General features: G+C 35.2%; 1 protein-coding gene across 1 annotated transcript; it reads left to right on the top strand.

The window, feature by feature from the left end:
- Positions 1-3,643: 3,643 nt before the first annotated feature.
- Positions 3,644-45,831, top strand: LOC145677684 (uncharacterized; the record flags this gene model as incomplete). The annotated part of the gene is made up of 12 exons (XM_081748103.1): positions 3,644-3,813; positions 6,348-6,822; positions 11,500-11,625; positions 15,446-15,571; positions 21,534-21,659; positions 24,161-24,238; positions 29,975-30,028; positions 31,413-31,530; positions 34,837-34,928; positions 38,555-38,672; positions 41,980-42,071; positions 45,714-45,831. Coding segments are annotated over 12 exons (1,693 nt in total), but the record flags the coding sequence as incomplete, so codon positions are not given.
- Positions 45,832-51,920: the final 6,089 nt, after the last annotated feature.

Below are 51,920 nucleotides of genomic sequence, written 5' to 3'. Positions count from 1 at the left end.
GTCACAGTTGAAGGGGGTAGAAGACAAGAGTCTATAAAAGTTTTCACATTGGAATGCTTCGACATAGAGCGTTCAGATATTTGAACATGCATATAATTATCAAAATATATATCCATCAATATGTGAAAAGGTAATTGCATATGAAATACATGTTCATTGAATATGAAGTACTGTAATTAATTTACAAACTCCTGACAACATTGTCATTTTATTCACCCCACAATAACTTATTAGTGTGTTTGAGGTTATTTCGAACATATTTGGTGGGGAGAAATTTCCCCATTCTTTTCAGTAGTTCATACCCTGGCATAAACATGGAATTAAGTGACCAGACGTTTCGGTTTTAATAGGATTGTCTCTTACTTCAGAAAGTGGTCCATTATCCCAAGAAATATATAAATGGGACTCCAAGTGACCCTTTTAAAATAATAATGTTCCAGTTTCTGGCTCGTAGATACATAGAATGATCACAAAGTCCCATTTTAAACATATTTCTTGTATGAACTACTTCTGCAGTTGTTTGAAGGAAGGATACACCCTTTTACAAGAAATTCTGTCATAAAAAAATATGGCATTCAAGAGACAATCGATGCCCCTAATCCTGATTCCTGTTAACTGTTAAAAAGTAACGTAAACATTAAAACTGGAATAAGGTTAATAAAATAAAAATCCATAGGACCTCCGCGGGATATGCAGATGTCCGCTAATATCCCGGAAAATGGGATATTTAACGGAACCTCAAAGGGATGTCCACTGGTAAATCGTGGGATAAAGTGATCCTAGGTATGTTCGGCGTGGTATTTCCCTTGGATCTCCTGTCTCATTTGGGACGTCCCATTGACATTCTACATAGAAATTCTTTAGCACGTCCCATGCAGGACGTCGATGGGATGTCTACTCATTGTCCCGATAATACCGGAAGCTATATGGGATAATTAGGATCAAAATGGGACGTCCTAGGGACGTCGTGAGCTATGTGGGATCTTATGTTTGAAATTTGTTTGGAACTTAAGCTCCTCTTCAATGCCAATGCTGTATGAAACTTAAATCAGCCTAAACTCACCTCAGAAATTGAACACTCTCTCTCACACATACATACACCACTGGTGAAAGCTCTGATTATTCAGTCACGAGAAATTTCTGGTACAACGTGTTGGTACAAGAGATGCGATGCAAAAAATAAAAAAAAAAGTTTTTTGGGAGGGAACGGAATTTAATTTTGGCTATTTTTTATTTTTTTATTTTTATGATTTTCTTATTTAAGTATTACCTTAGTTATTCAGTAGTGGATTTTACAATTAAAAAAGCAATTTAATTTACATTTACTACTTATGAGTCCAATTTTTGTTCTGGGATTATATTGGTTTTCAACATGGCATTTCATTGGTGGCTAGCAAGTGTAAATTATGCAACCCACCATATCATAAGGGTTATTTACAATTAAACCCAAGTTTAGGCAAAAAGAGGCACATCAACTAGCCCGGGAACTGACAGGGGCAACGCCGAAGGTGTTGCTCTTCATTATTTATTTCACTCATTTCTTTATTTTGAAACTAAATTTATTCTTCCCATGTATGTTAGCTGGCCTGTACTTTATCTATAATTTATTTCACTCATTTCCTTCACTTTCAAGTATTTTGAATAAACCTTATTTCTCCTCCTGCGAAATCCGGAACTTGAAATAGTATATATAAGCAACCCATTTGTCTGACCACTATATATAGGACGACTACTGTTTTAATCAGACTAATCTCACTCACTAATCTATCGACTTATACGAGAAAATAATTGTATTTCCGTAAGAGCTATGCTCGTTTGTACCAACCACTCCTTCACTCAACCGGTGACCACAGATTTTCGCTGAATAAAAATGTATTTTACATGGTTTGAAACGATCGCGTTACTTCACTGTATGGGTTTCCATTCGGACAGTAGCCAAAAAATGTTAATTATCTGAGGTAATGGAGCGAATGGTTGTGAACTTCATTTCTGGGAATGTCATAATAACAAGTTGAGACGGAATGTGGAGTTGAACTTCCAAAATTTACGAGTTTACACTGGACAAAATACAATTTCAAGTCATTTTCAAAAAATACCATTTCAAGTATTTGTAGTACATGTTCTAGTTTATGTTAGATACTTTTCCTCGCTGATGTATATATATATATATATATATAGTATATTCTGAACATGGCGTTAGTGTCTCTGTCGGTTTTGCGAAAGAAGTACGATATATTTTCATCTAGTCATTGTGCATCCGATAAAATCTTCGTGATACTTCAAGATTGCCACCATGCTGTTTTTGATTTTAAGTTATTATTATTATTATTATTATTATTATTATTATTATTATTATTATTATTATTATTATTATTATTATTATTATTATTATTATTATTATTATATTGACAGAATAAAGCGCATTCACATATTCACATACAAACATTCAATTCTAGGAATTCCTAAGAACTAATTGCCCTAAAAATAACCCAGCAAGGAAGATTGTCTTGAAGTCAGTTTTTTTTTTTTTTTACATCTTCATTTCACTTATTGCTTCCGTTATAATAATGCTGACTGGAGTTTTTTTTCTTTTAATTTATTTTTTTGTGCCAGAAGCTAGGAGAAAATATCCAGATGTCTTAGTTACCTGTTTCTTCACTTGACATTTTCTTTCGTTAAAAATTGTTTTTCTGCAGTATGAAATGGAAAATGAGACTTAGTCAAAACAATTTAATTGCGGTAAAAGTCATATAGAATCTATCCTTGCTTCTGGGTCAAATGAAGAGGAAATGAGGCAGAATATCGGTCAAAACAGCAAACGTATGTTATATGGTCTCAATCACATATTTAAAGAAAGAAAAAACACATGCTATAATCTGATTTATTATTTATTTTTGAAGAATGATAAATACTTATTAAATAGTGTAGTAGGCAAGAACTGTAGGACTGTTTTGATATATGGTAGAAGACTTGACCGAAGTGTGGTGTTGCTTTATAACATGCTTAACTTTTACTTTTTTCGTAAAAGTTCGCGTTTCTTGAAATGAAATTAAATGAAATTTTTGAGTTTTACGTCCCACGATTATGCCGGTTAGGCTAAAGGAGATGGTGATGATGAGTAATGAATGAAATGGTGGAATGAAGAAAGTGGGAGGAGTTCACGGTGTTTGTCCACCACAAAGTTCACTTGGCGGGGGCTGGGATCGAACCCGGGACCCCAAGCACCAGAGGTGAACGCTCTACCACTGAGCCCATCGCGGCCTCTGTTCGCGTTTCTTGTATAAACGTTATAAATGTTCGATTTATTTTTGTCTGTGCCCTATATACATATATATATATATATATATATATATATATATATTGTAAAACTTAACTAATATAGTACTAAATATAGGGTAATACATGTACAAACACAGAAAAGTTAATGACAATCAACAATAGAGTTCCAATGAAATAAGTCAGTAGATCATCCTTAGACCATATAAAATCACAACAAATAAATAATAATAATTTGATAATGATTTAATCTAACTCTTTTTTTTTCATATCTCTATTCCTTTGTTCATTTCATGTGACACATAAATACAATTTAAGGATTTTCAAGTTATTTGTAGAGGAAATTTACTTATGATTTTCATTTCAGATAATAGACGAGGTTCTTGTTGGACAAAATTATTGGATAACCGATGTGAAAACAACCTTCCTCGTTTAATTTTGAAATCCGAGTGCTGTTGCTCTCTTGGCGTTGCATGGGGAAGTCCATGTGAAATTTGTAACCCACAAGATTGTGAATGCCAGAGAGGTTACGCGAAGGTTAGTGTTTTATTGTATAAAATATTGACATTATCGTGTGTAATGTCTTTCTAAAACATTGGAAAGTGAGTGCTTGTTAATGGGTTTCCTTAAATAATAATAACCTGTAATATTTAACAGAATCATAACAATAAACAGAACTATTATCAGAAATTAAAAATGCAGAAATTAGCGTCCATACCTCGAAAATCATTTTAAATTTCTACTTAAGTAAGATTTTCAGTTATTCAAATAAGTAGTAAAAGCATCTTACTTCTTGCTAGATTTATCGGAACGCTCTGATTTCAATTCCTCATGCCAGTCATTGGATTCAGATTTCTATAGTTTGCCTCGTTCAGACCTGTTGAATAAAGCAAATGAAATGAAATGAAATCTTTAAGGTTTACGTCCCACGCTTATGCCGGTTAGGCTAAAGGAGACGGTGATGATGAGAGATTAGTGAAATGATGGAATGAAGAAAGTGGGAGGGAACGGGAGAACCCAGAGTAAACCCACGAGCACGGTGTTTGTCCACCACAAAGTCCACACGGTGCGAGCTGGGATTGAATAAAGCAAGATGCCTTACCCAAAGCATATTCATTCTCCTTTATACAAAGTGAAGCATCAAAGAAGTTATGAAGATAATTCAACGTTGCCTTAAAACAACTTATCATAATTAAAATATTTAATACCATATTAAATATATAAAATGTGAGTACAGAAGTCGCTGTGAGGCAATGTTGGATTATGTCCATAATTCGTTAAATTATTTATTTCATATATATGACAGAATGAACTTCGGGTAATACACCATATTGGTATTTGGCAGTCTGAATGGAATGAAGCAGGAATTTAAGTCGAGTTAGCTGGCAAAGGATAATGAACGCAAGGCCGTCCAATATCTCCGTTATCGCCTGGATCTTTTGATGCCATTGAAACTGAACATCTTATGCAATCTGAATATTTTTAATAGTCTTTAGGACATTACAGTTATTTTTTGCACTTTCAGTATAGAATTCTAAAAAAATATTTTGATTATTTTCGTTGAAAATACCTTTATTGGAGAACTATAATTTAATCAATAAAATTAAGTGCAGTGCTTGTGAACACTGAATATCTAAAACACATCTTGATCTGTCCTCCACCTCCTAAAAAAATAATTAGTTGTTTCATCTTGTACGTTTATAGTTAGTACTAGCAAAAGAACTCCCTTCGTTATAAGCGCTGAGGATACAAAATAGTGAAACAGTCTTATATCACCTTATTCATTGTATGTAGATGTGATGTCTTCAGATGTAATGTTTTGGCTGAAAATCGTTAGCTTTGATCACATAGATAAATTTTTGCTTCTTTCTTTTTATTTTTATGTGTGTTTGGGAGGGAAGATAAGTGATAAAAAATTAAGTCTAAATGAATGATATTGGTTGAACGTGACCAGGTATCCAGTGTTGTGAATTGATATTCTTATTTTATTATGTATAGTGTAATTTATCCAATAAGTGTATTTATATTTTATTCAAAATCCCCTTAGTCGGAGTTTAATTGTGAATTTTTTGCTCGAATGAAAATTGATTTGAAAATTTCCGTTTCTTGTTATTTTTGTGAACAATGGAATTCTATACTATGGTAAGTAATGGTTTTCTTTCCTCAATTGTTTAAAAAAAAAGGCCTTATATATTCTCATCTGTCTTTTTTTACGTCCTTAATGTGTCAGTTCAGTCAGGTTTCAATATAAGACATTTTACATTCACAAATTGTTTCTGATAAGGAATAAATATCAGTGTAAAAACTTATATGATTAGTTTGTAGTTTCTCTAAATTCTTCACGGAGAAGGAGGCTTAATGTCATTTCAGTCTTGTATCTGAGGATGCTGTACAAAGAAAATATAAATTTATCATATAGTGTACAAAATGCTTCCATGTATTGAAAGTAATGTGAGATGTATAAACGAAAAAGTTATAAATATTTGGGAAGGTAATAATATATTCATAACTGAAGATAAATCATCATGCACCATTTTTAATTTTATATTAATATTTTTTATTACGTAACAGCTTGAAACAGTAAAAATAACACTCTCACACATTTTAAAAGAATATAAATATTGTTTAATAATTTAAATAATATTTATGTATCACATTATTCTTTTTCCCTGGTTTACTTAAAAGGATGAAATCAGTTGAAACAATACAATAACTTTGGACATCTATCCATATATATATATATATTTTCGTTTTGCATCAGTTAGGGTCTATGTGACGATTATTAAAAGAAATTCAGTTTTTCCTAAAGATAGCTGTATTAGCATTCTTATAAAACAAGTTGAGTACATTAAGAAATATTATTTTCAATGTTATTTCAAAGAAAATATTTTTCTTTTCATTTAATGTTTTAACTCTGTTTATCTTCATATAATTTATGATCACATGAAATATTTCTACCTCATTTAATTCTAATGTATGTCATTTATTATTCTTTCAACCTTAGTCTGAAAAATATGTAATGGCACTGTGAAGTATGTTACCATTAAGAAAGTACAAACCTTATTTTGCAGTTAGATGGGAAGACTTGTACGGATGTGAATGAATGTGATCTAAATGTGGGAATTTGCCAAGGTGGTGGCGTTTGTGTGAATACAGATGGTTCTTATACTTGTAACTGCCCTCCAGGACTAACATTAGATTCGACGAAAAGTCGCTGTATCGATCTTCGAGAAGAGACTTGCTACTTAGAATATCGCCATGGAACTTGCAACAAAGAACTTGACGGACTTTTCCATAAAAGCACTTGTTGCTGCACTGTAGGGAAAGCTTGGGGATTTGGTTGTGAGTTGTGTCCTAGACAAGGTACGGATGCATATAATGAACTGTGTCCTCGAGGAACAGGATTTGTTGGGAGAACAGATATTAATGAATGCACTATGTTCCCTGGAATGTGTGAACACGGAAGATGCAGAAATGCTATTGGTAGCTATAGTTGTCGCTGTAATCAGGGCTATGCCTTGGATGAAGATGGCATTAAGTGTATTGGTAAGTAATTTTTATATCAATGTAACAAAATTAAAAGAAAGATAGTAGAGTAGGTTGAAACGCTTGTGAATACAATGTGAAAAAAATCAATACTATAATATCGAAATGAACTTCACTTATTAGGCATACAACTATCGATCTATGACACGAAGTTCGTTAAATGATTAGACACTGTAAACTATCTCTGATTTAAACAACTCGTTATTTATTCCCTCGGCACAACATTTATTACATTCGCCAATCACTACCACAATTCCAGATTCTATATAATAGGTTATGTAAAAACATTCACTCAGATTCTTGTTCTGAAACATTCGTATCAACAGGCAAATGAAACGAATCAAAACTAACAATGTGATTTCATTTTCTTCCTTCGGTTGCTTTTAATATAGAAAACATTTACCACCTACTGTTCAGTTCGTACTTCACAAACTACACTAAATAGAACACAACATCACGACTACCACTTGTCTTTTATTCTTTATTTTATTATACAGGGTGTTTTAAAAATTTGTCACAATATTTTGGGAATAGATTCATACATTCATACAGTCATTCATACATACTAATCCTTTACTGACTCCCTTATATTTAATCTGCAGCCGGTACCTTCTTTCCTTTCTTGGATTTCTTCATATTTCCACCTATATTAATTTTTTTCACGATTATCCACTAATAACTACAAGTAATTTGACTACAGACAAGGGAAGAAAGTGCTAACAGGATTTCCATGAATTTAACAACTAATGATACCAAAAACTTTTTATATAACAAAATTAAAGAACAAGAATAAAGTAGTGGAAGATAAGACGGAAAGGAAAGATAGTAGAGTGGTAGTATTATATAGGCATAAAAAGAATAAGTCTCAAGATGTGTTAATGCGTCTATGAAACCTCGAGGAAAAATATATGAAATTAATCCCTTTAAAGATGTAAAAATCATAACCAAAACAATACCAAAAGTTACGCAATGGATTAAATGCAAAGTAAAAATATTTAGGACTCGTTGCAAGCCAAGTTCTCTCCGGCATCTGGGAAATATTTCTAAATTGGAAAGACACATAGCAACTCAAAAATAAAATTTCGATAGTTTACATACTAGAACAAACAATAATATTTTCCATGAGATAAACGCAAAGAAATAAGCACAGTAGTAAGTGTATATCCGCAGATATGAATCTTAATAAGTGTCTTGAGAAAAAAAAATGACAATCGCTGGTAACAGAAATGCCGTGAATCTTAATACAATATCTTGATAAAAAGAATGACAATCGCTGATAAAAAATAAGTTATATGTAAAAATAAATTATATCTAAAAATAAGTTATATATAAAAATAAGTTATATATATAATGAAGTCTTGAACTTATTCGTTTAGTTATACACTTAAAAATTTGTCAATAACAAATAACATTTTCTTACAAGATATTTCTTTAACTGTTTTTTTGAAAAATAAACCTTCATTTATTTTCTTTCGTCATATTATAATGTTTGCTATCTAAGAAAGCCATGAACTTCTGTAAGGTAATTGTCTAACGTACTCAAAAATGTAAATTTGAAAGCCATCTTGTAAAGGGTGTTGCAGTCACTATCGGCCCTCTCAATAACAGCTTGAAGCTCGTAACGAATGGGATACACTGTATTATACGCATGAAAATGCAAGTCTTTATTTATCCAATTTTTCAAAATTGATGTAGTTTTAACCAAGTTAACTCCGAATAACCCCACGGACAAGATATTGTTCACCACAGCTAACATGGGCCAGGGTCAAACCAAGTACCTCTCAGTGATGAAAATTTTTCGGAAAATTTTCCAATTCATAAAAAGTACTCTACTTATTCCTACATTGTTCTTTGGCCGTGATGTGAGGTGGAAAATTTTCTTCTATATTTTTCCGGAAAATTTTCCGTTCTTTACAAATATAAGTGATCAAGTACAATCCATCAGTATTCATAAAATTGATTTAATTCATGTATAGAAATGTTAGAAAGTGAAAGATCGTTTAAAGAATCTGAAAATTTTCATGGCTCAGAAATTTTCAGTACTATATAGGAACAAGTGAAATAATTTTTCATGAATCGAAGTATTTTCTGTCGTATATGGAAAAATTGAAGAACTTTTTATGAGTCGGAAAATTTTCATTTTGAAGCAAAAAGTAAAACAACTTTTTGTGAATCGGAAAGTTTTATTGCTCTGTAGAAACAAGTGAAAGGAATTTTCATGAATCGGAAAATTTTCATCACGATGTAGAAACAAGTGAAAAAACTTTGCATAATCCGGACAATTTTTGGATATTATGTATAGTGATGTTAGGTGGAAAATTTTCCACTATATTTAACTGCACATTCAGCTATAAAATTCAATTCCTGTAGAGGGAAGATAGATAGCAACAAATTATCATTTTTCCAATTAGCTTTCGGAAACCAGAAAATTTTGTAATATTTCAAGTTGGGAAGTAAAAATATACAGTGTTTCTCTCTTTCTTTCTTTCTCTCTCTCTCTCTCTCTCTCTCTCTCTCTCTCTCTCTCTGTGTGTGTGTGTGTAAAGTGCAGGGAACATACATCGAGTTCGCAGAGAACAAATATTTCAATCCAAGAAATTGAAAAGAAACCTTTGTGAATTTATCAATTTCAGAAAAGAAAATTCCACTATTTCTTCACATGTAGGATTGCCTATGTAATGAAATAACTACATAAAAGTTCCTTACGAAAATTATTTTTGTAACAGAAAATAAGAAAAAATGATTTTATTGTGTTTAACACTCGTAAATCATAATTTTGTATAATCAATAAATTGGAATTTTGTATAATCAACATCTTAGATATTTGTATTGTAAAACTATCATTATTGTGTATAAAAATATATTAAAAATAATGACGATTCCATAGAACAAGTACACACACACACACATACACACACACATATATATATATATATATATATATATATATAAGAAATATGTTTTTTTATTTTGTAAATTAAAGTGAAGTTACTTGTTGCTTTCAGAACGCAGCGCTAATAGTGCTGCTTTTTATGTTTCTTTTATTTTTTTATTGGAAGAACAACTACACAAATCAGCTTCCTTATTATTTATGTTTCACTTTCTCTTCTGAATAAATAAATTTTTATTTCCAGAAAATGGTCAGTATTTGCTTTCGTGAGTTGCTTAAACTCGAATTTTGGGTAGTCAAAAATTTACCTTATATTATATGACTTTATATTATATTATATCACTATATGGGTAGGTACTTTATATTATATCTACGTATTTATAAATGTTGCAGTACGTAAATCTATAAAAGTAGTAAAGCTATGAGAAAACCGTGTTATGCGTATTAAACTGGCGAAATCTAATATTGCAAGATCAAAGGTAGATTCTGAGGGAGGAACGCATTGAAGTTTTTGAAACATTCTTGAAATGAAGAATAGTTAGATTTTCACATCATGAATTTTTTTAAGACAATATTTATTACCAATAAATTTTACGGCTAAACAACGATGTAGGAATAAGTGGAGTATGTTTTTATGAATCGGAAAAGTTTCCGTTTCAAAATTTTCCGGAAAATTTTCATCACTGTACAGGACAGTGAATTTTTCGATTCATGAAAAATTGTTTCACTTGTTCCTACAAAGTACTGAAGATTGTCTGAGCCATGAAAATTTTCAGATTCTTTCACTTTTTAACATTTCTATACATGATTTCAATCAATTTTTTGAATACTGAGGAACTGTTACTTGATCACTGATATTTGTTAAGAACGGAAAATTTTCCGGAAAAATATAGAAGAAAATTTTCCACCTTACATCACGGCTAAAGAACGATGTAGGAATAAGTGGAGTATGTTTTTATGAATCGGAAAATTTTCATCACTGATGTGCAGTTCAACATAATAGAAAATTTTCCACCTAACATCACCAATATCCAAAATTGTCCGGCTTACGTAAAGTTTTTTCCACTTGTTTCTACATCGTGATGAAAATTTTCCGATCTATAAAAATTCCTTTCACTTGTTTCTACAGAGCAATAAAACTTTCCGATTCACAGAAAGTTGTTTTACTTTTTGCTTCAAAATGATGAAAATTTTCCGAATCGTAAAAAGTTCTTCAATTTTTCCATATAAGACAAAAATTTTTCGATTCATGAAAAATTGTTTCACTTGTTCCTACATAGTGCTGAAAATTGTCTGAGCCATGAAAATTTTCAGATTCTTTAAACGATCTTTCAATTTTTAACATTTCTATTCATGAATTCAACCAATTTTATGATTGCTGAGGAATTGTTACTTGATTACTGATACTTTTTTTAGAACGGAAAATTTTCCGCGAAAAATTATCCACCTCACATCACTAGTACCTCTCCATCAGAAATGAGTACTCTACTACTAACTCACCGTACCGTGTATAATGTATTTATATGTATTTTTCTAATAATGTATATATCATCATTTGAAACATTTTGTACTAATGAATCTAAATTTTAAAAAATTCTTTGATGATGATGATAGTTCATACCTAATATTTCTGTATGAGATTTTGCTGTAAAATTCTTACAACTTACTCGCCTATTTTTTTAAAAGGTTCAACTCTTACTGAACTTAAAAATAATATGTGTTATGTAACTCTGACACAATTCATATACATTATGTCGTACTTTTGTCTTTCTTTTTAATTTTTACAGATATCGACGAATGCAATATAATGCACGGTGTGTGTGGTGATGGAACATGTCGAAATACAGCTGGCACTTTTACATGTGACTGCAATGAAGGGTTCGAGAGTACTATGATGATGCAGGTGTGCATGGGTAAGCAATAAGTATGTGTGGAGCCGTGGTATAGGGAATAAAATTAGGGGGAAAAATTATTCAGCTTAACAAAACGTTGAAAGTTGTATATATAAAAGATGAACATGTATAATTTTATAGTCAGGAATACCATAATGTGAATTTAAAAAAAAAATATATTAAATACTTTGGTACAAATCTATAAAATGTCACCAACAAACTGAGAATGTTAGAAAATTCTTACTTAGGTAAGACGTCAAATATAAGTAATATAAAAATACATCTGTTTGAGGATTGAAACCACTTAAGCATAGTTTTATTTTCTGTTATGAATTACAACTTTTCTCAATGTTTTCTAATGATGTTTCAGATCTCTTTTTTTTTAATCATATAATATTATCATATACTAGCTGAACTTGCGCTCCCTATACGTCATATCATTCACATATGACCATGAATCTCCTTGTCACTCCTCACAACATCTGTATGTGTGCCTTTGATAAAAATCGACAAAGGGTATCATAAAAAGGGATTTTTTGATTATATTTTTCAATTTCTCGCACCGTTTCCAAGATTTGAGCCTACTTCTAGTTGGAGTTCCTAATTCATGTATGATCAATGTTTTCTTTCTTCTTGCATGCAGTATATAATAAGCAAATACATTACACACACAATTAATTATAATGTGAGTGATATGTGGTGTTGATCGGAAAAAATACAAATGTGTGGTGTTGGGATGTTTAACACGTAGGATATGATATTTTACTTTTTCAAATTTCAATACTTCCAGTGTACCCCTAAAAATGTAATAAAGAAATAACAGCTATTTTTTTAAATATTCAACTAAAACTGAACAATCTACACAAAATTTGCGATCGATCAGTGAAAGTGGCATCTTTCTAGAGCTTGTGGTTTCCGAGATATCATTGTCAAAAAATTGGTCACAAACATATAAACGTCCACAAACGTATAAACTTTTCTTGACCATAAATATATAAACCTAGCATTTTAATATAGAGATTGGGGCGCGGTGGCTTCGTGGTAGAGCGTTCACCTCCAGTGCTTGGGGTCCCTGGTTCGATCCCAGCTCGCGTTATGTGGATTTTGTGGTGGACAAACACCGTGCTCGTGGGTTTTCTTGGGGTTCTCCCATTTCCTCCCATTTTCTTCATTCCACCATTTCACTCATCTCTCATCATCACCGTCTCCTTTAGCCTAACCGGCATAACCGTGGGACATAAAACAAAGATTTCATTTCATTTCATTTTAATATAGAGATTATATATAATCATACAGTACTGAGAACTGAAGAATGTGCCGTAGAAATTTATTTGTAGAATGAAAATAAACTGATTAAGTGATTATTATTGAATTTAACAATTTGTAATAGAAGTACACATAACTATGGATCACTTCACAAGAATAACGATGGTCCAATTTTTCTTTAAATACTTTATATTTTCTTCATACGGTTTGGATAAGCTTTTATAAATTATTTGTAGTCATAGTTGCATATTCACATGCCTTTCTTCTGGTTCACTAGCTTTTTTAAATACAATATATCTGAAAATATGTCAGTTATTGATGCCTATTTCTCAACCATGTTCCTATTTTAATTAAAATTAGTAAAATTGGCGTTATTCAGTAAAGTAGTATGTAAGTGTTTTCTGTTTTTCTTTCTTTACAGAAAACTATATTATTTGTTACTTAACTATTATCCAATAATTTCAACTTTAATTGTTATTAATCAATATCCAGTGATTTCAATTTTTCTTATTATTTTTAGATAATATTCTATAAAATAAAGAAATAGTATGGAATTGCAAATATTTCAAAAATACTTTGAATAGTGTTGTCAGGAAAGGGAGAACATATATTGTTAGCCACATAGACTTACCACATCGAACCAAGTCAGCAGCCGCCTAGATCGTCTAAAATATTCTTTGTCCTTCAGTATCTTTTTATTTTTATAGCTATGGATATGTATGTTGTCGATTACCGACATAGGAAACATTTATTTGTGAAAATCTATGCGTATAAAAGCTAAAATTCAAATACACTTTTATATATTAGTAATAAATGTCAACATTATTGTGAAGTACATTATTATTTGCGTATGCATGGAGTACTTTATTCTAATACAGTACGTTCCGCTGTATAGGACCATGTCCGGACCAGGAATTTTAGTCCTAGTAACTGACTGATTTTATTATCAGATATGAAGAGCAGCTAGCCTTCTATGCCATGTTGCTCGTAAATTCGCATACGTTAATCGGCTGCTAGTCTTAACATTTTGTTGCACTTATGCTGTATCCTTATTCCGAACTTCGAGTCGCCTCCGTATCACGTTGTCCTCAGACTAATTCATACTATTCACAACAATAAGAAAACTAATAGTAAAATCATGTTAAACAAAAATGAAGGAATAAACGGTTTATGTCATTGAATTTTAAAACTTCTTTCCCTCATGGTTAGGGAACTAAGCTTTCTTTTGTTCTTGAAAGTTATTGAATTTTGTTTATATTATATTATTGTTATATTATGTTCTTTCCTGTCTTTAAAGAGACAATTAAGGTATGTTTCTTTGAGAATTATACATAAATTTTGTATGGCATCACATTAATTGAAATGTAATTCTAGCGATATGTAAACGTAGTTTGTTTCTTTAGCATATGTTTAGTTTTCTGTTAGAAATATAAATTTTGCGTTTCGCTGAGACAACCCGATACGAAACGGTGCCCTTAATATTTTTGTGTTTTGACAGTCGCATAGGTGTCGCTGCTGTGTTCCAGTGGTTAGAATAAATATCTATTTTGTTAAGCAAATAAATATCTATTTCTTAAACAAAAATAAAGAAATAAACGGTTTATGTCATTGAATTTTAAAACTTCTTTCCCTCATGGTTAGGGAACTAAGCTTTCTTTTGTTATTGAAAGTTATTGAATTTTGTTATATTATATTATATTATGTTATGTTCTTTCCTGTTTCTAAAGAGACAATTAAGGTATGTTGCTTTGAGAATGATACATTAATTTTGTATGACATCACATTAATTGAAATGTAACTCTAGCGATATGTAAACGCAGTTTGTTTCTTTAGCATATGTTTAGTTTTCTGTTAGAAATGTAAATTTTGCGTTGCGCTGAGACAACCTGATACGAAACGGTGCCCTTAATATTTTTGTGTTTTGACAGTCGCACAGGTGTCGCTGCTGTATTCCAGTGGTCACAATAAATATCTATTTTATTTGGCGGAAAATTTTGCGTTTACTCAAGAAATTGCATGGCTTCGGGCGGGAGATTTGCTGTTATAAAACTGACTACATTATGTTACAGTTCTGCCATGTTGTTTATGAACAGTGATGTTTCCGTAACGATTGTCTCTTCTTTCAATCTAGGTTTTCTCAACACTTGGTGAGTTTTACCAACGAAGTGTTTATACAAGCACACTACATGATTAAAACTTACTCCAAGTTACTAGTATAATTGAAATATTAATGATAATAAGCAATAATAATATTAATGATAAAAATAAGTACATAATAATATAATCATATATAATAACGTTAACACTAAGTCAACTTACTATATTAAAATAGAATCAGTTATTAAATGATTTAAGATGCATCACTGTTTCCAAATGATTAGTTTATCTGTTACAACTAAGTCAGAAAAATATTCGAAATTGCGTGGCGAGCAATTGTCACAAGATTTTACTACGTTTGGCTCTATCATTCGATTGGTTCTACTAACTAGTGGTCCCATTAAGCGAAACCTACTGTATACTGTTTGAAACAATTTCGATGGGCTAATTACATATATTGTTCTTTCTCATTCATTAGATATTGACGAGTGTAGTCGGATACCTGGATTATGTAGAGGTGGAATCTGTATAAACACACCTGGAAGTTTTCGTTGTGAGTGCCCACCAGGTCACGAACTTGCTCCTAGTAAAAAGGCATGCAAAGGTAATATGATAAATCATAATACTTTTTAAAAACTAAGTATGAATTGGATGACAACACTTCATTATAAGAGTTTATTTCGAAATGTAGTATAGAAAAAAAAATCACTCAAGTATGTTTAAGGAAGATATTAAATGGTCGTAGTACAAATATCTAACAAATCAATACTGTTAAATATATACTTTTTCTTTCTCTGCATCAGGTTGAAAAGCATTTAATATTAATTAGTCAGAATTAAAGGAGCTTACCCTGTTAGACGTTTTTCTTTCTTTACCTTTCACTTTTTATTTTTTTAAAAGCTTCTGAAGGTACAAAGAATAAAGAATCTAGATGTAAAAAAAAAAAAAAAAAAATAGATGTCAGGAGTGCAAGCGGAATAAACTATGGCAGTAGCAACTGTAGACCAACAAACAAATGGGCAAGTGGAAATACAAATAACACTAAATATAACAGAATATTGGGGTCACGAGGGCAAGTGAGAAAAGTAGTGTCAATAATAAACACAGGAGAATAGGCAACAAAGTGACAGTGGCAGATCAAATTCAAAATATGGAAAACGGGAAAAACGGTAATGCAAGAAAGTACTCGAACGGTAACAGTGAGTGTGGAAGTACTAGTGGAAATAGTAACAATAGAAAACGGAATGATTTTAATGCAACCACAGGAAATAGAGAAACACATATCGTTAGTAATGGTAGAAACAATATGGAACGAATACAGCTAAAAAAGTTATAAGCAAGTAATTACATATAGGGACAGCCATGGACGAGATCTAGCAGGTAATTTAAGTTACATGGTTCAGCTAAAGCAAGTTACCGGCAAAATAAAACCGGAGGCACGAATGGCCAATATAGTAGAGTCAATAGCTACAAACACTACTAAGTTAACTAAAAACACCTTGTTGTTATTGTTGAGGTGTGTCAAATGATATTACAAGAAACGAATTTAGGTTAGCTGTAATAAACCTATGCACGATATTACCAAATTTAACGCACATAAATGTGCAAGTAGTAAGTGCTTCATATTAATATGATTTGTTAGAGACCTCACGTGTAAACAGAGAAATAAAAGCCATTAACATTCAATATCAATATATGTGTGTGAATATTTCAATACACACACATTAAATGATGATGTAATAGTGTCAATATATAACTGCCCTGTTGTCGAACATATTGTGAGATAAAGCCTATACCTCAGAATAAGAGATTGTAGATAATAGGGTGCAGACTAAGGATAAGATGATGCTATATGAATGTCTGGGCCAACATAATGGTATGTCACATTTTCTAACTTGATCAACTGGGAAAGAATGTTCAATATTCCCATGGAGTTCAATACAATGACACATACCAAACAAGCTTCCCCTACCATTTGCAGGTACATTTCCCAAATTAAATTACCTACATACTGTTCTGCTGTTTGATCGCAACCCGTTCCACCTAATAACTCAATTTCACCTGAAGTGGCACTTACCACTATGTTTGCCCGAGCCACTTATTTAACTGTATTTGTGCTTTTAACCTATTAGAAGTCGTAGAAAGTTAACTGTTTGTTTGATATACAATTTATATTACGTAAAGAAGTACTCATTAAGTGATTAGCAATCTGTCTTTGGTGGCAATACCTTGAGCTTAATATATTTGTTAGGAAAATATTCGTCTAACAGGATACAATTTTTATATTCTGATCAGGAATCTTATAGCGCTAAACTCTTTTCACTTAAATTAGCACTAAGGACAATTGTTAGGAAGCTGTACTTTCTTTGATCAATTTTATAGTTTTTACTTATCTCCATATTGAATATTTGTGGAATATTCACTAGTTTCTTCGACATCAGGGTTAAAAGTAACATTACTTCGTGATAATTGCTATATACAGTTTTCAAGTTAGTTTGCTACGCATACATTTCACTTAATAAATTGTATAGCTGCGTATAGAGCTGTGAACAGAGATACTTCGAGGACGAAATATTTCAAAACATAATTGAGACACATTCATATTCCAAATATTTGTTTCATCAATATTTTTCGTGCCAAAGTATATGATCACGCTATTGCGCAAATTCTTATGTCGTCTGACGAATATAATCCTCATCGTTGTCTTTATGCATGAAGTGAATTCAATATTCCAATTTGAAGTTAACTGATAAAATTAATGGAAGCTTTAAATTGTCGAGAGCAGCCAACGTCTTCCTATGTCGACATTTGAATGAGCCAGAAGAGAATTATTGTTTTATACTACCATTATTATTATTAAGTACTCTGCCTTTGGTAGGTCCTGGGACTAATGAGTTTTTTTTTTCTTTCTTTAATTTTGAGTTTGGGCCTGGAAATGTTTCTTCCATGTTTCTCGATTTTCAGCTTTCTCTTTCAGCTTCCAATATTTTCTTCTATTTCTCAAATGATCGATCAATTGTGTTCTTCTTCTTCCTATTCCTCGCTTTCCTTCCATCTTTCCTTCTATGGCGGTGTGAAAAAGACAAGTTCGTCGCAAGATGTGTCCAATCCAATAGACCTTTCTACGAAGGATGGTGGCTAGAAGAGTCCTCTTCTCTCCTATTCGTTTTAAAACATCTTAGTTTGTTACTGTCTCTGTCCATTTTATCTTCTCCGTTTTCCTCCAATACCACATTTCAAAGTTCTCCAAATATTTCATCTTCCGTAATGTCCAAGTCTCTGAATCTTAAAGTCCAATGCTCCATATATAATAATTTCTTCCTTAGTCCAATATTAAGGCTGCTAGTTAAGAGTGATCTTTTCTTGTTGAATGCCTCTTTGGCTATGCCAATTCTCGACCTGATCTCTCTGGTACAGTATGCATCTTTCGTCAAAATACTTTCCAGATATTTAAGATGATCGACCTCTTCAAATACTCTTTGTTCTACTCTGACCCGTAAGGGCTCATATCTACGGGATATTCTCATGACTTTCGATTTTTCGATGTTAATTTCCATTCCATAAAGTTTCCCAGTGTCAACTATTTTGTCAATCGTCTCCTGTAGTCCTTATTCGGTTCTAGCTATAATAACCGTTTCGTCTGCATACCTGATCTTGTTAATGATCTGCCCTCCAATCTTGAAATTTCCAATTCCCATTAATGCTTCCTTCATTAACTATTCACTGTAAATGTTGGATAATTGGGACGACATACTACATCCTTGTCTGATTCCTCTTCCAATCTCCACACTATTCAAGCGCATCTTGACTCGTTGTCCTATCTACAGGTTGCGAATGAGTCGTCGGTCTTTCTAGTTGACCCCAATTTCTTTAAGTATTTGCAAAAGTTTCGTCCAATTTACCTTGTCAAAAGCTTTCTGCCAGTCTATGAAGCACAAACATAACTCTTCCTTTACGTCCAGAACTCATTCTGAGATAATTCTCATCAATCCAGTTGCATCTGTAGTGCCTTTACCTTTCCAGAATCCGAATTGATCTTCCTCCAGCACCTCGTTTATCTTATTTTCCAGGCGTCTGTTCAGTAGGAGCGCAATTACCTGCAAAGTGCGTGAAATAAGGCTATTGGTTCTATGATCGTTGCACTTCTTTACTTTCTTTTTCTTGGGTAATGCAATCATTCTAACATCAAGAAAATCCTTTGGTCATTCTCCACTTAGGTAGATTTTGTTAATAAGTGAAGTACATACTTTCATTGCATTGTCTCCTAATCCCTTGAGCAAGTCTGCTGGTATGTCATCATCTCCAGTTGCATTCCTTCTTCGCACGTCCTTGATTGCTTGTACTACTTCACTTTTCAATATACTGGGTCCTTTCCCTTCATAATCCACCTCTTCCTCTGCTTCGATCGCAATATCTCTGGGGCGGTTCTTCTGGTCATACAGATCTTTTATGTATTCCTCCCAAACTCTAAGAATTCTTTGATGGTCAGTGACTACATGACCTTGTTGATCCTTGATTTCAAATGTGCGTATGCATTTGTTAGCTCTCCCTCCTAACTCTTGTGCTCTCTGATACATCAGATCATATCTGCCGCGCCGTTGAAGTTCCATTATTTTTTCACATATCTGTTCCATTTACTTTTCTTTGGCTTTGTCCGTCTCTCTTCTCAATTCATTATTCAGCCTTCTGTATTCTTTGATGTCTGTTCCTTTCGTTCTTCCATCTTCTTACTCATGGTTTCTCGGTGCTCTTTCCATCTTGCCAATGTTGTTGTGGAGTGTGTCAAGTAGAATCTGTTTAACTTTTCTCCAACTATTTTCTACATTGTCTACTATATCGCCAATCACATAGAATTGTTCTTCAATATCTTCTTTCATATCACTGTCCATACTTCTTAGTCGCTCTAAGTTTCATTTTCGATTTCTCCTCCCATTTTTCTTGATTGTCTTTAATCAGGTTTGCACTTCCGCCACTCTGGTCAAATTGTAGTATTACATACTCTTTCAATGTTCTTAGTTTGATGGGAACTCCTTTCTGTCGTTTGTTGGTTATAGTTTAAAATTAACTTGCAAGTTGGTTTATTTCCGTATTGTCTAACATTGTCTAACAAGTTTGTGATAAGATTTGAAGCCACGAACTAGACGATACACTAGATCTTTTTTTTTTTTTTTTTCTTTTTGAAAGTGATGATTCGTACTTAATGATACACAAAGAGGAGTTGATGTTTTAAAAACTGGTTGTTTCCTTCTTTTATTAATTCGTACTTACTTTAACTTGACATTTTCTGTTTCTCTGATGATGAAGGTTTCGTAAGGCGACAGATGAAAGTATTCATCTTACTATCAGAAACAAGTCTTCGCCGTCAATATCAGTATTCGTATCTGGCACGCCTACATACATGTGTGTCACATCTCTAACGTATTTCTGCATTATAGGCTTACACAATACATTCGCGAATTTAGGATTTAGGTTTCTGGGCTTTCGCCATCTATGGCCATTTAGCCGGCCACGTATGAGGGATGACGTCCCTCGGCGAGCACAGTATCCAGGGAAAGGGAAGGAAGGAAGCGGCCTGGGACCTATAAGTTAGGTACCATCCTAGCATTTGCCTGGTGTGAATGAGGAAAACCCGGGAACACCTCATTCAGGATGGCTGGCCTGAAAAAGCTTTTTACACTTTTCGACCGAGTGCCCCACCGGGAATCGAAGCCGGGACCGCTCGCACCGAAGGCGAGAGCGTTAGCGACTACTACATTCGCTAATCTTATTCAATCCAATTACGTATTCATATTGACAAATATGTAATTTTATACGATTATTTAGTTTCAACGGATCCAAGTCGAACACTCATATTCATCCAAGGACAACGTTTGCACTGCAACTGTATGCGTCGTACAACACACGCCTAAATACTAACAAGTGTACTATCATTGCAATACTATCATGAAGCTTTAACGGCAAAATGAAAGGTTTTGCATGAAAATTTCTATTAAAGTTCTTCTTGCCACCATCACTATTACGATTGCAACATGCGTTTTCTTGGTCTAAGAACTCAATTTCGAATTTTTTTCTAGTTTGTACTATAATCTTTATGAGAGTTTCGATGATGCCTTAATAATAATTAAACTCTACTACAGTAAAATTAAGTTTGACTTTTATTCATATATAATTTTCTAAAAAAAATTTAATTGACACTTAAAAAGAAAATAAAGTAATTTGAACAATTAATAAAAATCTAACAAGAAATACTATTAAGTGTTGCTATAGTTCAAATTTTAAGTACATAATATACTTCAATAATATTGAGAGTATACATAATCTTTTACTTATATTCTAGAAGACTGTGAAAATTTTATAATTATATATTTTGGGAATGATATATGATATAAACAAACATGGCATTACAAATACAGTGTGTGAAAATAAAGTATTCATATACAAACTTGTTGATATTCCAAAACTCTTTCAAACCACAAAAACATCTTGTAAAAACATTTTCAGATTTTTTCCCTGATATTTTAAGCACATGTCCAGGAATGTAAATAACTAATTTCTAACAATTACAGATATAGATGAGTGTTCAAGGACGAGTGGAATATGTTCGAATGGTGTGTGTGAAAACATGATGGGAACATATCAATGTGTGTGCAACGATGGCTATCAACAAACTGGACAGAAATCTCATTGCGAAGGTAAGAGACTAACGTGACTATTATGATCCTAGTGTTTATAATATTAAATAATTGGATAAGCAAAGCGTTACGTATGTGAGCATTGACTAATGTAATTCATAACTCAAAAGCAGATGTAGTTAAAAATATGTTAAGTATGTTCGAAATATAAAAATATTGATGCAAAATGGAGCTCAACATTGAGGAAATACACGAGATAAAAATGAATTTTAGTTGTCCTACGAAATGATAAATAAAAATAAGTTGACGAAAAACGTTTTATACAGGGGCGGATCCAGGACCGACTTCTGGGGGGGGGGGTTCTCATACTGCTACTTTTAAGGGCTCCAAACTTTGGGATGGGTTTTATTTATATATATATATATATAATAGGAAAGTTTCCTCCCCCTGGATCCGCCCCTGGTTTTTGTGAATACATTATACATAAGCAGTGCACAGTCCTCTGTGCACAAATGAAAATTTTAAACTCAAATGCAAATTGATAATAAATGGTGCCAAATGTGAATCTACCTCCTACAAGTTAAGGTGGATCATCACCCGGAAGTCAGTACATATTTTAGCTCATTCCCTTAACTACTCCGCAATGAAAGGTTACATATTATAAATATTGTACTATAAGATAGAGCTATGTTTCAGCTACAACACAAGACACTGATTCATTTGGTTGTGTCTTTTGATATCGAAAAAAGTAACAAATAAAAGAAAATATTTGATTCATTTTACAATGACCACACAAGATGGCACTTTCTGTTAGATCTTACTAGAAGTGCTCAATTTTATGAAATGTTTGGTTGAATGTGTAAAGTACTTTAAAGTAACGATCTTATTACGAAATAGATATATTGGTTGACCGTTTTTTGTTATGTTTCACATTTTATTTAAATATTAATTTACATTTAAGGAAATAGATTTTGAGAAGAAACTTGCGCAGAACGCCATAATGCGTTGTTGCCAAATTTTTACGTTAATTCCTAGATTCTAGTGTTGCAGTTCGAGAAGAGGAACTTAGCTGTGAATTGCTGTAAGGGTCGAAAATTAATTTCTCCAATACGTATCCAAGCAGAATTCCATGGTTATTTCCTTTATTATCTGGCATCAATAAACACTCGACACTACCTGGCAACGCCGCACTATTCAAGCAGCGATTAGCATAGCATCGAGAACACCTAGTAATCCACCTTAATAGTAATCATAATATGTAGATGAGCGATAATAAACTGAGTACAAAGAATGACACTACAAAGTGGCAAAAATCGCATATCAATAGAAAAATACAAACAACCAGCTCAAAAGCAATGGAGGACTAAAAATGTGAAAATATCAACAGTAATGTCTCCGAGTAGTCCACAAGACGTTTTAAAAAGAGCACTCGAAATAATTGGAAGTGAAGAAAGAAATCATAAAGAGGATACAGAAGAATGTAATATTGGACATGTGTAGGATTGTAAAAATCTACCTGCAACCCTAAAATTAAGGCGAAAACACAGAGAAACCGTAATGTACTTGGATGGTCTGTATATTACTATATTGCCTGCTCAGGTTAGGAGAGGAGAAAATACGAGAAGTATATATATATATATATATATATATATATATATATATATATATATCTTCGTCTGTATTGCATGTAGAGTCAGAAACAAAAATGTATATTCCCATTATAAGATTGTCATCAATAGCTCGGAAATGGATGGACAGTTTCTTTCGAGCAAAATTCTGTGCAGACAGTGTGATTTCCCTGAAGCTAAACTAAATTTTCGTCAGGAATATGTTAACAATAGAAAATCTAACTCAAGTGTGCACTTTTCATATTTAATGTACTAAAGAACACACACACACAGAAATGAAGAATGCCTACCACAAGCTAAAAGGTTTCTTGAATTGAATCTAACTGTTTTTGAGATGTTCCATTGATTTTTTCAACCAAATTTTTATACATATTTATTACTTTTGGTGTGATACTAATGCTGAATACTCTATTATCAGTTTTATTATTAGAAAATACAATGCATAGTTGCTCGCACAATGTAATAAGGTGTATAATTTTGCGAATGTTTTTGCACAGTGGCGACTCTTGAAGAGATTCACTTTGGCAAAAAAATAAATAAATAAATAAATAAATAAATAAATAAATAAATAAAAAATAAAAATAAATAAATAAATAAATAAAATAAAATAAAAAATAAACTTTTATTGTTACAAATCAAGGAAAGAAAGTTTATCTAATGTTTCGTATACCGATATGACTTCCCTCAAGAGTCTCCACTGGATTTACACTATCTTTTTAGTTTCCTAAAGTTTACAGTGATGAATGCTGACAAGATAGTACGAGGTAATTTCAAATATGTGTTTAAATATCTCATGGATTTTCAATTGAAATTAAATTGTTAAAATCTCGAAATATTGTAATTCTGACCAATGAATAGTCTTATGTCAAATGAACAGGTTATCAAAATTGTAACACCTGTGTGCATCAATAAGAAATGTCTTTGTTTTTCTAGATATCGATGAATGCCGAGTCAGCAATGGAGGTTGTGATGATATCTGCATGAATACACCTGGGAGCTACTCATGTGCATGTAGGTTAGTAATGTGTCTCTAGAAGTAGTTATGTAACTTAAATTTTCGTGCTTTTCGCAGCAATAAGAAAATGTATAAAATATAATTTGCCTTACCTGGAAATTTATCTAAAAAGTGTTGAACTTAAGTAATTCATGACGACTACAAAGTATAGTACAATTTACATACTGTATTTAACCCATTGGTTAGTTGAAGAAGCTTTTTTCTTAAAAATGTAGTCCAGAATGCGAACGGAACATACGTCTAAAGTAGAAAATGATATTTGGATCATGTTTTTGCTGACAATCTCATTGATAATTCTAGAAAAAGTTTAAGATCGCGATTTTGGGAATTTCCTCTCTTTAACTACCATATTTTTCGGAGTAAGGAACATTATTATATGGTTACTTTAAGTTGTTTTCAAACGTATAAATATATACGAAAAAAAATTCCCCCGTTTCGTTTTTCGAGGTGGGAAGGGTGAGACATATGTATTCCACTGATATTTTTACGCGGGACCTAGATGTCTCAGTGGTAGTGATATGAATGATCATCTTGTATTTTCAATTATGATACGTATATTATCAGAGAAACAGTTGGATCGTATTTATGGTTACAAATATTTTACATTTCAACATTCTTTTCCAAATGACAGTACATGCAACCAAAGCTTTATCACTAGAACCTTGTTCTTCACTTTCATCTGTTTCATTATCACCACGTTAACTTCTACTACAGTCTATTTCATAATGTTCATAAGAATTCTGTAAATCATTAGCAGGCTTCTCTGTACCAGTGGAACATCGATTCATAACAATAACATGCGGTAAATTACCACGGGTCCTCTGAGAATGTATCGTGGGGCACATATGTCCCAGTGGTAGTGAAAGCGGTAAAACCTTAACGTTAGTTGAAATATGTCTAGTTACTATGTATTATTATTATTTGGTAAAGGTTGTTATCTAAAGGTTTTTGTAAAGATTGTTTTGTATTGTAGTTTTCAATTTTGAATCAGTATTTGTTGATATTTTACCCACAATAATGCCATATGCTGATTGATGATGTAAATTTAATAGAGGATGATAGGAGAACAATAGAAAGAAATGCAGAGATCTTATTAAACGCTTGCAGGGACGTGGGTTTAGAAGTAAATGTAGAGAAAACTAAATACATGGAAGTGCTTCGGGACCGTAATACAGCAAATAATAGATGCGTTAAAATATTAAATAATACTTTTGATAAAGTGGATACTTTCAAATATCTAGAATCAGTATTAACAGACGAAAATCATATTCACGAAGAAACTAAATGTCGACTAAAAGCAGGGAATTCATGTTATTATTTAGTTCAAAATCTTTTGTCGTCGCGAATTCTGTCAAGAAATTTAAAGCTTAAAATATATAAAACGATAATCATGCCTGTTGTTCTATATGGTTGCGAAACATGGTCGCTTACTGTGAGGGAAGAACATAAACTGAAAGTATTTGAGAACAAGATCCTGAGACGAATATTCGGACTCAAGAGGAACGGGAATGGGGAATGGCGCAAACTTCATAACGAGGAACTACATAATTTATACGGTTTACAAACATTGTTAGGGTCATCAAGTCTAGGAGGCTTAGGTGGGCAGACCATGTAGCTAGGATGGAAGAAAGTAGAAACGCTTTAAAAGTCTTGACTAGAAGACCAATCGGAAAACGACCATTAGGAAGACCTAGGCGCAGATGGGAGGACAATATTAAGATGGATCTCGCAGAGATAGAAATACAAAGTAGAAACTGGATCCATTTGGCTAAGGATAGAAGTCAGTGGAGAGCTTTTGTGAACGCAGCATTGAACCGGGTTCCATAAGCCATAGAGTTAGTTAGTTAGTTAATAGCATTTTTATTTAGTTTTTCTTTTAAAAAGAAATTCACTTTCGAATATATATCTATATCTATATCTATATCTATATCTATATCTATCTATCTATCTATCTATCTATCTATCTATCTATCTATCTATAGCCGAAGGTGCTACTTTGAAGATGATAGATAGATAGATAGATAGATATACGAGGGGTAGTCAAAAATTTCCCAGAATATTGTTGTAGTTTTGATATTTGTGATGCAATCACAATGAATCTTGTAGAGTACAGTTTTTAGGTTACCTAATTATGAATTTGACATGTGTGAACAGGTCACAGCAGGCAGTGTATGAATAATGTAGCTGAACGAAGGAGTGTGTGCTGATCAGTTGATGCAATATTGCAGTTCGAGCAACGTCCAAAACATCAAGTTCATGTACAAATTGGGGGTAAATCTGCTTTAGAGATTTTGATAGCCGTAGAAACAGTTTAGCACCATCGGATGTTTGGCTCTTTCCAAAGCTGAAAATGAGCCTCAAATGTGGGCTAAAAATGGGATAAAATCAACGAGACGGTGACTGAAGTGCCGAAAATACCAAAAGAGAACTTTCGTCGGCGTTTCCAGTAATAGCAGGAATGGTGGAGCACGTGTATGTGTTCCGAAGGTGCTACTTTGAAGATGATTGGCAATTAATAGCTATAACAAAATTCCGGGAATCTTTTGACTGCTCCTCATATATATATATATATATATATATATATATATATATATATATATATATATATATATATATATATATAGGGTGAACCATTTATCTTGATACGCTCTTGTAATTTTAAAACTGATGGATACAAACGTTAAAATCTTGTACCACGGGGTAAATATCGACATGGGACATTGTTTGACATACTCCTCAACACCACTAGATGAACAGTGTTAAAAATAAAGTTGTATTTTTCCAAATGGCACTACGTCAGGTTATTACATATTTCAAAAATATATTTATATTTGAAATAAAACTTACAATTCCACACTTATTATTCAGTGTTGAAAACTAAGGATACTGCATCATCACGAACATCGAATTTTGGAGTGTTCTATAACACTAATTACGCAAGTGACACAGACAGGGTAATGCATAATCAAAGTACTTTAGTATCGAATATTACGGTCATCATATGACATATTTCGAGAAAATAGAAAGTAAATTACAAGGAATTGAAAACTTGATATTCTTTTCGAAGGACTTTATTTCGAAAAGAGTATTTAGATAAATGCCACATCTAATTATGGAGGCGATTTTCGATAGACATAAAGATCACGTTGCCATTTACAGCAATTTGATACTTCAAACCATTTCGGAGATGAGGCAATGGTTAAATTTGATGTATGACTTAAAATGGCGCATCTGTGAAAACATTTTAAAACACTTTTTGATTTACTTTGCTTCTATGACATCACAACAATACTTTTTGGTATGTGTAATTACAACAAGTTTTCGGAATTTCATACTTTTAAGAAATATTGCAAACTTTACCCATATTTTTTCCATATCTTCAGAATGGTTTGAGATACCAAATTGCTGTAAACTGTGTTATCATCTTCACATCTATTGATCTTCATACATTTATCCAGTTGATTGAGGTACTTATGTAAGCAATTTTCGAAATAAAGGCTTTTGATAAAAGTAAAATTTTCAATCCCTTATATCTTTGTTCCTATTCATTTGAAACCCGTCATATCATGATCATATTATTATACCCTAAAGTACTTTGAATGTGATTTACCCCGTCCGTCTTACTTGTGTTATTACTGTAATAGAGACCACGAAAATCTGTATGCAATACTGTAGCGTTCGTAGTTTGAAACACGGAATAACAAATGTAAGTTTTCGTTTAACATGTAGATTTGAAATACGCAATAACCTGACGTAGTGCCATTTAAATAAAAATACAACTTTATGTTGAATTGGCAACACTGTTCACCTGGTGATACTGTAAGTCAGCGTTCCCCAACCGGTGTGCCGTGAATGGACCGCTGGTGTGCCTCGAGGAATCGAAACAAAATTATTAATTTTATAGCAATCAAATTGCAAAACGTAGGGAAATGTGCATATTTGTATTTCACATTACTATGAACCTCTACTATGAATCTACATTTTTAAGTATCATACCGGGTTACTGTTCTGTATATTTCTAATGTTGAAAAAAGTATTTGTTATCATTGTTATGATCTTTATTGCTTCTTTATTGTTGGAGACTAATTCGTAACTTGAAAATTTAAAATATCATTCAATCCTTTCGACAAATTACCTATATTTGTGTTTTAAAAGTAAGAGAGATTTGTTTGTTTGTTCGTTATTTAGTCATCTTCTTTCTTAGTAAAAGGTTGGATACAGTTTTTAAAAAGAAAGCGTATTTTTAAAAACCTGAGTCCAATATTTAATTGCAATTGTTTTCTATTTTTAAATTATAATGAAAAATAAACATAATGATTTACCACGGGGTAAACACAGTGATAGAGCTTTCTTCTCTGTGAGAAGGAGATTAATAATCACAGAAAAAATACCACTGTCTTTCATATTTACAAATAATATCTATAAGTGTGCCGCGAGAATCCAAGTAACACCCGTAGTGTGCCGCAAGTTGAAAAAGGTTGGGAAATGCTGCTGTAAGTGCTCCTGTCTAATCCATACCGTATTTTCGTACTCCGACCATCGTACCTGACCAGCAACGCCATCTGTCATATTTCCTCTTACAACCTACGACATAATTACGTGCACCAGGAGATATCATGTTGGTTGCGGAAATGAGTGTGTCCTTCCAGGTGTAGCCTGGCGTGACTAAATGAAACCACGGAAATCCTCAGTCAGAATCGTTTGTCCCTCGTGTTGTTATGTAACCACTCACAGTTCGAATAAAATGTCCCTCATTTTGCCTCTTGTTACGATATCGGTTTCTCGCCAACACATTCCATATCCAGTGTTGCCAAGGCTTATTTCTTTGCCTATTTTGGACCCACCTTTAACTGTGAGTATGTCTGAAAATCTCTTATACCCTCTGGGGAATTTCTTCCGTATCTATTGCACGTTACTAAAATATGCTTTTTTGAACACCATAGGTGTGACTTCGTGTATGCGGTTATGGACCACCAGTTCCATGGTTCCTCGTGTTCGAAATAACACGTGTTGAAATTATGTTTCCACGGGGTTTAACAGCTCCAGATCAGAAAGTATGTTCCAGAATAGGGCAGGCTAAACAACCATTCCGTAGGAAAAGAGAGTTGCTAACATCAAGAAATGTGTCGTTGGACGTTCGAAAATGTTCATTATGAAGCGTGGCACTTTATGGACCAGAGTCGTGAACATTGACAAAAGCTGAATTATCCAAGCTGGAAGCACTTGAAATGTGGGGTTGGCGCAGAATGCTGCGCATAGCATGAACCGAAAGGAAAAGGAATGATGACGTACTAAAGGAAGCTAATGAAGGACGACAGATCATGAAGATAATAAGAAAAAGAAAAAAACAGCATGCTTGGCCATCTTATTCAGCACTCCGATTGGATCACCGTGTTGATAGAGGGAAAGCCAGAAGGAAAACCAGGAAGAGGAAGACCAAGGATCGAATATCTACATGCAGTTACGAAGAGGAAACCTTATCAAACTATAAAACACCTCTCCCAAGCGAGAGAGAAGTTTTAAAATTTCCATGTTGCCCACCAACCTATGGTTGAGCTGAACCAGAAGAAGACGTAAACAATTATAATTCCAACACTTATAACTCATTTTAATACTATATGATTTCTCCAAATGATATGTTTTTGATGTTTTCGGTATGATTTGATACTGTTCTTTGTTGTTCAGTACAATTTACAGTTTCTGCATATTTTCTTCTTATTATCTCTTCAAAGGGCAGCACTTTTTGTTCTGTGTTCTGGATATCTTTGTTATCTATCCTGTGTGGGGTAAGTTTTGTGGTGTGCCGGTTGTATTTTCTTCGAAGTGTATTCCAAAATTTTCCAGGGTTGCACTTTTGTTGTTCTTCCAATTTATTACAAAGCTTGTTTATTTTGTTTCTGTTGTGTTGAATGATGTGTTCTTTAATTTCTTTCAGTAGTCTATTTATGACGTCTTTTTATGTTGGGACTCGGTTGTTCCCTACGCATTCGGTGAACTTATCCTTTTACTTGGATTTTATGAATGATGAAATCTAGAAGTCTTTCTTCTGTGGGGTTAACTTTTGTTGTCGGTATGTGCTTACGTGCGGCTTCTTGTAAGGCTTCAGTGAGGCGCGGTATGGATTGTGGTGTATTGAGTAATTAAAGATGTTGTATTTTGTTAATCTATCATCTTCTGGTATTCACCCAGTTCGTTTTGTGATACATATGTATGGTGTTTCTATTTTCTATGTGTTTCTCATATATCGTGACTGTAACTGGCATGGTCAGATCCTATTGCAAGATCTGGAGTATGACACTTGGTAACTGGATGCGTATGTGGCGAGGTGAGCATTTTGTCAGGTTTAATGGCTATCTCGTTTGGTCTTCTTGCTCTTCTCTTTTGTCTCTATTAAGATTGTTCCTTTCACGTTAAACAGCTAAGGCTTTCTTCATTATTCTGTCCTAGAAATTGCTGCACTTGACTACTATGGTGGTATATGTAAAATCTGTTTGGTGCTCTTTGCATCGTTTTTGTATTGTACGTCCAGTTTGTCCTAAGTATGATCTGCCGCATTCACATGGTATACTATATACATGAGAAGTGCGTAAATGAATATCGTTTTTCACTGATTTGAGTAATGATCTAATCTTAGCTGGGGATTTATGAGTAACTCTTATACCATGTCTTGTTCTTGTTTGTCCTGGAATTTTTATCATGAGCTAGGTTCTAATTGCCAGATATTCTTTAAACATTTTTCCGTTAGGATTTGTAATTGGGTCTTCAAGTAGTTGGTGTTGGCTGTTCATGTCAGTTTCTATGACTATTCTTTTGAATTTCGATAGGTAATTTAGGATAAGGTAGAAGTTTTCGACTTTCAGGTTAGATGATTTGTGAAAGTATTGGAGCTTGTCTATTTCCGGTATTCTTCGCTTGGGAACCGTGATTGGGATCTCTACGAAGGAACATGTACTCTTGTTGAATGAGTCGTCATCTTCTTTATATAGTGTATATGTTGGAGATTTTGTTGCTTCAGCATAGCTGTTGAAGCAGTTCGGAGAAATCTTGAGTTAGGTGAAAGTGAAGTCTCCATTGCTATCTCTTCATCAGAAGAACATGCTCTGTCAGGTGTGGTTATTGTCTACTGAGGCGATAACTGTGTTGGTCTCCGTTGTTTTCTCTTCTTTTTAGGAGGGCCTCCAGCTGGGTTCCTGTTGGTTTTTCTGGAGTACGAGATTTTTGCCTCTAGTACTCCATGCAATCTTCATGTTTCTCGGCGAATGCTTCTTCATGTGTTAGGGAGAAGGTGGTAATGTGTGTGATTTGTAAGTGTAAGCAACTCCTTGGTATAACACCGCTAGGTATCCAGAGTTGCGATGTTGGATGTATGTATGTGTGTGTGTGTGTGTTTTCTTGTGTGAAATACATATGAATCGTCCCGTTGGGAGAAGTTTATCCTACTTGTATTCCGACTGTCGACAATGGCTGTACATACATGAGTGCCTACTTTGTGCTCGGTCACTCAAGAGGAACAGGAGTGCAAATAGTTTAAGCTCCTCCTTTCGGTTTGTCAAACATCAACACTGTCGGGGAGGGAAGAAATACATTAGCTCTTGGCTCTAAAAAGAGCCGAATAAGAAATGTTCTTAGAAAAACAGAACGATCCTTTGTTCGATACTAAGTCTTGTCTTAATAAAGACCACTAAAATCTATAGTCTTAGTCATATAACCTAACCAAACGCTTGCAACAGTGGTCTTGGCTCCAAAAATAGCCGGATAAGTACTGTTCTTAGAAAAACAGAACGACCCTTTGTGCGAGTCTAAGTTTGGTCTTAATAAAGACTGGTAAAGCCTGTAGTTTTAGAAATACAACCTAAAGATATGTTTGCAACTAACAGTGGTATTGGCTCTAAAAAGAGCCGGATAAGTATTGTTCTTAGAAGAACATAACGATCCTTGTAAATCGTAAACAACATCGGTGAGGGAAGAAACAAAGACTGTGGGACCAGAGATGTGGACATGTATATATGGTGACTTTAGGGCGGAGCTATGAACGGGGTTGTGATTTGCATAGGGAAATGTTGGCTTCTGGTTGGCTGAGGAATGCTGGTTCCTGATTGGTCATTGTTATGGCTACGAGAAATATCTTTGTTGAATGTCTTCTTTTGTCCCTGTAAAGGGCCGACCAGATAGGACTGAGTTGAAACCCATCGTCTCTATTGAAACTGTTCGTTTCACGTGATATAGCTATGGCTTTCGTTATTATTTTGTCCCAAAATTTGCTGCACCTGACTACTATGGTGGTGTTTGTAGAATAAATTTGATGTTCTTTACATCGTTGTTCTATTACACATCCATTTTGTCCCAAGTATGACCTGCCACATTCACATGGTATACAATATACATCAGAAGTGCGCAAGTGAAGGCAGTCTTTCACTGATTTCAGTAATGATCTGATGTTGACCGGAGGTTTATGAATAACTCTTATATTATATCTGACAAGGCCAGTATTATGCTGAGTTTGTCAGAGGTTTGGCCTTTGGATAGGTATTGCGTTTGATATCTCTTTGTTGAATTTGAGTCGGGTTTCTCTTTGTAGTAAGAAGAAATAGATCCACCTGATTATTTTAGTCGGTAGATTGAGGTTGGCCAGCTTGTGAATTAATCCGTCATACTAGACGGTATGAATTGCACTGCTTAAGTCGAACAAAAGGACTCCTAATTTATTTTTCCTTTGGTATCAATTTGTGCATCATTGTATATTCTGATGATGCGTTGTATGGTATTGTGCGTGGGTCTGAAGCCTGCCTGATATTTGTTTCAGTTTGCCTACATATATTCATGTACCCTGTTTACCATAACTTTTTCAATTAGCTTCGAGAATACAGCTATTAAAGTGAGGGATCTGTAAATTTTCGATTGGATGGAAAGTTTTCCAGGTTTGAGAAACAAAAGCGTGTGTTTGTTTCCAAGATGAAGGTATGTATCCTGTTCTCAGGCTTTCATTATACCTAGGTAGAATTCTAGGCGTGGTTTGTGGGTAAAAGTTTAAGCTGGTAAAAGTTTAAGTTGGTTTGTTTGTGTATGGCAGAAATCTTGTCTGGGCGAGGGGCAGTGCATCTTTTCCTTTTGAGTACCTCAGTTCTCTGTGGGTTATTTCATTGAGCAGTATGTCATTGTCCCTTGGGTGTATATCTGCTTTATCACATTCTGTCACGTTGAAGTGGTGGTGTATTATGTTTTTGAGTTTTCGGTATGATTTGATATTGTTCTTTGTTGTTCAGTACAATTTACAGCTTCTGCATATTTTCTTCTTATTATGTCTTCAAAAGGCAGCACTTTTTGTTCTGTGTTCTGAATATCTTTGTTATCTATCCTGTGTGGGGTAAGTTTTGTGGTGTGCCGGTTGTATTTTCTTCGAAGTGTATTCCAAAATTTTCTAGGGTTGCACTTTTGTTGTTCTTCCAATTTATTACAAAGCTTGTTTATTTTGTTTCTGTTGTGTTGAATGATGTGTTCTTTAATTTCTTTCAGTAGTCTATTTATGGCGTCTTTTTATGTTGGGACTCGGTTGTTCCTTACGCATTCGGTGAACTTATCCTTTTACTTGGATTTTATGAATGATGAAATCTAGAAGTCTTTCTTCTGTGGGGTTAACTTTTGTTGTCGGTATGTGCTTACGTGCGGCTTCTTGTAAGGCTTCAGTGAGGCGCGGTATGGATTGTGGTGTATTGAGTAATTAAAGATGTTGTATTTTGTTAATCTATCATCTTCTGGTATTCACCCAGTTCGTTTTGTGATACATATGTATGGTGTTTCTATTTTCTATGTGTTTCTCATATATCGTGACTGTAACTGGCATGGTCAGATCCTATTGCAAGATCTGGAGTATGACACTTGGTAACTGGATGCGTATGTGGCGAGGTGAGCATTTTGTCAGGTTTAATGGCTATCTCGTTTGGTCTTCTTGCTCTTCTCTTTTGTCTCTATTAAGATTGTTCCTTTCACGTTAAACAGCTAAGGCTTTCTTCATTATTCTGTCCTAGAAATTGCTGCACTTGACTACTATGGTGGTATATGTAAAATCTGTTTGGTGCTCTTTGCATCGTTTTTGTATTGTACGTCCAGTTTGTCCTAAGTATGATCTGCCGCATTCACATGGTATACTATATACATGAGAAGTGCGTAAATGAATATCGTTTTTCACTGATTTGAGTAATGATCTAATCTTAGCTGGGGAATTAATGAGTAACTCTTATACCATGTCTTGTTCTTGTTTGTCCTGGAATTTTTATCATGAGCTAGGTTCTAATTGCCAGATATTCTTTAAACACTTTTCCGTTAGGATTTGTAATTGGGTCTTCAAGTAGTTGGTGTTGGCTGTTCATGTCAGTTTCTATGACTATTCTTTTGAATTTCGATAGGTAATTTAGGATAAGGTAGAAGTTTTCGACTTTCAGGTTAGATGATTTGTGAAAGTATTGGAGCTTGTCTATTTCCGGTATTCTTCGCTTGGGAACCGTGATTGGGATCTCTACGAAGGAACATGTACTCTTGTTGAATGAGTCGTCATCTTCTTTATATAGTGTATATGTTGGAGATTTTGTTGCTTCAGCATAGCTGTTGAAGCAGTTCGGAGAAATCTTGAGTTAGGTGAAAGTGAAGTCTCCATTGCTATCTCTTCATCAGAAGAACATGCTCTGTCAGGTGTGGTTATTGTCTACTGAGGCGATAACTGTGTTGGTCTCCGTTGTTTTCTCTTCTTTTTAGGAGGGCCTCCAGCTGGGTTCCTGTTGGTTTTTCTGGAGTACGAGATTTTTGCCTCTAGTACTCCATGCAATCTTCATGTTTCTCGGCGAATGCTTCTTCATGTGTTAGGGAGAAGGTGGTAATGTGTGTGATTTGTAAGTGTAAGCAACTCCTTGGTATAACACCGCTAGGTATCCAGAGTTGCGATGTTGGATGTATGTATGTGTGTGTGTGTGTGTTTTCTTGTGTGAAATACATATGAATCGTCCCGTTGGGAGAAGTTTATCCTACTTGTATTCCGACTGTCGACAATGGCTGTACATACATGAGTGCCTACTTTGTGCTCGGTCACTCAAGAGGAACAGGAGTGCAAATAGTTTAAGCTCCTCCTTTCGGTTTGTCAAACATCAACACTGTCGGGGAGGGAAGAAATACATTAGCTCTTGGCTCTAAAAAGAGCCGAATAAGAAATGTTCTTAGAAAAACAGAACGATCCTTTGTTCGATACTGTCTTGTCTTAATAAAGACCACTAAAATCTATAGTCTTAGTCATATAACCTAACCAAACGCTTGCTCCAAAAATAGCCGGATAAGTACTGTTCTTAGAAAAACAGAACGACCCTTTGTGCGAGTCTAAGTTTGGTCTTAATAAAGACTGGTAAAGCCTGTAGTTTTAGCCATACAACCTAAAGATATGTTTGCAACTAACAGTGGTATTGGCTCTAAAAAGAGCCGGATAAGTATTGTTCTTAGAAGAACATAACGATCCTTGTAAATCGTAAACAACATCGGTGAGGGAAGAAACACAAAGACTGTGGGTCCAGAGATGTGGACATGTATATATGGTGACTTTAGGGCGGAGCTATGAACGGGGTTGTGATTTGCATAGGGAAATGTTGGCTTCTGGTTGGCTGAGGAATGCTGGTTCCTGATTGGTCATTGTTATGGCTACGAGAAATATCTTTGTTGAATGTCTTCTTTTGTCCCTGTAAAGGGCCGACCAGATAGGACTGAGTTGAAACCCATCGTCTCTATTGAAACTGTTCATTTCACGTGATATAGCTATGGCTTTCGTTATTATTTTGTCCCAAAATTTGCTGCACCTGACTACTATGGTGGTGTTTGTAGAATAAATTTGATGTTCTTTACATCGTTGTTCTATTACACATCCATTTTGTCCCAAGTATGACCTGCCACATTCACATGGTATACAATATACATCAGAAGTGCGCAAGTGAAGGCAGTCTTTCACTGATTTCAGTAATGATCTGATGTTGACCGGAGGTTTATGAATAACTCTTATATTATATCTGACAAGGCCAGTATTATGCTGAGTTTGTCAGAGGTGTGGCCTTTGGATAGGTATTGCGTTTGATATCTCTTTGTTGAATTTGAGTCGGGTTTCTCTTTGTAGTAAGAAGAAATAGATCCACCTGATTATTTTAGTCGGTAGATTGAGGTTGGCCAGCTTGTGAATTAATCCGTCATACTAGACGGTATGAATTGCACTGCTTAAGTCGAACAAAAGGACTCCTAATTTATTTTTCCTTTGGTATCAATTTGTGCATCATTGTATATTCTGATGATGCGTTGTATGGTATTGTGCGTGGGTCTGAAGCCTGCCTGATATTTGTTTCAGTTTGCCTACATATATTCATGTACCCTGTTTACCATAACTTTTTCAATTAGCTTCGAGAATACAGCTATTAAAGTGAGGGATCTGTAAATTTTCGATTGGATGGAAAGTTTTCCAGGTTTGAGAAACAAAAGCGTGTGTTTGTTTCCAAGATGAAGGTATGTATCCTGTTCTCAGGCTTTCATTATACCTAGGTAGAATTCTAGGCGTGGTTTGTGGGTAAAAGTTTAAGCTGGTAAAAGTTTAAGTTGGTTTGTTTGTGTATGGCAGAAATCTTGTCTGGGCGAGGGGCAGTGCATCTTTTCCTTTTGAGTACCTCAGTTCTCTGTGGGTTATTTCATTGAGCAGTATGTCATTGTCCCTTGGGTGTATATCTGCTTTATCACATTCTGTCACGTTGAAGTGGTGGTGTATTATGTTTTTGAGTTTTCGGTATGATTTGATATTGTTCTTTGTTGTTCAGTACAATTTACAGCTTCTGCATATTTTCTTCTTATTATGTCTTCAAAAGGCAGCACTTTTTGTTCTGTGTTCTGAATATCTTTGTTATCTATCCTGTGTGGGGTAAGTTTTGTGGTGTGCCGGTTGTATTTTCTTCGAAGTGTATTCCAAAATTTTCTAGGGTTGCACTTTTGTTGTTCTTCCAATTTATTACAAAGCTTGTTTATTTTGTTTCTGTTGTGTTGAATGATGTGTTCTTTAATTTCTTTCAGTAGTCTATTTATGGCGTCTTTTTATGTTGGGACTCGGTTGTTCCTTACGCATTCGGTGAACTTATCCTTTTACTTGGATTTTATGAATGATGAAATCTAGAAGTCTTTCTTCTGTGGGGTTAACTTTTGTTGTCGGTATGTGCTTACGTGCGGCTTCTTGTAAGGCTTCAGTGAGGCGCGGTATGGATTGTGGTGTATTGAGTAATTAAAGATGTTGTATTTTGTTAATCTATCATCTTCTGGTATTCACCCAGTTCGTTTTGTGATACATATGTATGGTGTTTCTATTTTCTATGTGTTTCTCATATATCGTGACTGTAACTGGCATGGTCAGATCCTATTGCAAGATCTGGAGTATGACACTTGGTAACTGGATGCGTATGTGGCGAGGTGAGCATTTTGTCAGGTTTAATGGCTATCTCGTTTGGTCTTCTTGCTCTTTTCTTTTGTCTCTATTAAGATTGTTCCTTTCACGTTAAACAGCTAAGGCTTTCTTCATTATTCTGTCCTAGAAATTGCTGCACTTGACTACTATGGTGGTATATGTAAAATCTGTTTGGTGCTCTTTGCATCGTTTTTGTATTGTACGTCCAGTTTGTCCTAAGTATGATCTGCCGCATTCACATGGTATACTATATACATGAGAAGTGCGTAAATGAATATCGTTTTTCACTGATTTGAGTAATGATCTAATCTTAGCTGGGGATTTATGAGTAACTCTTATACCATGTCTTGTTCTTGTTTGTCCTGGAATTTTTATCATGAGCTAGGTTCTAATTGCCAGATATTCTTTAAACATTTTTCCGTTAGGATTTGTAATTGGGTCTTCAAGTAGTTGGTGTTGGCTGTTCATGTCAGTTTCTATGACTATTCTTTTGAATTTCGATAGGTAATTTAGGATAAGGTAGAAGTTTTCGACTTTCAGGTTAGATGATTTGTGAAAGTATTGGAGCTTGTCTATTTCCGGTATTCTTCGCTTGGGAACCGTGATTGGGATCTCTACGAAGGAACATGTACTCTTGTTGAATGAGTCGTCATCTTCTTTATATAGTGTATATGTTGGAGATTTTGTTGCTTCAGCATAGCTGTTGAAGCAGTTCGGAGAAATCTTGAGTTAGGTGAAAGTGAAGTCTCCATTGCTATCTCTTCATCAGAAGAACATGCTCTGTCAGGTGTGGTTATTGTCTACTGAGGCGATAACTGTGTTGGTCTCCGTTGTTTTCTCTTCTTTTTAGGAGGGCCTCCAGCTGGGTTCCTGTTGGTTTTTCTGGAGTACGAGATTTTTGCCTCTAGTACTCCATGCAATCTTCATGTTTCTCGGCGAATGCTTCTTCATGTGTTAGGGAGAAGGTGGTAATGTGTGTGATTTGTAAGTGTAAGCAACTCCTTGGTATAACACCGCTAGGTATCCAGAGTTGCGATGTTGGATGTATGTATGTGTGTGTGTGTGTGTTTTCTTGTGTGAAATACATATGAATCGTCCCGTTGGGAGAAGTTTATCCTACTTGTATTCCGACTGTCGACAATGGCTGTACATACATGAGTGCCTACTTTGTGCTCGGTCACTCAAGAGGAACAGGAGTGCAAATAGTTTAAGCTCCTCCTTTCGGTTTGTCAAACATCAACACTGTCGGGGAGGGAAGAAATACATTAGCTCTTGGCTCTAAAAAGAGCCGAATAAGAAATGTTCTTAGAAAAACAGAACGATCCTTTGTTCGATACTAAGTCTTGTCTTAATAAAGACCACTAAAATCTATAGTCTTAGTCATATAACTTAACCAAACGCTTGCAACAGTGGTCTTGGCTCCAAAAATAGCCGGATAAGTACTGTTCTTAGAAAAACAGAACGACCCCTTTGTGCGAGTCTAAGTTTGGTCTTAATAAAGACTGGTAAAGCCTGTAGTTTTAGCCATACAACCTAAAGATATGTTTGCAACTAACAGTGGTATTGGCTCTAAAAGAGCCGGATAAGTATTGTTCTTAGAAGAACATAACGATCCTTGTAAATCGTAAACAACATCGGTGAGGGAAGAAACACAAAGACTGTGGGACCAGAGATGTGGACATGTATATATGGTGACTTTAGGGCGGAGCTATGAACGGGGTTGTGATTTGCATAGGGAAATGTTGGCTTCTGGTTGGCTGAGGAATGCTGGTTCCTGATTGGTCATTGTTATGGCTACGAGAAATATCTTTGTTGAATGTCTTCTTTTGTCCCTGTAAAGGGCCGACCAGATAGGACTGAGTTGAAACCCATCGTCTCTATTGAAACTGTTCGTTTCACGTGATATAGCTATGGCTTTCGTTATTATTTTGTCCCAAAATTTGCTGCACCTGACTACTATGGTGGTGTTTGTAGAATAAATTTGATGTTCTTTACATCGTTGTTCTATTACACATCCATTTTGTCCCAAGTATGACCTGCCACATTCACATGGTATACAATATACATCAGAAGTGCGCAAGTGAAGGCAGTCTTTCACTGATTTCAGTAATGATCTGATGTTGACCGGAGGTTTATGAATAACTCTTATATTATATCTGACAAGGCCAGTATTATGCTGAGTTTGTCAGAGGTTTGGCCTTTGGATAGGTATTGCGTTTGATATCTCTTTGTTGAATTTGAGTCGGGTTTCTCTTTGTAGTAAGAAGAAATAGATCCACCTGATTATTTTAGTCGGTAGATTGAGGTTGGCCAGCTTGTGAATTAATCCGTCATACTAGACGGTATGAATTGCACTGCTTAAGTCGAACAAAAGGACTCCTAATTTATTTTTCCTTTGGTATCAATTTGTGCATCATTGTATATTCTGATGATGCGTTGTATGGTATTGTGCGTGGGTCTGAAGCCTGCCTGATATTTGTTTCAGTTTGCCTACATATATTCATGTACCCTGTTTACCATAACTTTTTCAATTAGCTTCGAGAATACAGCTATTAAAGTGAGGGATCTGTAAATTTTCGATTGGATGGAAAGTTTTCCAGGTTTGAGAAACAAAAGCGTGTGTTTGTTTCCAAGATGAAGGTATGTATCCTGTTCTCAGGCTTTCATTATACCTAGGTAGAATTCTAGGCGTGGTTTGTGGGTAAAAGTTTAAGCTGGTAAAAGTTTAAGTTGGTTTGTTTGTGTATGGCAGAGATCTTGTCTGGGCGAGGGGCAGTGCATCTTTTCCTTTTGAGTACCTCAGTTCTCTGTGGGTTATTTCATTGAGCAGTATGTCATTGTCCCTTGGGTGTATATCTGCTTTATCACATTCTGTCACGTTGAAGTGGTGGTGTATTATGTTTTTGAGTTTTCGGTATGATTTGATATTGTTCTTTGTTGTTCAGTACAATTTACAGCTTCTGCATATTTTCTTCTTATTATGTCTTCAAAAGGCAGCACTTTTTGTTCTGTGTTCTGAATATCTTTGTTATCTATCCTGTGTGGGGTAAGTTTTGTGGTGTGCCGGTTGTATTTTCTTCGAAGTGTATTCCAAAATTTTCTAGGGTTGCACTTTTGTTGTTCTTCCAATTTATTACAAAGCTTGTTTATTTTGTTTCTGTTGTGTTGAATGATGTGTTCTTTAATTTCTTTCAGTAGTCTATTTATGGCGTCTTTTTATGTTGGGACTCGGTTGTTCCTTACGCATTCGGTGAACTTATCCTTTTACTTGGATTTTATGAATGATGAAATCTAGAAGTCTTTCTTCTGTGGGGTTAACTTTTGTTGTCGGTATGTGCTTACGTGCGGCTTCTTGTAAGGTTTCAGTGAGGCGCGGTATGGATTGTGGTGTATTGAGTAATTAAAGATGTTGTATTTTGTTAATCTATCATCTTCTGGTATTCACCCAGTTCGTTTTGTGATACATATGTATGGTGTTTCTATTTTCTATGTGTTTCTCATATATCGTGACTGTAACTGGCATGGTCAGATCCTATTGCAAGATCTGGAGTATGACACTTGGTAACTGGATGCGTATGTGGCGAGGTGAGCATTTTGTCAGGTTTAATGGCTATCTCGTTTGGTCTTCTTGCTCTTCTCTTTTGTCTCTATTAAGATTGTTCCTTTCACGTTAAACAGCTAAGGCTTTCTTCATTATTCTGTCCTAGAAATTGCTGCACTTGACTACTATGGTGGTATATGTAAAATCTGTTTGGTGCTCTTTGCATCGTTTTTGTATTGTACGTCCAGTTTGTCCTAAGTATGATCTGCCGCATTCACATGGTATACTATATACATGAGAAGTGCGTAAATGAATATCGTTTTTCACTGATTTGAGTAATGATCTAATCTTAGCTGGGGATTTATGAGTAACTCTTATACCATGTCTTGTTCTTGTTTGTCCTGGAATTTTTATCATGAGCTAGGTTCTAATTGCCAGATATTCTTTAAACATTTTTCCGTTAGGATTTGTAATTGGGTCTTCAAGTAGTTGGTGTTGGCTGTTCATGTCAGTTTCTATGACTATTCTTTTGAATTTCGATAGGTAATTTAGGATAAGGTAGAAGTTTTCGACTTTCAGGTTAGATGATTTGTGAAAGTATTGGAGCTTGTCTATTTCCGGTATTCTTCGCTTGGGAACCGTGATTGGGATCTCTACGAAGGAACATGTACTCTTGTTGAATGAGTCGTCATCTTCTTTATATAGTGTATATGTTGGAGATTTTGTTGCTTCAGCATAGCTGTTGAAGCAGTTCGGAGAAATCTTGAGTTAGGTGAAAGTGAAGTCTCCATTGCTATCTCTTCATCAGAAGAACATGCTCTGTCAGGTGTGGTTATTGTCTACTGAGGCGATAACTGTGTTGGTCTCCGTTGTTTTCTCTTCTTTTTAGGAGGGCCTCCAGCTGGGTTCCTGTTGGTTTTTCTGGAGTACGAGATTTTTGCCTCTAGTACTCCATGCAATCTTCATGTTTCTCGGCGAATGCTTCTTCATGTGTTAGGGAGAAGGTGGTAATGTGTGTGATTTGTAAGTGTAAGCAACTCCTTGGTATAACACCGCTAGGTATCCAGAGTTGCGATGTTGGATGTATGTATGTGTGTGTGTGTGTGTTTTCTTGTGTGAAATACATATGAATCGTCCCGTTGGGAGAAGTTTATCCTACTTGTATTCCGACTGTCGACAATGGCTGTACATACATGAGTGCCTACTTTGTGCTCGGTCACTCAAGAGGAACAGGAGTGCAAATAGTTTAAGCTCCTCCTTTCGGTTTGTCAAACATCAACACTGTCGGGGAGGGAAGAAATACATTAGCTCTTGGCTCTAAAAAGAGCCGAATAAGAAATGTTCTTAGAAAAACAGAACGATCCTTTGTTCGATACTAAGTCTTGTCTTAATAAAGACCACTAAAATCTATAGTCTTAGTCATATAACCTAACCAAACGCTTGCAACAGTGGTCTTGGCTCCAAAAATAGCCGGATAAGTACTGTTCTTAGAAAAACAGAACGACCCTTTGTGCGAGTCTAAGTTTGGTCTTAATAAAGACTGGTAAAGCCTGTAGTTTTAGCCATACAACCTAAAGATATGTTTGCAACTAACAGTGGTATTGGCTCTAAAAAGAGCCGGATAAGTATTGTTCTTAGAAGAACATAACGATCCTTGTAAATCGTAAACAACATCGGTGAGGGAAGAAACACAAAGACTGTGGGACCAGAGGTGTGGACATGTATATATGGTGACTTTAGGGCGGAGCTATGAACGGGGTTGTGATTTGCATAGGGAAATGTTGGCTTCTGGTTGGCTGAGGAATGCTGGTTCCTGATTGGTCATTGTTATGGCTACGAGAAATATCTTTGTTGAATGTCTTCTTTTGTCCCTGTAAAGGGCCGACCAGATAGGACTGAGTTGAAACCCATCGTCTCTATTGAAACTGTTCGTTTCACGTGATATAGCTATGGCTTTCGTTATTATTTTGTCCCAAAATTTGCTGCACCTGACTACTATGGTGGTGTTTGTAGAATAAATTTGATGTTCTTTACATCGTTGTTCTATTACACATCCATTTTGTCCCAAGTATGACCTGCCACATTCACATGGTATACAATATACATCAGAAGTGCGCAAGTGAAGGCAGTCTTTCACTGATTTCAGTAATGATCTGATGTTGACCGGAGGTTTATGAATAACTCTTATATTATATCTGACAAGGCCAGTATTATGCTGAGTTTGTCAGAGGTTTGGCCTTTGGATAGGTATTGCGTTTGATATCTCTTTGTTGAATTTGAGTCGGGTTTCTCTTTGTAGTAAGAAGAAATAGATCCACCTGATTATTTTAGTCGGTAGATTGAGGTTGGCCAGCTTGTGAATTAATCCGTCATACTAGACGGTATGAATTGCACTGCTTAAGTCGAACAAAAGGACTCCTAATTTATTTTTCCTTTGGTATCAATTTGTGCATCATTGTATATTCTGATGATGCGTTGTATGGTATTGTGCGTGGGTCTGAAGCCTGCCTGATATTTGTTTCAGTTTGCCTACATATATTCATGTACCCTGTTTACCATAACTTTTTCAATTAGCTTCGAGAATACAGCTATTAAAGTGAGGGATCTGTAAATTTTCGATGGATGGAAAGTTTTCCAGGTTTGAGAAACAAAAGCGTGTGTTTGTTTCCAAGATGAAGGTATGTATCCTGTTCTCAGGCTTTCATTATACCTAGGTAGAATTCTAGGCGTGGTTTGTGGGTAAAAGTTGAAGCTGGTAAAAGTTTAAGTTGGTTAGTTTGTGTATGGCAGAGATCTTGTCTGGGCGAGGGGCAGTGCATCTTTTCCTTTTGAGTACCTCAGTTCTCTGTGGGTTATTTCATTGAGCAGTATGTCATTGTCCCTTGGGTGTATATCTGCTTTATCACATTCTGTCACGTTGAAGTGGTGGTGTATTATGTTTTTGAGTTTTCGGTATGATTTGATATTGTTCTTTGTTGTTCAGTACAATTTACAGCTTCTGCATATTTTCTTCTTATTATGTCTTCAAAAGGCAGCACTTTTTGTTCTGTGTTCTGAATATCTTTGTTATCTATCCTGTGTGGGGTAAGTTTTGTGGTGTGCCGGTTGTATTTTCTTCGAAGTGTATTCCAAAATTTTCTAGGGTTGCACTTTTGTTGTTCTTCCAATTTATTACAAAGCTTGTTTATTTTGTTTCTGTTGTGTTGAATGATGTGTTCTTTAATTTCTTTCAGTAGTCTATTTATGGCGTCTTTTTATGTTGGGACTCGGTTGTTCCTTACGCATTCGGTGAACTTATCCTTTTACTTGGATTTTATGAATGATGAAATCTAGAAGTCTTTCTTCTGTGGGGTTAACTTTTGTTGTCGGTATGTGCTTACGTGCGGCTTCTTGTAAGGCTTCAGTGAGGCGCGGTATGGATTGTGGTGTATTGAGTAATTAAAGATGTTGTATTTTGTTAATCTATCATCTTCTGGTATTCACCCAGTTCGTTTTGTGATACATATGTATGGTGTTTCTATTTTCTATGTGTTTCTCATATATCGTGACTGTAACTGGCATGGTCAGATCCTATTGCAAGATCTGGAGTATGACACTTGGTAACTGGATGCGTATGTGGCGAGGTGAGCATTTTGTCAGGTTTAATGGCTATCTCGTTTGGTCTTCTTGCTCTTCTCTTTTGTCTCTATTAAGATTGTTCCTTTCACGTTAAACAGCTAAGGCTTTCTTCATTATTCTGTCCTAGAAATTGCTGCACTTGACTACTATGGTGGTATATGTAAAATCTGTTTGGTGCTCTTTGCATCGTTTTTGTATTGTACGTCCAGTTTGTCCTAAGTATGATCTGCCGCATTCACATGGTATACTATATACATGAGAAGTGCGTAAATAAATATCGTTTTTCACTGATTTGAGTAATGATCTAATCTTAGCTGGGGATTTATGAGTAACTCTTATACCATGTCTTGTTCTTGTTTGTCCTGGAATTTTTATCATGAGCTAGGTTCTAATTGCCAGATATTCTTTAAACATTTTTCCGTTAGGATTTGTAATTGGGTCTTCAAGTAGTTGGTGTTGGCTGTTCATGTCAGTTTCTATGACTATTCTTTTGAATTTCGATAGGTAATTTAGGATAAGGTAGAAGTTTTCGACTTTCAGGTTAGATGATTTGTGAAAGTATTGGAGCTTGTCTATTTCCGGTATTCTTCGCTTGGGAACCGTGATTGGGATCTCTACGAAGGAACATGTACTCTTGTTGTATGAGTCGTCATCTTCTTTATATAGTGTATATGTTGGAGATTTTGTTGCTTCAGCATAGCTGTTGAAGCAGTTCGGAGAAATCTTGAGTTAGGTGAAAGTGAAGTCTCCATTGCTATCTCTTCATCAGAAGAACATGCTCTGTCAGGTGTGGTTATTGTCTACTGAGGCGATAACTGTGTTGGTCTCCGTTGTTTTCTCTTCTTTTTAGGAGGACCTCCAGCTGGGTTCCTGTTGGTTTTTCTGGAGTACGAGATTTTTGCCTCTAGTACTCCATGCAATCTTCATGTTTCTCGGCGAATGCTTCTTCATGTGTTAGGGAGAAGGTGGTAATGTGTGTGATTTGTAAGTGTAAGCAACACCTTGGTATAACACCGCTAGGTATCCAGAGTTGCGATGTTGGATGTATGTATGTGTGTGTGTGTGTGTTTTCTTGTGTGAAATACATATGAATCGTCCCGTTGGGAGAAGTTTATCCTACTTGTATTCCGACTGTCGACAATGGCTGTACATACATGAGTGCCTACTTTGTGCTCGGTCACTCAAGAGGAACAGGAGTGCAAATAGTTTAAGCTCCTCCTTTCGGTTTGTCAAACATCAACACTGTCGGGGAGGGAAGAAATACATTAGCTCTTGGCTCTAAAAAGAGCCGAATAAGAAATGTTCTTAGAAAAACAGAACGATCCTTTGTTCGATACTAAGTCTTGTCTTAATAAAGACCACTAAAATCTATAGTCTTAGTCATATAACCTAACCAAACGCTTGCAACAGTGGTCTTGGCTCCAAAAATAGCCGGATAAGTACTGTTCTTAGAAAAACAGAACGACCCTTTGTGCGAGTCTAAGTCTGGTCTTAATAAAGACTGGTAAAGCCTGTAGTTTTAGCCATACAACCTAAAGATATGTTTGCAACTAACAGTGGTATTGGCTCTAAAAAGAGCCGGATAAGTATTGTTCTTAGAAGAACATAACGATCCTTGTAAATCGTAAACAACATCGGTGAGGGAAGAAACACAAAGACTGTGGGACCAGAGATGTGGACATGTATATATGGTGACTTTAGGGCGGAGCTATGAACGGGGTTGTGATTTGCATAGGGAAATGTTGGCTTCTGGTTGGCTGAGGAATGCTGGTTCCTGATTGGTCATTGTTATGGCTACGAGAAATATCTTTGTTGAATGTCTTCTTTTGTCCCTGTAAAGGGCCGACCAGATAGGACTGAGTTGAAACCCATCGTCTCTATTGAAACTGTTCGTTTCACGTGATATAGCTATGGCTTTCGTTATTATTTTGTCCCAAAATTTGCTGCACCTGACTACTATGGTGGTATTTGTAGAATAAATTTGATGTTCTTTACATCGTTGTTCTATTACACATCCATTTTGTCCCAAGTATGACCTGCCACATTCACATGGTATACAATATACATCAGAAGTGCGCAAGTGAAGGCAGTCTTTCACTGATTTCAGTAATGATCTGATGTTGACCGGAGGTTTATGAATAACTCTTATATTATATCTGACAAGGCCAGTATTATGCTGAGTTTGTCAGAGGTGTGGCCTTTGGATAGGTATTGCGTTTGATATCTCTTTGTTGAATTTGAGTCGGGTTTCTCTTTGTAGTAAGAAGAAATAGATCCACCTGATTATTTTAGTCGGTAGATTGAGGTTGGCCAGCTTGTGAATTAATCCGTCATACTAGACGGTATGAATTGCACTGCTTAAGTCGAACAAAAGGAGTCCTAATTTATTTTTCCTTTGGTATCAATTTGTGCATCATTGTATATTCTGATGATGCGTTGTATGGTATTGTGCGTGGGTCTGAAGCCTGCCTGATATTTGTTTCAGTTTGCCTACATATATTCATGTACCCTGTTTACCATAACTTTTTCAATTAGCTTCGAGAATACAGCTATTAAAGTGAGGGATCTGTAAATTTTCGATTGGATGGAAAGTTTTCCAGGTTTGAGAAACAAAAGCGTGTGTTTGTTTCCAAGATGAAGGTATGTATCCTGTTCTCAGGCTTTCATTATACCTAGGTAGAATTCTAGGCGTGGTTTGTGGGTAAAAGTTTAAGCTGGTAAAAGTTTAAGTTGGTTTGTTTGTGTATGGCAGAGATCTTGTCTGGGCGAGGGGCAGTGCATCTTTTCCTTTTGAGTACCTCAGTTCTCTGTGGGTTATTTCATTGAGCAGTATGTCATTGTCCCTTGGGTGTATATCTGCTTTATCACATTCTGTCACGTTGAAGTGGTGGTGTATTATGTTTTTGAGTTTTCGGTATGATTTGATATTGTTCTTTGTTGTTCAGTACAATTTACAGCTTCTGCATATTTTCTTCTTATTATGTCTTCAAAAGGCAGCACTTTTTGTTCTGTGTTCTGAATATCTTTGTTATCTATCCTGTGTGGGGTAAGTTTTGTGGTGTGCCGGTTGTATTTTCTTCGAAGTGTATTCCAAAATTTTCTAGGGTTGCACTTTTGTTGTTCTTCCAATTTATTACAAAGCTTGTTTATTTTGTTTCTGTTGTGTTGAATGATGTGTTCTTTAATTTCTTTCAGTAGTCTATTTATGGCGTCTTTTTATGTTGGGACTCGGTTGTTCCTTACGCATTCGGTGAACTTATCCTTTTACTTGGATTTTATGAATGATGAAATCTAGAAGTCTTTCTTCTGTGGGGTTAACTTTTGTTGTCGGTATGTGCTTACGTGCGGCTTCTTGTAAGGCTTCAGTGAGGCGCGGTATGGATTGTGGTGTATTGAGTAATTAAAGATGTTGTATTTTGTTAATCTATCATCTTCTGGTATTCACCCAGTTCGTTTTGTGATACATATGTATGGTGTTTCTATTTTCTATGTGTTTCTCATATATCGTGACTGTAACTGGCATGGTCAGATCCTATTGCAAGATCTGGAGTATGACACTTGGTAACTGGATGCGTATGTGGCGAGGTGAGCATTTTGTCAGGTTTAATGGCTATTTCGTTTGGTCTTCTTGCTCTTTTCTTTTGTCTCTATTAAGATTTTTCCTTTCACGTTAAACAGCTAAGGCTTTCTTCATTATTCTGTCCTAGAAATTGCTGCACTTGACTACTATGGTGGTATTTGTAAAATCTGTTTGGCGCTCTTTGCATCTTTTTTGTATTGTACGTCCAGTTTGTCCTAAGTATGATCTGCCGCATTCACATGGTATACTATATACATGAGAAGTGCGTAAATAAATATCGTCTTTCACTGATTTGAGTAATGATCTAATCTTAGCTGTGGGTTTATATGAATAACTCTTATACCATGTCTTCTTGTTCTTGTTCGCTCTGGAATTTTTTCGTGAGCTAGGTTCTAATTGCCAGATATTCTTTAAACATTTTTCCGTTAGGATTTATAATCGGGTCTTCAAGTAGTTGGAGTTGGCTGTTCATGTTAGTTTCTATGACTATTCTTTTGAATTTCGATAGGTAATTTAGGATAAGGTAGAAGTTTTCGGCGTTCAGGTTAGATGATTTGTGAAAGTATTGGAGCTTCTCTGTTTCCAGTATTCTTCGCTTGGGAACCGTGATTGGGATTTCTACGAAGGAACATGTATTCTTGTTGTATGAGTCGTTATCTTCTTTATATAGTGTATGTGTTGGAGATTTTGTTGCTTCAGCATAGCTGTTGATGCAGTTCGGAGAATCTTGAGTTAGGTGAAAGTGAAGTCTCCATTGCTATCTCTTCATCAGAAGAACATGCTCTGTCAGGTGTGGTTATTGTCCACTGAGGCGATAACTGTGTTGGTCTCCGTTGTTTTCTCTTCTTTTTAGGAGGGCCTCCAGCTGGGTTCCTGTTGGTTTGTCTCGCGTATATGATTTCTACTTCTAGTACTCCGTGCAATCTTCATCTTTCTCGCCGAATGCTTCTTCATGTGTTAGGGAGAAGGTGGTAATGTATGTGATTTGTATGTGTAAGCAACTCCTTGGTATAACATCGCTAGGTATCCAGAGTTGCGATGGTTAATGGATGTGTGTGTGTGTGTTCTTGTGTGAAATACATATGAATCATCCCGTTGGGATAAGTTTATCCTACTTGCACTCCGACCGTTTGCAATGGCTGTACAAACAGGAGTGCCTACTCTGTGCTCGGTCACTCAAGAGGGACAGGATTGCAAATAGTTTAAGCTCCTCCTTTCGGTTTGTCAAACATCAATACTATCGGGGGAGGGAAGAAATACTTTAGCTTTTGGCTCCAAAAAGAGCCGAATAAGAACTGTTCTTAGAAGTTATAGAATGATCCTTTCTTCGAGTCTAAGTCTCGTCTTAATAAAGACCAGTAATGTCTGTAGTCTTAGCCATATAATCTAAACAAGCGTTTATGGTAACTAACAGTGGTCTTGGCTCTAAAAATAGCCGGATAAGTACTGTTCTTAGAAGAACGGAACGATCCTTGTAAATCGTAAACACCATTTGAAAGGGAGGAAACACAAAGACTGTGAGACCGGAGGTGCGGGATGTATATATGGTGACTATTTAGGGGTGGAACTTTGAATGGGGTCTTGTGATTGGCATATGGAAATGCTGGCTTCTGGTTGGCTGAGTAATGCTGGCTTCTGGTCGGTCATTGTTGTGGCTACGAGAAACATCTTTGTTGAATGTCTTTTTTTGTTCGTGAAAAGGGCCGACCAGATAGGGCTGAGTTGAAACCCATTGTCTCTTTTGAGACTGTTAATTTCACGTGATATAGCTATGGCTTCCTTTATTAATCTGTCTGCAAAGTTGCTGCACCTTTGTATTATGGTGGTATTTGTAAAATCTATTGGTGTTCTTTGCATCGTTTGTGTACAGTACGTCCAGTTTATCCTATGTATGACCTGCCACATTCACATTGTATACGATATACATGAGTGCGTATGTGAAGGTCGTTTTTCATTGATTTGAATAATTATACGACGTTGGCTAGGGGTTTATGAATAAATCTTATGCGATGTCTTCCAACGTAGCTCTTCTTATTTGTCCTGGAATTTTTATTGTGAGCCATGTGCTAATTGCCAGATATTCTATCACTCTTTTTCCATTTGGATTTGTAATCGGGTCCTCAAGTAGTTGGTGTTGGCTGTTTAAAGCAGTGGCTATGACTATTCTTTTGAATTTCTTTAATTAATTTAGGTTAGGGTGAGATTTTCAGAGCAAATATGGACAAACTCGTTCAACTATCGACCAAATATTTACGTTTCGCCAAATACTCGAAGAGAAGTGGGAATACAATACCCTGGTACATTAACTACTTATTGATTTTAGAAAGATTTACGACTCAGTTAAAATAGATACATTGTACAACTTTCTTACAGAATTTGGAATACGAAAAAGCTAACTACATTAATTAATGTTTAAAATAAATCCCAAAGTAAAGTCCGGGTAGGAAAATTTTTGTCCACGTTCTTTCAGGTCGAGAATGGCCTGAAAGAAGGAGATTCGTTGTCACCATTATTATGCAACTTTGTCCTGGAATATGCTATAAGGAAAATCAAAGATAGCAACCAGGACCTAGAGTTGAACGGTATTTATCAGGTTATGGCCTATGCTGATGATGTGAATTTAATAGATGATAGGAGAACAATAGAAAGAAATGCAGAGATCTTATTAAACGCTTGCGGGGACGTGGGTTCAGAAGTAAATGCAGAGAAAACTAAATACAAGGAAGTACGTCGCGACCGTAATACAGCAAATTATGGATGTGTTAAAATATTAAATAATACTTTTGATAAAGTAGATACTTTCAAATATCTGGATCAATATTGACAGACAAAAATTATATTCACGAAGAAATTAAATGTCGACTAAAAGCAGGGAGTTTGTGTTATTATTCAGTTCAAAATCTTTTGTCGTCGCAAATTCTGTTGATGAATTTGAAGCTTAAAATATATAAAAAGATAATCATGCTTGTTGTTCTGTATCGTTGCGAAACATGGTCACTTACTCTGAGGGAAGAACATAGACTGAAATTATTTGAGAACAAGATCCTGAGACGAATATTCGGACTCAAGAGGAACGAGAATGGGGAATAGCGGAAACTTCATAACTAGGAACTTCATGATTTATACGGTTTACCAAACATTGTTAGGGTCATCAAGTCTAGGAGGCTTAAGTGGGCAGATCATGTGGCTAGGATGGAAGAAAGTAGAAACGCTTTCAAAGTCTTAACTGGAAAACTAATCGGAAAACGGCCATTAGGAAGACCCAGGCGCAGATGGGAGGACAATATTAAGATGGATCTCGCAGAATTAAGAATAGAAAATAAAAACTGGTTCCAGTTGACTAAGGATAAAAGTCAGTGGAGAGCTTTTATGAACGCGACATTGAACCTCCGGGTTCCATAGGCAATAGAGTAAGTTAGTTAATTTAGGATAGGGTAGAAGTGTTCTACATCCAGGTTAGGTGAGTTATAAAAGGAC

This window comes from Thermobia domestica, unplaced genomic scaffold, assembly GCF_964235325.1.
Source record: "Thermobia domestica unplaced genomic scaffold, izTheDome1.hap1.1 HAP1_SCAFFOLD_1220, whole genome shotgun sequence".
NCBI lineage: Eukaryota > Metazoa > Arthropoda > Insecta > Zygentoma > Lepismatidae > Thermobia > Thermobia domestica.
This window is presented reverse-complemented; position numbering and strand designations above follow the sequence as displayed.